Source organism: Lagopus leucura, unplaced genomic scaffold (genome assembly GCF_019238085.1).
Source record: "Lagopus leucura isolate 7727_CA_CO unplaced genomic scaffold, USGS_WTPT01 97-36_obj-0_obj, whole genome shotgun sequence".
Classification (NCBI taxonomy): domain Eukaryota; kingdom Metazoa; phylum Chordata; class Aves; order Galliformes; family Phasianidae; genus Lagopus; species Lagopus leucura.
Window position 1 is genome coordinate 1 of NW_024968623.1, and position 60,873 is coordinate 60,873.

A 60,873-nucleotide genomic window follows, 5' to 3' on the forward strand; every position below is an offset into this window, starting at 1 on the left:
GCCCCCCCCCTTTTTTTTTTTTTTTTCGTTGTTTGTGCCTTTGGAACGCAGACAGCTCTGCTGGGAGAGCTGTGATAGCTCCGGGTTGGGTCGGTGTGCTGTTTTATCCCTTCCCTGTGCTTAACCTATATAGGAAATGCTCAATGCTGACTTATTGCAGAGCTCACCCCGTGCTGCATCGTTGCGAGTAGAGGAGGGCGAGTGTGCACAGCTGCTCCTCTATGGGATTCTCCTTTCCTTCCCCTCTTTCACATTTTTTTTTCCCCTTTCTTTTCTCCTTTTTCCCCTATTTATTTATTCATTTCTGGTTGGTGCTGCTGTTTTCAAGCCCCCCTTCATATCTCAGGGCGGCTCTATCTCAGGGCGTTGGGGCTGTGCTGTACTCCACAGCCCGAGTTGCTGTACTAGGAGGAGCTGCATTGCATTCATGCATTCGTGCACGTTCTGTTCCTCCCATTATATGGGGAATTCACTCCACAGGTGCTGCATGGAGCAAATCCCCCAATTCCAGTCCTGCAGTGCAAATTCTGGGGGGGGGAATATTCTCCATATTTAAGGCTGCTGGTGCAGTAAACGGCATCTTGGTGGAGCTCTGTGTTTTCCCTTAGTTGTGTGCCCACCCAACCCATTGTCACTGAAGTCCCAAACCCTTCTCAGCTCTCTGTGTTGCTTTCCAGCTCCCATGTGGTTGGAGGCACTGGCAGGAGGAGCTGTAGCCCACGGCCAGGTGAGGGCAGGTAAGTGCTGGGAGCCTGCAGCACTCGCATCCCATCCCACACCTTACACAGTGAGTGTAGGGCAGCTCACTGCTGTGACACGCAGAGCTCAGAGCCATTCTCCATCAGAAGCACACAGCACTCTCCCAGGTATGTATTTCCCCACCTATCCCAGATTTCCAGCTTCTCTGCGAGCTGCTTGGTGGGCACGTGTTGAAAGCTTTGCAACAGTGTCCTGCACCTTGTCCAGCTACAACCAGGACTTTGCATTACTTAATATATTTATATCAGTGGATGCTACGACTGAGCTGGTTTGCTATTGCCTTTTTAACGTATTTTATTCTGTTTTCTCGAGCTGCTTGAAGAGATGGAAGCAGTGATCCTCTCCATGTGCAGCCCTTCGCAGTGCTGTTGCCGAAGCAGAGCTGAAGCACTGCAGGGCTGCTCTGCTGCACCCCGGGTGGGTTTCCCTTCGGCTGTTGGCTCTTTACAGCACAGCAGTTGCACTTTGCAGAGCTGGAGCTGCTGCCATCAGCACAGAGGACACTGAAGTGATGGAAAAAATACTTTTTTTTTTCTTTCCTTTTTGCAAATATCGAATTGGCTGTTTCCAATAGGCTGGCATGGGCCGGGAGGGCTCTTGAAATCCTGTTCTTCAGTTTGCTAAAGGGGCAGAGCAGCACAGGGGCTGAGCTCCCTGTGGGACAGGCCTGGCTGCTGCCATCGTTCTGCGCTGCTGTGACGTTGCTTTTTGGGAAAATGAATTGAAGGAAGTTGTCACATAACTGGGGGAAAAAAAGTCAAGAGGAAACAAAGAAGTGCGGGCTGTCTGCACAGGTCTGGGCGCTCTGTGCTGCAGCCTCAGCCTCTGCTCTGCACAGGGAATGATGGAGGGTCAGAGTACCTTTATTTTCTGGTTGCAGATGGTTTGTCCATTCTAAAGGTACATGAGCATCATGTCAGCTTGAGGAAAAAAAAGCTTCTCCCCCTTTCCTTTCCTTCCTTCTTTCCTCCTTTCTTTCTTTTTCCCTTCCTTCCTTCCCTTCAGCAGTTTAAGGACACAAGAGGTTTGCCCTGCTAAGCTGTGCATTCAGCTGCTGGCACTGTGATTCCTGGCCAACAGCTGATGCACCACAGCCCCTAAGGGAAGAAGGAAAGGCAGTGTGGATCATTCCCCCACAAGCTCTGGGGGTGCAGCTGTGCCATGTTGCAGCACTGTGGGTTTGGGGAGTGGGGTATTTCTGTCTGTTTGCACTGTGTAACTGCTTGTTCTTTGTAGTTGCAGGTTGATAGCACCTGGAAGGCAAAAAAAAAACCCAAACAAAAACAAACCAAATCAACACAAAAGTCCTGAGGTGGTAATGCATGCATGTTCATGTCTTCATGTAGAGCGTTCGTCGCTGCCTTATGTCATGATTTACAAATAATAATAATAATAATAACAATAATAATAACCAAAATACCATTTGGAATGCCAACATTCAGTGGGCTTTGAGGAGATGTAGCAGCACATCATGGTTTGTAGGGACAAGGAGATACAGACCATTCTGGGCTGCCTCATTACCTCAAGGATAAGACAAGAAAGTGAGCTTCTGGTTATCATAGGGGTGGAGGCTGACGTGTCCCCATAGCCCTTAGCTCAGGAGCACGGGGATGTGCAGGTACACCTGTCTGTGGGGTGGCTGTGCAGGAAGGGCTCTGCTCCTCCTGTGCTCTTTGAGTCCATCCCGGGTGGAGCAGTGCCTCCAGAGCAATATTGCTCCACGTTCAGCCTTTTCCCAGCCCCCTCTGATTTGGGGGGTGGATACGGGGGGATTGAAGGCTGTGGGGAGATGCACGGGGCTGGAGAGCTGTCAGCAGTGCTCTAGCAGCACGTAAATACTGGAGTGGGGGATCGCCTGTTGCTCTCCAGTATTGCATTGCTGCTTTAGTGAGGCTGGAAATCAGTCCCTGGCACCTGGGGGTTCTGTGCTGCAGGGGGTGGGGGGGGAACCTATCTCAGCACCAATAAATCACAGTGAGTAACGAGGGCCTGGTGTCATTAATGGGGTCAGGACTCTGGCATGGGGAGACCGAGCCCTTCCCCAGCATCCTGGGTGGGAAATGAGGTTCTGGGGAGGTGGTGGGAGCTGGAGGTAGGGTAAGAAGCAAGTGCTCTGCCCTTAGCATCTCCCATGCTGAACTACCCAGTTCTGGTGGCAGCAAAGGGGCACCTGTGGGCTGAAGGCTGCTTCCCTTGGGGCTGCACTGCACTACTGGGACATCAGGGGACATCCATCCTCTGCAGCAGCAGTGAGTCCACGCGTCTTGCAGGTGATGGTGCCTCACTGGCAGCCCCAGTCCTATGCTGTGCTGGGGGTTCTGGTGGCTGGCTGTCCCACAGCAGTGGGTTTTCAACTGTTTCCTGCAATTACTGAATCCCAGTCTAGTTGTGGGGCAGGAGGGTGGTGGGGAAATGTCCCCTCGCTGCTTCGTGGCTCAGCTGTGGCCCAGCAGCACAGAAGGTGAGCACTTCTGCGTTTCTATTCTTAATCTTGCAAGTTTTACATCAGTTTTTTGTTGTTTTTTTTTTTAATGCTTTAAAAATTTTGCATCATCATTTTATGTGCAGAGGCAGAGAGTCTGAAACCAGACTTGCTGTGTTGCAGACCACAAAGGCACAGGGGCACAAAGAGGTGGTGTGGGACTGCTTCCTGCCTGCAGAATGCCCAGGGAGGGTCACAGGTAGAGGTGGGGGTGTCTTGAACCACAACTGCCCTGAGCAGCAGTGCCATTCCCTGCACAACAGCAGCTCCTGCAGCTACTAGTGAGTAATTTAAGGCTGCACAGACCCTTGCTTTAAATTCTCTAATCCAGGACTTCTCTTTAACACAAAACTACCCCCCAAAAGGAACCACCAGCACAATTATCATACAAGCTTTCTATCACCCCTCCAAGCTCAGCCTGGAGCACCTGTGATCCAGATCACTGCGAGTTTAAAGCAAGATTTTCTCAGTGCTTTCATAATACTTTAACTGCTCTTCTGCAAGGCCAGCCCCCCAGGCTGCACAGCTCCAGCACCCTTTCCTTGCTCCAACAAACCCCCTGTTGTGACACCCATCCTCTCCAGCCTCTCACATCACAGCATTTGAGTAACATCCTACACCAAGGCAGGAAAACACTGCAGAGCAAAAACTCGTGTCAGGGTTTAGTCCTAAAAGATATGAGCAAGTCTCACTGTTTCATTGTGTTTCATGTACTTCTACACCCCCTTTTGAGTGCAATATCCAGATGCCATCAATTATTCCAGAACGCAGTGATGCAGGAACTATGCAGAGGTTGGAGAGAACATTGCTTTCTGTAATGAGGCCTTCATTCCAATGAAAACTCAAATGGATGTCATAATTCTAAAGAGGATTTGTAGTTTTCTGTGTTGCTTTTTGTGCTTCCTCTCCTCAGCCAAGCACCACCTGCTGAAAGGAAGTCCTGAGCACAGCACAGTTCTCCATACGCACACATTCAGAAATGGAATCAGCCTATATAGTGCCATTAGAAAAGCTCTTTGGAACATTAACCATAACATGAACAAAAGTAAATTACAATTGTGAGCAGTGTTATTTTTCTTACTGATTTGCAACTAGATCTCCAGCACACTGATCATTACACAATTACATGGTGTAAGTTACTCACGTTTTAGGGCTGCCATTAAGTGCCACGGTTGCAACTGAACACACCAAGGGCAGACAGTGCTGCAAGGTGCTTGGAATGTAAAAAATACTACTCAAAAACCAGGAAACACCTTGCAGAACAGATGACAAATGCTTCATTATGTACCAAGCACTGCCAGCACCAAATCCCAGCACACAGAGAGTCCATGTGCAAGCACACCAACTGCATAAGCAAAGGACAGAGCAGCACAGCAGAAGGAAAGGTGTGCACTGCCATGGTTAGCATTACAACAACACAAGATGTGAATAAAAGCAGGTACTTACAAATTGGCTGGGTTCTCTCTCCCTGATACGTGTTTAATGAAGGAATATCTGTCACTCTTCACTGTTGCCAAAACAGGAGAAGGGACAGCACTCAGAACGTTCTCTCTGAAATCCAGTTTGGTTACAGCATATGCCAGCCTTCCTAAAGCTTTCCCTCAGGCCTTCATCATCTCCCATAGACAGCACTGCACTGACAGAAAGCTCTGCAGAGGTAACAAACGTGGAGCCTGCCTTCACTGCCAGAAGCACTGATGAAATACGCTGCTGAGAAGAGAATCTCGAGAGTACCTCAATGTACACAGTGAGTGGCATAGATGTGTGGGGGGTATTTTAAAGAGAGAGCCTTTATTTAAAGTACTTTGCTTTGTAGTTCTTAGAAAGTAAACATTACAATACTTTTTCTTCTTTTTTTCCCACAAATATATTAAAACTGTTTAAATTTAAAAGGCAATTTCACTGTCTGATGGATATTTTTAAAGAAAAAAAAAAACCTGAAAGAAACAGGCAGCTCAACTAAAACTAGACTTCAAACATTCTGTCATTCCATCTCAAAAAAAGAAAAAAAAAAGAAGACATTGTTTTTCACCCAGACTCCTTTTTACAGCAATAAGGCAACTCCAGGAGGCGTCAGTGGCTCCCTGGAGATTACAGATACTGTAACTGGCTGCTTCTCGTGTTCCATAACACCCAAAGGTGCAACTATCCTTTAATCACAATCACATTTGTGAATTAAAATATAAAACTTAAATTACAGCTTTTTAAAAATATTACTAATAGACTTCCCTATCATAAAATGTTTTACATTTACAGTACTCGAACTATTTCAGTTCTGGGTTGATGAGGTTTAAGCAATTTACCACTGCAAGAGTTAGACTCTGGAGCTCACAAACAGCACAACCCAACCAGGGGCAGCAATAGTCGGTAGAGTCATAGTGCAAATCAAAATAAGGAGTGCAGAACTGCACTGGTTGTTTACATTTCTATAATATAAATGAACAAGATGAGATTCTGATATTGTACATGCAATAAGTTACAGTAAGCGTATGACGACGGGGCGTTCTACAATTTCAGCTGGTGTACCAGAGTTGAAGCCAGTGAGAGATAGGACTTGGTAAACAAGACATTTCAAAGCTTTGTAGTCAGAGCACTTCAACCGTGCTTTCATGCTTTGTACTTCTGCTTCCCCGTCTCACTGATCACACAGATATGCTGAAACAAAACATTGAAACCTCCAGTTAGAGACGGAATGTAAGAAGCTGATGTTCAGGCACAGTCAGTACTGCTCTTCTGAAAGAAATGAAAGCATGCCATACAAGTGTCAGCCCTGAAGAGTGTTCTGACACTGCTTGTGCAGAAAAACTTCAGCCTGTTTTTGGCTACAAACCTCAGCGTTGCCTTCCTTCTTCCTCTCCCCCCCCAGTGTCCATTATAAGGACATGTAAGACCCAGGTGAAGAATTTGTGTCTTAGTACAAAAAGGCTTTCGAGGTCTCCCCTCTTTATTTTTATGGAACTAAGCAAATTTAATGTAGATATCTGGTATGATAAGAAACTGCACACAAACTGCCTCCTCTGTTCTGTGTGAAGCAAAGTCAATGTTAGTTCTACCAGAGCTCCTAACACTGCTGTGCTGCTCTAAGGCTTGCCCTCATCACTGATGGAGTAACCTTGCACCTAGCTGTGATTTACACAGAGGAGGGAGAGCAATGTAAGGAGACTTCCCTTCCTTCCTCCTTCCTTGTTTTAAATGGACAAAAACATATGGGAAAAATTACTTACATTCAAATCTCTGAAGTATTCATTGTAATCGAGGGCGTATCCCACAACAAATTTGTCTGGCACTTCAAATCCAACAACTAAAAAAGAACATAAGTCACCAGTATGTTAGAAAGGAATTTCCTCGAGTTCACTAGACCTTTTCACGCACACAACTTGGAATTTTATCCACACATAAGCTGCTTAACATTTCATTTCTTCCACTCAAGTATCCTCAGCTTCATACTCACGTTATTTTAAACTTCTGACATTTTTTGTTGATTGAATTCAACTAAAACGAAATTAAATAGGTTTATTTTTTGATCCCTAACGGGCATGGCTCTAGCAAGACAGCCCTTGGACAGTTGGGCAGCATCCGTCCAACTGCACAGCCTGTAAGACAACCTAAGGAACATGTGAATGAGGCTTCCATCAGCACTGTACAGTCTTGGAAAGGAGAAGGAAGAGGACGTGATCCTGTGGCTGAATTCACTCCACTTCCATTGTGAGAGTGCACAATCCACATTAACAAGAATTTGGCTTCAGGAATGGGGATAAAACACACATCCCTCCCTAAGGAGCTTCCAAATGGCACTGGGTGGCTTCATTTAGGCACCTGAAACACTCCCCAAAGTGCCAAAGGTGAGTCAGCAGGTTTAGCTGACCAAAGTCTTGACTGCTTCTAAGCATGGAGAATTTGCAAATGAAAGTGGATTCACACGGACCAAAATATCTAAGTCTTCATTTCATATAGTAAACTAATTGCAAATACTTAAACTCAAGTTGTTGCTCTTCTTTGGTTGTTTTTGTTTGTTTGTTTGTTTTTGTTTTCTTTTAAAATCAATCAAAAACCGTTCATGAAAACTATCTGGAAGACCCGTGGACTGTGGCACAAAACATCAACGTATGTTTAAAAATGAGCAGTGGTTGTCAGAGTTACTTACAGTCTGGCCGATATCCCACACTTCGAGGAGTTCTTTTGACCAACAAACTGTCAAATAAAATCAAAGTAAAATTGAAACACGGCAATGCACCATGTAGGACTACAGGAAATTGTGATGAAGTCAGCCTGGATTTCACTTCAGTGAGCCTCAACGTGTGGAATTGAAAGCACAGCCATAAAGATTTTAAACATTTTTCCTTTGCAGGTGCAGCTGATCTCAATGATAAACTCAAAACTTTGTAGAATCACTAAAGGTTTGCAGCTTAAAGGATAACTATAAAGTCTGCAAGAAAGAGGCTGGGAGATCTTAATCTGTATGGATTTTTGTTGCCAAAAGTGACTTAGTGAGGCTTTCTGTGTGTTAAGAAATTTCAGGTGCAAACACTTGAGCTCACAGGTGAAGAGGTGAAGAGATGGGATCCAGCCAAACCAGCTGGATTATCAGCATTACGAAGCAAAATCAGTTGGTTTAATACCACCTCAATTGCACAACGTGTCCTCAATTGTTTTTCACTGGTAATACTAATTACCCCTATAAAGAAAAGGTTAACAGGTCTTGATGCTCAGCTGATACAAACCAGTTCCACTTTCCCAGAATTAAATGTCAGACGTGTAAGAAACAGGAAGATAGAAGATACAGAGCTGGGGTACTGCAGCAGATAGAGATGCCTCACTAGTTCAGTTTGACTCGCTCTTTATTCAGTTGAGCACATCTACCTTTCAGAAGACAACTCCACCATCCTGACATTTGTTTGTATCAGAGAGAGAGAGACTTTGGGAGGAAAGGAAAAGGTGGGTGATGGCCGAATGCACAGACAGAGCAACATAACTCTGTATTTGCAGACCTCCTCCCTTCCTGGATCACCTCTGAAGGTGAGACTTCATTTGTCACATCCACGGTTTCAATTCTAGACATTCTGTTTCTGAAACTTCTCCAGGCTTAACTCTTGAGTATTGTGTAGGCCTTGGTCAAACAAACCCCAATTAGTGTTAGCATTAATTCACATTTCCCTGCTGCAATCGATTAATTGTCAGAGAGAAAGAAAACAAGAAAAGAAAGGCACGTGAACCAACTAAGAACACCACACTTGAGACTACCCGTGCTCAGCCTTTGAAGACCCAGCCCACTGCAACAGGTTTAAACAACACGGAACTGGACTTGGCTGATGCTGTTTCATACTCACCATGTGTACTGACTGCAGTACTAAGGTACTGAGCAGCAACAATTGCTTAACATTTGGTACATTTAACCAGGCCAGGAAGAAAAAGCTCACCTTCAGCAGGTCACCTCTGGATTATCAGCATGAAGAGCTGTTCTAGTACATCTAACAACTGCTTCAACATCGTTATGGCAACACAACTGATTAGATATTACACACAGCTCTGGTTTATCTCTAATCCCCAGCACTCATTATGCTTTTATTGCAAAATACACAACTGTAGCATAGGAGTATAAAAGATGCCATTTAAAAAGATGTAGGAGGAATGCTGATATTAGCTGTTATTATTACCCACAACATTCCTTATTAAATTTAAATTATTCAATTAGAAAATGTATCAAAACTAATTGATTAAAGATGCAACTAAGTAGAAAAGCCTGGAAGAGCATATGGCTGGGTGACTCTCACAGAGTGACCTCTAAAGCTCAGCTACACTACACACCCTACACAAACAGTAATGTCAGCATGCAAACTAATTTAATTCTACAATTACAGGCACCAGACCAAAAAAAGGTCTTCACTGCACAGATACACCACTGAAATATACTGAAACTGCAAACAGTGCAAACAGAAATATGCTCAGATAGACACTGACACATGGAGATAACCACTTATTTTTTTAAATCCTAATCTCCATTAAAAGTCTGTATTTATGAACTCTATTCATGTTGAAAATCCTTCTGCCATCGCTAGGGGGTGATTTCTTTAAGCTCAAAAATTTTCGTTCTTCCATTCTAAACCCAATTTAGACAGCAGTGAAACCCCCATTCCCAGACATCAAGGAGCAATACATGTCCCAGACACGCACAAGCTATCCCTTCCTGAGACAGAAGGGTTTTAAGCAATAGGATTGGAGAGAATGGTGTTTCTGCCTTGTCACAACAAGCAAAGTGTATCACATACCATTTCTGAAGAAGTGCTCCTTGCTGTTTGTGTTTTATGGGAATGTAATCTACATTACCTCTTTTTACACTGTGCTCAGTCTGAAGGTGAAATACAGCACAAATAACCACAATTAGAAGCTTACCTGGCCACCTTCACCATCTTTGGATTGTACTGCTTTAGTAGAGACAGCAACGTTTTCATTGTTTTCCCAGTATCAATGATGTCCTGAAAATCAAAACGCCACGTGAGAGCGAGTATGAAACCTGTCAAAGCAGCACTTTGAGTTTTTAATGCAGGAATTGCTCATCTGCAGCAACAGGAACACACACTGTAGCAATACTGTTCACCATGTGCTGTGAGGGAGATGGAGCGCCACGCTGTGCTCAAGGCACGGCGCTCAGGAAAGAGATCACAGCAGTTCACAATGGCTCTTAATTCTTATGGACAAATACTTCACAAGCATGAACTGTGACCTTCCTGGCGCCTCTGGCAGATCTTATGGCTCGTGTTCCTTGCAGCAATCAGACAAACAATGTCTAATTCTCACACTGTAAGCATAGCATCCATCTTGCAGCTGAGCTCAGAGACGCTTGCATACAACAGAAAGAAAAGGAACATAAGAAGGGAAAACAGTCACAACTCATTAATGTAATTAAAAAAAGATAAAAAAAGAGGAGTGCAATTTACATTACAGATTTTAGAAATAAAGAAAGAAACTGTACTGGTAATACCTGGGTGCAGTTTGACAGTTTCTATTTGGATACACTAAACTGAAGTTTGATGCATCACTTTAATTCCACTTACTACATAGATAAGCAGAGAAAAAAAGAGTCTATGACTCACAACTGAAGCACCAGAAATGGATATTCTATTTGGACTGACAGATCACAGGATGTCCAGAGGGACAGCCCTCACCCTGGCTGGAACTTGGAGGTTTATTTGAAGTGAAGAGGCAGATAACACAGAAGTAGCAATGCTTACTCTATCATCTCCTGATTTCTGCTTATTTTCTCAGGACTCTCAAATAAAATACATCAATAAACACATCAGTGTCAACAGAGCACCTGTCAGCTATACCACCTTCAACACTTAAGGCTTTTACTCATGGTTATCAACTCAAGAAAAAGACAGATATACATGGATAAAAGCTGACATATAAACAAAAGCAACCACTTCTGTGCTCTCAAGTCAAAATAAAAGTTTTAGTGATTTTGTGTTGTTTGATTATCTGGTTTTTGGAAGCAAATCTCCATTTCATGGGGGTTTTTTTGCACATGAAAGGATGCTGTATGGAACATCTTAGTGCTCTGTGCAGAAGATACTGTTTAACTGCAACAATGGTGGTTGGTCAAAGGGCTTATATTTGACAATGCATAAGATGTCACTGGAGAGGTGATGCACTGAACAGATGAGAAACTAACCCACTTAGCTGCCTGGCACTTTAAAGGCATACATTCATCTGAAATGGAGCAGATACACAATTAAATGCATCTGCCTATCTGAAGCAAAATACTCTTCAAAGGACAGCACTGGTCACAGATGACTGCTGTATACATACTAGTTTGGTTTTAAAACTGAACATGCTTCCTGTGGAATAATATGACAGAAGGGAAGAGCTTTCTCTTTGGTTGCTGAACTGGTTGCCACTGCTGTTCCTGTGCTTATCAACAAAGCCACTCCATTACCTGCAGCCTAAAAACATTGTTACACTGCACATTCATTTTTCCTGTCTAGTGCTTCTGCTTCCCCATCCTGCAATCAGCCATCTTACTCAAGGGCATCCTCTGAACATAAGCAATGCTGTCCAACAACAGAGAGGTGTGAAAGCCAGAGCGAAGCAACAGGACCTCCCAGGAAATCACACTCAGCTATAGGTAGTGTTGCCAGTATCATCCCAAGAACAGCAACGAGACAGAGGTATGGGAATTAGCAACAGCAAAATGCTGATTAGAAATCAGCATTCTCCATGTCTCTGTTCTCTAAACAAATCATACACAGGGCTGGGCTTCTTTGTTTTTTCACTATTTTTGGATATTCCTACCAGGAACTTCCTTCTGCTCTTCAGTTTAACTTCCTAGCTTGCCAAAACACTAATGTGCTTAATTTCACTTTGCTCAGGTCACTTTTTAATAAGAATTTTAAAAAGTCATAATAAATCATGACAAGTAAGAACTGACAGAATCACAGAAAACTCTGAAGTAAAACACAATACTTACTTCTACAATTAAAACATTCTGTTGGAAAGAAAAAAAAAGATAAGAATCCATTAGTATTTAAAGAATACACAATTTCTAATATATCCTACAACTTTTTAATTTCATTTTTAATGCAGTTAAATATTTGTACCATGATTTATGCATGTCTGGCCATGTAACAGTGGATCCTACTTAGCTCACATTTCTGATGCTGAAGTGGCAATCAGCCTCAGTATCTCATGCCAGGTCTTTAAATTCTCATCATGCAGTGTCGTGCTATAAAGCCAAGCAGTTTTGTCACACCTCAGGCCTTCACACTGAAATGCATCACAATTTTTTAAAGACTGCTTATATGTAATCAAAAGGGGAAAGCAATGAACAGGAGGCAGCAGCATTTTGCTCACAGATACCCAGCTCAACGACCTCTGTACAGCCACTGAAGAAAAGCAGACTCCCAGCTGACATTCTGTGCATTTCCCTCTCTCTTTGTAACCTGTAACAGGACCCTCAGCTCCTAACCCAGCAAGTTACGTGCCTAGGCAGGGTGAGCTCCCTTCACTACCACACTGAAACATCAGCACAGTAAATAAATAATGCCACACTCTTCTAAAGGAAGCTTAAAGACAACAACCCTGACAAGACTGCTCTTCTCAGGGAACACAGAGAAACAAATACCCTGAATATGGCTCATACTGCAGACACTGAATAAATATACACTTACTTTTAAGTTAAAACTAAACCAATGGCTCTGGTGGGGCCTATGCATGTCACGAAATTACAGCAGTGGCTACTTAAAATGAAACATACCCATTTCCCTTGAAAAAACTCTATTATCCCTACATGTTGAGAAAGCACACCATTGCCTGGGTTCTTTGGAGTTGTTTCCTTTTTGGTTTCTGTAAACACACGAAGAACCATACCTTTCCAGTCAAGGTTGAGAGATCATCCCCACCAATGACTTTTATATCTCCAGTTGACTGATCATTCTAATAGGAAAGAGAAGGGAGAGCATTAGCATTACCAGAATTGAAGTCATCTTTCTTCCAATAAATACCACAACTGCAAAGTACATAATGAACCAGTATTAATGCTACCAGTAGCATCTATTCACTTAGCAATTACAAGTAAGAATAAGAAAAATAAGCTACAAAACAGCCAGGGAAGCATGACTGCCTATTTTACAACAAAGGGTAATAATGATCTAATAATTTGTTGTAGAAATTAAGCTGCAACACAGGTTCCCAATGCTACCACTACAATAGTGCTGTTTCAGCAGAACTGGGCTTTGACACAGTCCTCAAGGAGCTGTTACACAGAGAAAGTGAAAAACAATGACGAGGAGCACCTCAGACCTCTGACATTTATTAAAGCTGACTTCAAAGCTCAGCAGTGCCTCACATCAGATGTGATAAGCTCACTGCTGCACTACTTACCCGTGATGCCATTATCCTACAGTTTAACCATTTGATCTTTTAGGACCAGAGGGAATGGCTTCAAGCTACGACAGGGGAGATTCAGGCTGGACATGAGGAAGTATTACTTTTCAGAAAGGGTGGTCAGGCACTGCAATGGATGCCCAGGGAGGTGGTGGAGTCACCGAGCCTGGGGGTGTTCAAGGAAAGGCTGGATGTTGTGTTGAGGGACATGGTTTAGTGGGAGCTGTTGGGAATAGGTGAACGGTTGGACTGGGTGATCTTTTAGGTCTTTTCCAACGTTTGTGATTCTATGAAAGTTTATATCTCTTGTCAAACTGTCTTCTCACAGCTCCTTACCACGTATCTTCCCTTTAGAAAGAAAGCCTTTCTTATTTTGCTGCCCTGTATCAAAGCCTAAGCTTGCTGCATGATCAGTTCCTTCCCTAAAACCAGAAATAGTAGATATAGAAGGAAAGAAATGGCCACATACAACCTCCTGCTTACACAGATAGGTATTCAAGGACAGGTATTCACCTGTATGAATTGCAGAGAAAACCTGAAAGTGTTATCACAAAAAAAAAAGAAAGGAACCAAATGATTTAGGGAGACGCAGACACTGACTGTACAGTGTGTAACACAGGGATTACAGTAAAGAGAATAAGCATTGAAATCCTTTGGGCAGTGATGTCAGTGCTCTCGGATAACAAAGTGCTGACAGCTTGGGGGGATGTAAAAGCAGATGGTTAAACCTGGAAATACTTCCTGTGTATCACTCCTACAGCACAATACTGAACATCCTCACCCGCAAGCCAACTATTAGGAAAAGCATCTTTACAGTTTTAACTGTATGTTTTAAAGATAACAGCTGTTAGAGTCATACTGCTCCATTGGATGAAAATATTTGGCTGCTCCAGCACTTCCATCGCAGCAGAACAGAACCAAACTGAACAACACAAATAATATAACATTATAGTGCTGTGCTGAAATAGTCCAACAACAGGATGCCCAAATCATCCCAGCGGACACGCAGAATGCTGCTGGGTGCCTGAGACACTGCTTAGACAAACCAGAAGAATGCAACTCAGTGAAGCTCTGCATTCATTATGCTGAGGGGCAGCTCCTGCCTTCACCCCATCTTACAGTTCTCTGAAGTGACAGCTTCTTTGAGCTCTTCCTCATGTTGCAGGATTCTCTCTTACCTATTCCTGCGCTAACAGGGAGTTGATCATTGTTCCATGGAAGCATCGTTCCTTATGAAAGAAAGATGCAGAAAGATGCTGCAGATATTTGTTCCATTAGTGAGGGGCACACATGATAGCCCAGCACTCGGCACACACATTAAGACGAGTTTCCTGGTCACCTCCCCGGCTTCAAAGCAACACACTACAATCAAAGGAGAGCACCACAGAACTCTGCAGAACACTGTAAACCTCTGGATTGTGCATGTTCAAATGTAAAGACCAGCAGAGAATGATCTGACTGACAGCAACTTTCCTCCTCCTTCCCACCAAGAGCCATACAAATTGCTACACTTGAACACAAATCACAAATCATTAATGACATATTTACCTGCATTCCTATGCAGGCACTGAGCTCCAGAGCAATTAAAGGATAAAAAAAAAAGGTTAACGAATTTCCAATGCTGGTTCTAACCAGCTTTCCACTGGAACGAACTTTGTTTAATAATTAAGTGATGTTTTAATTATCTTCAGGCCTATTATTTCGGATTTCAGTACTGGTAAGACTTTAATGCTCTGTGGCTTAGCACAGAAGAGATTTGCTGGTTAGATCTGTTTTCACTGCGACTTCATTGTCACTGCTGGAAAATAAAAGCAACACTGAACTGCAAGATCAGAACTCCTTACCAGTGACTCAGCCATCACCTTTTGTAAAAGCACTGAAGTTCCTCACGCTGTTTGCTATGAGGCTTGGGCAGCATGAGACCTTTCAGAGCGCTGCCTCCATCAGCCCAGTGAGGTTCAACCTCAGTGGTGTTGTGCTCCACCAAAAAGCCCCACCTTCCCCAGTGATGTGCAGCACACCTGCTGACTTCTGGCTGCCCTTCCTGACTCCACATCAGCGACTTCAGCCCACCTCTAAACACAGGAGGCTGCTGAAATGCCATGCTTTTTGCACAAACCAAACAAACTGCTTGTCAAGAACACAGCAATCCAGTTCTGATCACAAACATTGTCTCTCCATTTCTTTGCAGCTTGCCAGATCATTACCATCCACTTGTAAGCACTTTGAAAGCAGGAGTCAGAAGCAACGGTTAATCACAGCATGATTATCTCCATATCCTTTGAGAATTATTTCTGGGTGCTGTCACACCAGGAACTTTGCTTTATGAAACAAATAACCCACAAGCTTGCAAATATTAAAAGATGGCTTTCAAATAAGAATAGCACATCAATTGCATTGATTTTAGAACCATGATACGAGTTGGGCTGCTTTATTTGAGCAGTTGTGGTATTTTTAACATCACACACCCGGCCTGGCAAGGCAGGCAGCACAACCAAGCAATTGCATCCCAAGGCAATGACAGGAGAGCTCCACTTCTAGCTGCCTGCTACGGTTTGTGAAGGTTTTCTCATCCCTGAGAATGCCAAGTCCTTCATTTAGTAAAGCACGAATAGAAATGATGGAGCCAATCCAGCACTGCAGGACTATCAATAATGGAAAACCTGGTCAGTCAGCAACAGAGGGTGAGAGTGTTAGGACACTCTCACCCAGTCTATCAAGCTGTGCAATCTAAAGAATACAAGTCTGGATATTAATAACCACCTAAGAGAGTCAACAGCAATGAAATGCTCATAAATACCACCTTGGGGGAGGCATCAGGTAACTGCAGCTCCTCCTCTACAAGAGGAAAACTTTCCTCTATAGAACTGGCTGACAAAACCAAAATCCTGAAGCCAACACCTAGAGCAAAACATTCTGCTTAGACAGCTTTCTGTGCACATTTCTCTCCTTTCTCTTCATTTAATCCCTTCTGCTACCAAAAACAGGCTTATAATTTCCATTACTTATTTTGCTGCTTATTTCCTGATCAGAATCAAGGCGCCATCGTTACGGGTGACAATAAACAAAAGCAGCAGCATCAAAGCACTGCCCAATGCACAAAGCTGAACAAAGAAAGCTTACTGTGGAACAAGACTGGCTTTTCAACATGATTTTTTTTTCAGGTGTTTCACAACATTTTTCCAACAGTTTGTTCCAAGTTATTTAGGAAGTGGAGAGAGCAGAAGGGTGGGGTGGTCTTCATATTGTTTTTAAATACATCAAATAAGTTACTGGATATGTCCCTTGAAGAAAGCAGAAGGTAGAAATTCCCTTGCCAACAAAGGTGGGACTCATCATTTCCTATGGTGCCCAGCGTTGCCCTGCAATAGAACCATCCAGCTTGCTGACAGGCGCTGTGTGGACACATGGTGGCTGTTTAGGATGGGCAGAGGGAGCCAGAACCTTCTGCAGGGAGCAGAAAGGGAGCACCATGCAGCTGCTGCCACGTGCAGAGAGCTTCCCAGCTATGTGGGGATGGTTTAATGAGATGAATGATGAAGCTGAGTTTCTAATTTAGCAACCTCTGTTTTTTCTACTCGAGCAGGCAATGCTCTGTGACTGTGACAACAGCTCACACTGCTGACCTGAATACAACGGTGCTGAGACTCACAGCACAACCTTTGGAAACAATTTTTTTTGGCACCACAAAGTGAATTTAAAAAAGCATTAACTGTTTCCATGCTACAGGTGGTCTGATGGACGACCTCAAAAATACCCTCAAACACTATCAAGAAAACACAAGACTCAGCTGCTAAGCCAGCAAACAGAGAGTGCAGACATCCGCCTCTTCCTCTGACCTCACAACAAAATCTCATACTTCCTCTATCAAAAAATTACCCATTATCTCATGCTCCATTTTCCCACAGAGTCAAATAGAATCATAGAACTGCTCAGGTTGGAAAAGGCCTTAAAGATCACGAAGCCAAGGCAACCTGCACACAGTTACTGTGAGGTAGCACCATAGTCTGTGGCCACTAACCATAAATCTATGTGTAGGAATCTAGTATTTCCTTATGGCCAAACATAATTAATTTGTTCACTGTTCAGTTGAGCAAAACAAAAGATGATAAAGGGAATTCAGGTACAGCCATGTTTGCAGTTTCCCAATCTTTCAAACCAGTGAATGATGTCTGAGCCACATCAACATTTCTGGAATTCTTTTTTTTGTCACAATATTTGCAGGACTCTCCTCTGTATTATTCACAGCATTAGAGATGTGGAAGAGAAGAGAGGAAATTCTTGAACGTATAAAGGACACAGCAAAGGTCTCTTTGCTCTAAATGAGGACTTTACTGAACTGAGGATGTAAAGACTAAAAGCAAACAGACTATATAAGATAGGCAAAGAACAAGTTAACTTGAGACTACCGCTTTTCCCCTCTTAATTCTCTCATTTTTTTTATACGACATGAGCACATCTAGGCAGTTTTCACAGTATCTAGTGACAATACGGAACTGTGTGGTTAACTAGAAGTTAGTTTATACAAAAATAGCAGAGTACTGCAGATATACTTACACAGTAACTCTTCAACCTAATGAAGTCCACAGTCATGGGGATTGATTTGTCACTGTTTCTGTTCAGTGCTTTGATGTAGTCTAACAAATCAGCAAAAAATTTATAGCCGCCCTTCAGTACACAGAGAGCTACAATGTGGTGTCCTCCCATGCCCTTCATAATTTCACGTGCCAGTCTCTCTGTCCTATAAAAAAAAACAACACAAGAGTTAGCTGTCATAACACATTCTATTTGCTTACCCTCGCAGTATTTTGTCTTGCAAACAACAGCAGCAAACACATGCAAACTCAGAAATGGATTTTGCTTAGAAATGTTTGCCTACCACTTCAGCCACTTTTACACACTACTGGCCAACCCAGTTTTGCTTTTCAAGGTTAATCAAACAGTAACGCTGCCAAACTCCTCTGTTTTCATACTTCATGCTCAGCCAAAGCAAATCTTAACACTCCGAAACTGTTCCTCTGGCAGATAAACCACATAAAGGTTTCCCCTTTCAAACATAGGTTCAACTTCCATGCAAAGAGCAAAACAAATCAATACATACAGACAGCAGCCCTCACTGACCAATGAGCAGAACTCTCTAACTGTAAATAACAGCTTTATATTTTGCCAAGCTGCAAATCTGTCCCAACTGCAAAGTACAACAACAACAAGGCAGAGCAAGAGAACACTGACCTGTTTTTTGCAATCATTGTTTCTAAATTTGTACTGCTGTTTATCTTAGAAAGCATGGTACACATTTACAGAGCAGCAGCAGGTTACTCAGGGAATGCCCACCACTATAAACTTTACTTCCATTACTCAATGATGTGTACTCGGTCCAATCTTTTCCTATATATGGTCTTCCATTGCAAAGTTATTACAGCATTTATGATTTAAAGAAACAAAACATTTTATAGGAACTACATTAGTTTAGTTTAGGATTAGTTTAATCTAATTGATTAGCACTACACACAATCCAGAAGCATTCCTATTCTTAAGGCCTGTCAGAGATCTACTCAGAACCGCTCTGAATTTGCTGCTCATTCTAACAGGAGCTAGGCAAGCATCACAAAGGGAAATAAAACAAGATCTTATGTCCTCATGGACCCATCCTTGACAGCATGAGATAAAACCTGCAGAGCACCCGCAGATTTCAGCAACCACAGGTGACAAGGTTGGACCCCCCAGCAAGCAGGGGATGCTGGATATTGCTTATCTATCACAGCAACACAGCAAAGTCTACAATGGTGTGATTAAGAACTTATGGTTGTTAATATCCTAGGGAAGTTCAGGAGACTCTAATCATTTCAGATTGAACTAGCACAACAGGTAATGTGCTCTCAGTAGGTTTTAAGAAGGTAAAACATCAAAGAAACTCTGTGAAGACGTCGCAGGTTGCTACATACCTCCCTGTTTCTTTTGAGGATTACAACAAATTTCCAAACAATTGTGTAACTGCAAAAGCACAAATTCTTAGAAGCCAAACAAGGAACAGCGAATGAACACATGTACTACTTAGTCTCTGATTAAATATAGTCTATTTAGACTGTCACCAGGCAGCAAGCTATCAGTGGCAGTGCCATGGAACCAGTGCAGTGTCTGAAGGCAAACAAACCTGTCCATGATGAGCCCATGAGGAATATAGACTTTCTCCAGATCATCCGCATAATGTTTTGGTATGCAGAACAAGTCCAGGTCGTAACCTTGTTCATCATCGCCAATCTGAAAAGGAAATCAGGTGAGATTTCTACCAAGAGTTATAGAAAGCCTGCAGTGAGAAAGTGCAGATCTTCTGCTTTATCCAACACGTTACACTCATTGGGATCACCTGATTTTTTTCCTCTACAGAAGCATTAGTCACGGTGAACACAGCAGAAAGCGTCAGCCTGCAGGAATTGTCTGAAACACTGCAGAAAAATGGAAGTCCTACATCCTGCCTGATCTTATTTCATTGAAAAAAAAAAACAAGCAGCTTTTTGACACCTCGGATTTTAGCGGTGTAACGCAAAACCTGTACTGGCAACTAAGCGGGGAGGCCTCGGAACGTGGGCATCCACATCACAGCAGAGCTCACAGCCGGCCGTCGGTGGGGGACGGCTACGGGAAGGGGGCAAAACAAGGGCTGGGGATCACAGTGCTCTGAGATCCCGAAGCAGAAATCAAAGCTCTACTACTTCATAGCTGCGGGCACATCCCCTGCACGGCACAGCCCGCAACGCGGGTACGCGTGTATTAATTAGGCCGAGGGATTCATACACGCATATGATTACACGCCCAGTGCTGCGGCTGGGGGCACACCATCAGAGCGGCACGAGCTTTAAGCCAGCCGCAAGCGGACAATGACGGCGTGCTTCGTAACCGCTCCGCTTTCCGGTCCCACAGGTGGAGGCTCTCACGCACAAAACGAAGCCGAGGCTCCGAGGCACGCCGAGGTTTCCTCCTGCGGGGCCGGGCGCCGCCAGCAGCGCGGGGTTCGGCCGCACGGAGCGGCACCTCAGCGCGCGAGGAGAAGCGACAGGAATAGGAAGCAGCGCCGCGCCGGGCAGCGCGAAAGGAAGTTATTTCGGGGCGGTTCTGGAGCTGCGGATCCGGCGTTTCCGACCATCTCTCCTTCGGGAGACGCCGCCGCGAGCACGGCCGGCGGGGCGACACGGCGCGGGGAGCGGCTCCGCGCACACGGCGGCCCGGCCCGTTCCTGCGGGCGGCGGCGGGCCGAGCTCCTCAAGGTGACTCCGCACCGCCCGCCCCGCGCGCGGAGCCGAGGCCCGGAGCGACCCATCCCGCCCCGCGGCACCCCGCTCCGCGCGGCCGGGCCCGGAGACGCGGCGGCATCGGGAGCGCCGCTTCCCCGCCGCGGGCCCGCACTCACCACGATGCAGGGGCTGTGGGTCGCCATGGAGCGGCGCGGCCCGCCGGGCAGGCTGCTGAGCGGCAGCGAGGAGCGGACGGAGGCGCTGCGCCCCGCGGCGGCCCCGGCGCCGCCCCCGCGCTCCCCGCCCTCAACATGGCGGCGCCGCCGTACTGCGCGGCCTGGCGCGGAGCCGCGCGTCGTCAGGGCGTCTGCGATAAGCGCCTTCCCGCTTCAGGGCTTCCGAAGGGCTCTCGGGGCTCGGTCCCCGCGTACGCAGCTGTCTGTGTTGCGGGGTTTTCTCCGGCGACTGACCGAGTGTGCTACCGTGCTGCGGGAACGGGCTCTCTGTACGGGCACCGTACAGAGTAACGGTACTCTCACCTGAGCGTGCTTGTGCTTTTTCACTTTCCTACAAAGGAAAAGGATGCCCTGCACCCCCGCCACCTCCCTGCGCTGAGTGATGTGAGAGGTTTCCCGTTAAATGCATCTGTGCGTCTCCATGTGATGAAGATGGGGCTGAGCTGCCTCCAGATCTACACGGAGATGTACATCAGGCAGTTCTAGCATTACTACTGCGTTCCAGAAGCCAGTTTGAGCATTCCTTTGTACAAAACACCCCAGTAAGCAAATGTTAGCATCAGGCATCACCCCGAGCAAGTGGAGCGGTGTTGCACACAGGTGTTCAGCTATGATTTGGGTGGGTGAGCTCTGCAGCGGGAGGAAGAAGCCTTTATCAAGTTGCCTAGAGCAGCAGAGTGAAATACAGCCAACAGCTAGCTAATATCAGCTACATGTCATAGCTGGCCTGTTTCCAGACGGCTGGGAAAAACAGCAGCTGCCCTGATGAGTCCATGAAGAGCCTGACATTACTGAGTGTTTCAGGATCTGCTTTGATTTGAGTTATCTAAGACATTTCTCATGAATGACTGATATTAATGTGGGCTATTCAAAGGAACATCCAACAGCATCTTTCTGATTGCATGCAAAAACTGTTGGCACTGAGTTCTGTGCCATTTCTCCCAAGAGGACAAAAGCATCAGCCCTTTTTTGCCCTTCTGGGTGAGCACGTTCTTTGTTCTTCCTGCCAACCAGCACATTTCTAGATTCAAAGCATTCCTGGTCCTGCTGGCACCACATTATGGAGGGAAGCACAGATTTACAAAAGCAGAAATATTTGCTGATATTACAGGAAGTTGGTTAGCTGAGATCAGCAACAGATTTAGTAGATGACCATTTTTTTTGTGTTTGTTCATATGGGAGCCATCAATGTTTCCAGGGCAGGGTGAAGAGAAGGGATTTGGAAGTATCTGGAAGCTGCAGGTTTTCTGCCTAGATGATGCGAAAGGCTGGAGAGCCAATGCTGTGATTGCACTGGAAGGAGAGATAATTTAACAAATAATGTTTTGTCTCAATTCCTGATTTCATAATTATTTTATCCAGGAATATCTTAGTGCTCAGGCCTGGCAAGTCACAGCCTGTGTGACTGGCAGTGGTGTGTAACTTCATTAACTCATTTATTCAAACCTGGCTTGGTGAAACCATGTTCCCCCCAGTGCTGGGATACCCAAAGAAAATAACTGAGTATTCATTTTTGGGAACTTGTGCTTGAAGTATGTACTTTACATCTGATCTGATCTAAACCTGCTGTAGGGAACCTGCTTTGGCAGGGGGGTTGGACTCCATGATCTCTGGGGGTCCCTTCCAACCCCTACAATTCTGTGATTCTGTGATCTTTGGTTTGCCACCCATTCATCAGTCCTCTTTCCCCTCCCATTTTTTTCTCCTAGCTTTGCCATTGCTGCTGGGTGACTCAGAAGGAATCAGTGTAATTTATCTGTGTCTCTACAGAAGACAGGCCTCCTAAAAAAGCAAAGAGCAGAATGATTTTTCAACAGATTAACAGCTGAGACCAGCAGGACACACTTTTGACCCAAAACTTGTCTGTGCAGACAGCATGAACATAGAATTCAAGGCATGCCAAACTGATCCTGAGATAAACACCAACATTTTTAATCAAGTGGAAAATCAGAAAGGAATATCTCATTAGTGTTATATAGCACAAAAATGTGAATTTAGTCTGCAGAGAAATTTCTCTACTTTGACAACTGACTTAAACAGCACAGCATTCTTTTTCCAGCCTAATGTTTCAAATGGGAGAGAAAGCCAGATGTACCAAAACAACACTAAAAAAAGACATACCCTCCCTAGGAAAGGTATTTTTTGTTGCAAAATACCAGCTTAAATAATGATATTACTGTTCTCAGTCTTGTTGACTTTTGCACAAATTGGTCATGAAAGCGAATCTGGGAGGCGACAGTCTTCATGGATTTTGGAAAGCAGTGTGTGTCTGCCTACTTGTTTCAAGACTGGATGGCTCTACCAAGATTTGTCTCCCTGCTCAGCTAACGAACTACAACGTACTTACCAAATGAAAACAAGCAAAACCTCTGACCTCTGGAGCTGTAGGTAACTTCCTTTTCCATGTAGATCTTAGGCACTGGAAGCTTCTTAGGAAAAATGCTTTCATGCTCTTTGTGGGAGTTTTTGAAGAAATTACAGAGATTTTGCTCTTTGTTCAGTAGTGCAAGGAATGGTCGCTGACACACGTGCTACAGAATGCTCACAAAATGTCAGCCATCCTCAGAAACGCTGAGTGCAGTCAACATCACCTCTAAGCTGACATGCATGGCATTTACCAGCCTTCATCTGCAAGCACACCCATCCATGAAGAATTATCTTGGTGGTTCTGGTTCAGCACAGAAGTACACAGCCAGACACGTGACAGTGCCTGTCACAGCACAGTGAAGAAGCTGCTCTAGGCACTGCACATACATGTGGAAATCCTGCCCAAACGGATTTATTGAGTGCCAATGTGCTGCCAAGATCCAGGCGGCCCAGGGGCCTGCAGAAACTTAAACAAGGATTATCTTACAGCAGAAACCAAGCAAGAGCAGATTCATCTGACAAAGCAGCATAGCATTTGCTGAGGAGCTGGCGTGGGCTTACTGCTGCCTGACCTGAGTATGACCCGGTCCCAACGGCCCACGCTCCTGGGGGCACCCGAGGCTTTGAGTAGCTCGAGTCTCACTTCCATGATAGAGCACATGGGGCACCCACTGCCCTCCCAGCAGCACAGGTCTGAGCTTTCTCCTCCCTCCGCTCTCCAGGCATGGGATATCTATGGGGAGTGGCAAGGATGGGGGGGAAAGCAAACCATAAATCTAGAGCCCTGCTCAAAAGACGCTGGTTTTCTTGGAGCCTGTCCTGACACAAAGGTTCAAGTCTCAGCAAGGTAACTACCAGGAAGGTCTTTTTCTTTAGGTTTAAGACAGCTCTTTTCAAGCTCGGAGTGACTCACAAAGTCAGAGCAGAAAAGTTGCTGACTTTTCAAACAGCAGAAGTAGAAAAACAGGAATTTGTTTTAACAAACAGCAGCACTGTGCTGGCTGCTCATCAGCCTTTGGGGCTGTGACGTATACTGCAAACGTGCAGCATCCCTGTTGCCACCTGAGGAGTTCTACTGGTGTTCATTAGACAGTGTATGTGTCACCCAAACCTCTGCATGTAAGGATACTGCACAGCCCAGGCTGACCTCCCCTCAGCCCATCTCCTTCTGCTGTATGCACCATGCTGAAGCAGCCACCTGAGATCCCCAGTCCCTGCAAAAGCAAAGCGGGATGAAGGCCTGTTATGAAAATCAGATTATTCCCTTCACTATGCAGACAGCATTGCTGAGAGGTACTTTTTCTCCATGCTGGTAAGAGGGTATGTTCCCTTCAGCACTTTTCTCAACAGAGTCTTTTCCAGAAACTGGGAGAACCAGCAGCTTTCTGTGCAAACTCCACCCAAATTAATGTGACTGATGGCTTTCTTAACATAAGATGTTACAGGAGTCTCGGGGAGTACAAGAGTGGACAGATGTCCTCACTGGAATATGCACATGCAGCAAACTCCTAGGAGTACACAGGCAATAAGGGCACGCTGGGAGATGGGAAACGCTTGCTCAAGTCAAGCAGCTTGTTTTAGGTAACAACGTAATTAACACATTCTCTCTTTCCTTTTTTTTTTTTTTCTTCTTTTTTTGGTTAATGCTTAGATGAAACTGTGCCAGCAAGAAAGCAAGGGAACCCTGCAGCAGAACCTCAGATGCACTGGGAGCTTTGTACTGTAGTTTCAGTGTTAGTCAGAGGGGGAGGCTGAGTGACCCCAAAGGCAGGGAATTGGTGCTGGCAGGAGATCTTGCTGTCAGGAATGGGGAAGTGGAGGAGATGTGGGATTCCTCATGTTGTTCAGTTGCTTTCTAAGGAATGAACAGGTTCATCTCTCTCAGTACATACCTAAGTGCAGGACCTTCTTGCAGCTCCCACAAAACATTTCTAAATGGCTGCAGAGGACTAGCTGTGTCGCTAGGCACTCAGTGAGTAAAAGGGGAGAAGAAATGAGGAAGATCATCAGAACACAAGGCAGCAATCCAATCAGATAACCTGCTGACAGGAGGCTGTATAGCTGAGGATTACACTCAGCTGGCACTGTCTCAATACAGACTAGGCATCAGGTGGCAAAGCTCACATGCCAAAGCTGCTGCCTCCCATGCAGGTTGTGGTAGTCATTCAAGTACCTCAGCAATCACTTCTGGGCAGACTGTAAGGGAAGCAGAGATGTGAAGTGCATGACAGGCCAGGAGTGACTGCCCACCAGGACTCCCCTCCCCTTTGCAAGTCCTCTTGAGTCACATGCTGGCAAAATAGTCATTCAGATCTTCAAGTATTAAAGGCTGTTCACACCAGACCACACCAACACCAGACCCTGAATCTCAATTTGTGTATAGGGTGCAAGACTGAATGAGATAAGGGCGAAGTCAGACACTTCAGTGGAAGAGTTGCCTTAAGAACTTCCCCTTAGAAAGGGAAATTAGTGAATTTTTGGATCCCAGTATGAACCAAAAGCTGTGGGGATCTGCAATTCCTATGTACTATCATCTGTGCAGTAATCCTGCTCCACCCAATGGAAAGTTCTTTCAGAAATCTGCCCACAAAAATCCCCAAAAGACAAGGATGGAAACTTCCGAACAGGACTGTCAGATCCCAGACTAAGGAGGGACAGAGAAACAGAATTTTGTCTGACCTCTCCCTGCAAGCAGGTAAAAATCTGAACCTGCCAGAGAAAGAACTAAGCTTGAAGCTTTTTCAAGCTTATCTGGAAGGAAGCTTGATATTTAAAGTGAAACTTCAGTCTTCACTGTCAAAACATACAGAAGGACGCAATGTAGTTTGTTTTGGGGCAAAATTGGCACTAATAAATCTCTGGAAAATATGGTGAAACCAAGAAAATCATGGGCTTCAAGACCTGAATGAATCACTTCTATCATGCAGTTAAACTGCCTACAGAGTCCTGTGTACAAAAGGTTTATTCTTTTTAAGCTAGTCTAATTTAAGGAACTGACTTTCAAATTCACGTTTGTCAGGTCAGGATTTAGTGTGTTTAGTGAGCAGCAATTCAGAGAGCTTAAAAACTGCCTGCAACTTAGCTACTGCAATTTTTGCTCTATAGGAAAGCACTTCTTGCACATGTCACCCGAGTGTTTCAGTATTACGTTAAAGGCCTCCTTCCTTGCTTTGCACTTTGGAGTATTCAGGACTGCCAGCACCAGTCTTAACCATGGCTTAAGTCAAAAATAACCAGTTCAAGTAAAAAAGAATGAATGACTTTTCTCTGCTTTGTTTCGGAGAGGTATCTAGGCTTAAAACTGTAAAGCAGTTGCGTGGCTCCATGCCAGAAGGAAGTTCAACATAGCTATTCGCACAGCAATGACCTATTTTTAGTATATGGCTTGGGAGTATAATTCTTCCTCCTCCTGCCCCCAGACTCTGTAATGCCCTCCACTGCTAGGCAGGACTTTTCTGAACAGGAGTAAGTAATGTGAAAACACACACATGTGTTCAGGGTACAAAAAGCAGGGCAGTACCAGCCCTGGTTGGTCCTTTCTCAGTTTGAATGTTGCTTGACAGCAAACAGAAACAAGCAGAGAACTCATTTTAAATGCAGAGACCATCTCTGGCAAAAGTTCAGATAAAGGTTTAAGATTGCAGCCACCATCATTCTGTAATAATTGGATAAAAGATCAGTAACTCCAATTGCAGTATGACTGCAGTGCACTTGTGCATACAATGAAGAATTACCAGTAAGTTGCATACAGTAATCCCACACATTTATACAAAGTACTGTTGTCACTTCATGCAACAGAAATGTATTTTGAAGGTTTTCAATCAGGAATTTGGGAGTGCTGAAGTACTCCTGAAAATTACAAGTAAAAGAAGGGAGAATGTCTTATGCTGGGTGGTGTTGGGAAGTTTGTAATAAGCAGGCAGACATGGGCCACTCCACAAGAGCACGTCAGTTTCCCCATGTATGTTAGTATTACCACTATTTTAACTGAAAAGATGAAAACGGAAATGCATGACTCTGAGCTTTGAGGTCAAGCTCAGGACCTTTGCCAGTGCAGTGTTTAACTCCAGAAGAGGGGTTCTGACTTCCTTGCAGAAGGCCTCTGTGTGAAAATGTAAGAGGGCACTATTAAAAACAGAAGCTGGGAGGCACTTCTGTTGGCGTTATCCACAGCACCTCTAACCTGCATTCACACCAGGTCCAAAAGATGCCCACTAACTTTTCCTATAAAATTTTAAATTCTACATATTCACAACCCCCCAAGGAAACATTCCAGAGCTTAACTCTTCCTGCTGTCAAGGCCAATTACCCATTTTGATGTCTAAGCTTACTGCTTCCTGCAGCAGTGTCATCTGTTTTTCTTGTCCTACCTGCAGTGGTGAGAACTGTTCGCTTCCTCCATCTCTACAACTGACTCTTACAGATTTGAAGACATGTCTCTCCCACCACCTTGAAACAAGCCTGATCTTCCATCCTCTCATCCCTCTCATTGCTGAGTTATCTCCAGTTGCTCCACATTTTCCATGAAGTGCAGTGCCTGCAGCTGGACACCATATCCAAGAGAGGCTCTCCTACTATCACATGAAGAAGGACCACATCATGCATCTTGCAGACTACATTTCTCTTCACACATTCCACAACAATTTTTGTTTATTTTTTTGGCAGCACACTGTTGCCATGCTCAGCTGGTGACTGGCTATAATCCGAAGGCTATTTTTCTGTACCACTGCTGTCCTAGCACTCTGTCCTGTGCCATTCTGTAATTGCTCAGCTGACTGTTGCTTTGGAAGAGCAAAAATCTGCATTTGTCAAATTCACTGCTGGACTTATTGAATCGCTGTTACTTGAATTTATTAAGCTAACTTTGAATTCTAATTGCCTTCTACTCAGTCAGAAGTTAACTCAAGACTGCTAGCTCAGACTACAGGTGCTCCTACAATTCAATCAGTATATGCCATCCAAGTCATTAATGAAAATACCAAAGAATATCAAGTCAGAGCAAAAGCACAGAGAATCCTAATCAACACTCCTGCAGTCTGACTGTGCATGGAGTTTTCCAATCAGGTTTCCAAAGCTTTACTTTTAAATTGACCTCACATAGACCCCATTTCTTATGGAAAGTCATTAAAATAAAGCTGTACCTACTGCTTCTCCTTTCTTCAAAGAAGTTTGTCATGTCGATGTGAAAGCGCTACATTTGAATCATTTTGATCTTTCTTTTAGAGGCCTGCAGGCAGTTTCTCCGTTCCATTAATTTTCCAGTTTAAATTATTGGCTCAGAGTTCTGAACAGAAGGGTGGAAGAAGAGACACAACCTGAGCCTGGAGACTTTACCGCATCTCCTTTTTCTCTTTAAGGCTTGAAAATCATAGAATCATAGAATCACCAAGGTTGGAAAAGACCTAAAAGATCACCCAGTCCAATCGTTCACCTATTCCCAACAGCTCCCACTAAACCATGCCCCTCAACACAACATCCAGCCTTTCCTTGAACACCCCCAGGCTCGGTGACTCCACCACCTCCCTGGGCATCCATTGCAGTGCCTGACCACTTTTTCAGAAATGAAAAGTAATACTTCCTCATGTCCAGCCTGAATCTCCCCTGCCGTAGCTTGAAGCCATTCCCTCTGGTCCTATCACTAATGACACGAGAGAAGAGGCCGACCCCCAGCTCACTACAACCTCCCTTCAGGAAGTTATAGAGAGCAATGAGGTCTCCCCTGAGCCTCCTCTTCTCCAGGCTGAACATTCCCAGCTCCTTCAGCCTCTCCTCATCAGCCCTGTGTTCCAGACCCCTCACCAGCTTTGTTGCCCTCCTTTGAACACGTTCCAGGGCCTCAATATCTTTCTTGCAGTGAGGGGCAAATAATTTACCACGTGGGATACATGACCCAGGCATAAAGATGACTCGTCTTACTTTGCCTATGCTGCAAATCTCTTACCTATGGTACATTAAGTAGAGCTCATTTAAGTGGGGGCAGAGGACAACTCACCGCTCTGCCCTAGCACCATACTGCACAAGGTCAATGAAAATCTTGTGCTCCTGTGTGGATTCCTTTGCCATTATACCAAGATTGCAGTGACCAGCTTCTCACCAATATCCTCAGCTTCCTTCACTGATCCCCCAGCTGACTGAATAAAAAAAACCACACAAACAAAAAACACACATAAAATGAAATAGATGCGTATCCAGTAACTACTTCCATGACATCAAGTGCTATGTGGTAGAACTGCTCCCAGCATCAAACTTGTGATGACAACTTTTATGACTATGACTATGACTATTACAACTATGACAACTTTTTCATGAGAAAGAAGCCTGTGCTGACTGGAGACATGACTTCCCAGGTCACAATAAATACCCACTATGTTCATTAAATTGATTTCTTGTTTAAGGTGATAACATAAAAGCATGTAGCTCTTAAAAAAAAAAAAAAAGTTTTTGCCATTACATTTCTTGATATTTTAAGATCACTGAATTTTATTGCTCTCTCACTCCAGGAAATCACAGAATCTAGAATGTGAGAGTATTTGGACAAACCCAGCATCTTCCAAGCAATCTTTTTGTTTTGTTAAAATCTTACACTTCATTTATGATTCCAATGTGCATCCTGAGTTTATCTGGTCTTATACAATGCAATTATATCACCTTCTGCAGTCTTAGTCTAAACTGATTCATGTGATACAGACCTTCAGAAAGTTCTTCAAGGGTGAGAATGGGAACCTTTAGTGAATCAGCCACTTCATATTACTAACAAGCAGTAAATACAAAGAAGGTTAACCATTATGCAAGGTAAGAACAGAACACAAATACACAGTTATCACTAAGCCCATACTGTAGGAATGTTTTCTCACTTCTCTTCCAGCAAAATGTTATGGGCCTGTAACCTCAATAGGAAATACTGCTTTCAATGCATTAAAATGTCAGTTTTAAAGTTACACTTCCAGAAAAAGGACAGACATGCAAATATGAAATTCATAACTCATTTATTGAATATATATATATATATATGCAAGGATACCAATAAAAAGAAACTAATACTGCAAACTACAACTTTGGAAGTAAAGCCAATATAACAGGAACAAAATATACATAACATTGTAGATAGGAATGCATTTACCCTCTTTTACACATTCCTTGTCTTTACACCTAATGTAAATGTATGCTAGAGCAAAAGCTGCAAATGTTAACCTAACCTGAGTGCTTTTTGACAAGAAACAGTTCTCCAGGATCTTTTAAGGGTTGAGATGTCACTGCTGACTAACGAATGTGCATACATATGCATATATGAAATTGGCTTCAAAAAGTATATAAATCAAGAGCCGTGGTGTTGTTGTTCTTTTAAATCTCCATCACATCACATCTCCATCCATTCCACATACAGTGGAATCTTTTCCTTGTGACAAGGAAGAAGGGCTACTATTTGATACAACGTACTTTCAGTTCCATTCAGATTAATTTCATCTAATGAGGATTCATTTTCTTGTCAGCCTGATTCAGCACATTAATACTTTTGGAATGCACTGATTATCACCTGGCAGATAAGTCTGGTATTTCAAATACATTATGACATCTTCATCTCTCACTCTGCTTCAGTCTAAAGCTATTCCTCAAATAGGCTGCAGTAAGAAGCAAGCCCTCTTCCTTTTATTCCATTTCTTGTACACTGAATACCAGACACTTAGAGCCAGTTCAGTATAATCTATCATTTCAGATCAGCACAGCTCTTTGTACCTTGAGATCAGACTTTGTGGAGTGTAGGAGATGGACTTAACTCCTGGAGGGCAGCAGTAATCTGGTGTAACTCCTAGTACAGCTTTATCACAGAGCCTCCTGTGGATCAACACCTGCTGAATAAGCAGAGCTTTAGATCACCTAATCTGTTTCATCCTAGTTAGCTGCACAGATGCTGGTACTGAACCATCCTTTTGCCCTTCTTTGAAATGGAGTAATATCACAGCTTACTGCTCTGGTGTTTGATCATGCCTTGGGACTTTGGCATTACACCAGCTGTATCCTCAAGTAATTTGAACAATACCCTTCTGATGCCTGTCCTTCCTTGGTACAGTCCTTTCTTGGTATAGCACGATCGCAGATCTGTTAATATAGAGATACAGTGAGTTGGGGAGAAACCTCCATTCCAGAGGATTCCAGGAGACTTTAACAGCACACATTACTCTTGATTACACTCGTGAGCAAAAGAAATGCCCAAAGGCCAAAAAAATCAAATAAAGTGAGACCAGTTTCGTAAGACAAGTTCTGTTAAATTCAAGAGTTCTGATTGTGAGATGAAAAACAGAAGGTGCCTATAAAAAAAAACAAAACAAAAACAACCAAAACCCATCTCAGTAACAAATAGATTGCATTAATTTACCTAGCTAGTTTAAACATACCTATTCCACCTATAGAGCACTTCCATTACTTCTAACATTTCTGGGAACGCAGTAGATGCTCCAGAATATTCTTCAATATATGCTTGCAAAGATTACATTACTTTACCAAAACAAACGAACAAAAAACCCCTCAGACAGACTGTCTGAAATTCCAAGCTAAAATACACATAAAGAGACAGTAATGGCAGTATCTTGTCTTAAAAAAAACAAAAAAAAAAAGATGTAAATGTTGTATACTATCATACATTGTCATGCTTTTAAAAACTACAATTAAGGACATAAGAGATGTACAGTAAATACACTGCTGAGGTACATTTCTTCTAAATATTAACACCACAACATAATTACTCCCCAGCAGGTAATGCTACTTGGGAACGTATAAATACAATTTTTACACTGTAAGGCACTTTTACCCAGCATACATAAGTTGAAGTCAGTTATGACAAATTTGAGGTTTGTAAGAGAAAAGATTTTTGCTTTTAACATTATTTCCATGAATTTTGGATTAATGACGATTCAGTCAGGCCATCTCAGCACAAGGAGGTAACAGGTAACCAGCCACCGTTCTGCTACCCGAAGGTAAAGTGCTGTTCTCAGAGGCATGGAATGGGGAAATTTATTTCACAACAGATGAATTACTGGACTGAATATTATACTAAGCAACGGACACAAGATGAATTAGAGCTCAGTCTCAAGTACAATCAGTATGCTGGCAGACCTACCCCCATGCACCTGTCATCCAACCCTAGTCAAAAATACAGTAGATGCAAACAAAGTGCCTTTATTTCATGGGAGGGCCATGTCTGAGGCACAAATCTACAAGTAATTTAAATGCTGAAGGACCTTATTTTGCCTTCTAAAACTGAGTGGCTGAGAAATGTTTGTATTCTCAAAGAAACAAAACACCTTATAGACAATTTCAGTAATCGATCTGTCATTGCAATTCAAGTCACGCTTTTAATTTTGAAAGTTACAAATACAAAATAAAAATGATCCATGGCATCATGTTTAGAGCAGTAACTGAGTATTTTCTGTACACAGCGATATTTCTTTCCAAAACTGTATTATTCTCCAGGAAAGCAAACAGAATTGAATGAATTCTAACAGGTAAAATGTTAGAAAGTCTAATATACAGTAATTGAGTCCCTCAAGACATTAAGGGAATGCATAAGAAGACAATGACACACGTTATATTATTTAAAAATACAAGTAAAAAATGCTACAGAAACTCATGTTACAAAATGAACTGTTTTGCAATACCAATCACAGAAGAATTGTAGCAGTTTATAGTCAAATCAGTGTATTTTGCTCGTTTCCTTCTTTCAAATCTAGGAGTTTTGTTGGGGGTTCAGAGTGAAACAAGTCAAAACCCTAAACAATGTGGTGTGATAGCAACAGACAAACGTGGACTAGATTCAGCTTTTTGGTTTTATTTAAGTCAGTCTGAGAATGTGCTTTAACAGACCAATTGAAGAAGCTTGGAGCCATCAGAAATGACAAGGTATTCTGAAAGCAGTCAGAGGACTGATCTGTCAGGTTTGGTATAACTTAGATCTGATTATTCCCTAAAGGAACATCAAAATCTGGAACGAAGAATTCCATGATGTGATTGTTGACAAAAAGTGGAGGAAAAAAAAAAAATTAATCACCAAAACAATAAGGATGATAAGCAGTTTCTCACATAGTGGTCATAAGATTAAAAAATAAATACCAATCTAGCAAAAAAAAAGGTTGTTTCCTCGTTCTTCTTACAGAATATGGGACCTCTATGCATATTCTGGACTAAACATGAAGTGTTCCACACAACACAGAACACTTGAGGTATGGACGTCAGATATGGTGGCTAAATTCCATAGTGAGTTAAGAGTTGTAACTCTCTGAAGAGAAAAAAAATTGGGCTTCAGAGTCCAAGCATTTATATAGTAAGGTTTTAATCACACTTAATGAAGTGTTCTTTGTAAATCAGAGACACAGAAAGAAGTGGGTCCTTGGGGAAAGAATGAACTACAGCCCTTTGGCATGAGTCCTAAAGCTCACAGCTCAGAACCAACAGCTGCTCAAGTAAGTCTCCCGCAAACAATGCTGGGTGGAATGAGCAACCACAACAGGAACAACCTGAAATGTTCAAGCGTGCTTCGATGTACGCTGAGTCCTTTTCTACTGTGTGCTTTGCAAGCAAAAACAGAGAGCGGCTCTCCCATTATAGCCTCTGGAACTTGTATATGAAGAAAATGCAAAATTCACAAAGTACCAGCTTGTTGCCACCACCAATTTCTGTCCATGTTGTCAATTAAACTAGCTAAGACCTTCCCTCTTTGCATGAATCCACTAAACAACTTACACATTCCAAATCTTAAGGTTTTTATTCAGTCCAGAAATATAGATCTTACTTCATTTCAATGTCTGCCTTAACTTTTGACACTGTACATATTACATATCATTTATATAGTGTTTCATTTTTTCCAGACACTGCAGACTACAAACTACATAATATTGACATGTAAAACTCTGCCACTTACTGAAGGCTCACACACATGAACGTTTCAGGCAGTTCAATGAAACTTCTAACAGAGCTGGGTAGTAAAAAGTTACTAACCCTTTTCTGATTTTAGAAAACAATTTAAAAGAATTAGTAGTTATGATGTCTTAGCCATTCCCAGTTCTATAACTCTGTCCCTTGAACCTGTTTAAAAAATGATGAAAAGAATGGTAAATTTAAAATCGTACAGAAAAGCATTTTGCAGCTCTGATATCACATCTACATTAGCAACAGAAATGAGGGCCTCCTTCCTTATACTGTTACAGAGTCAGCTGGATTTAAAAAAAACAACAAATCCTCCCCATTTTTCTATAGTGTGCCAATAAAAAATACTTATCTGCATACACTAGATTTAAATACTTCACTGCAATAGACTACGTTAAATGGATACTGCGATTCAGTCTCGGTAATAGATCTGTCAGGGGTAACTTCCATACCTAGTTTCCATTGAGCTGCTGCTGAGGAATGTCATTATGGTCAGTGCCTGATTTCCCACGGCTTTTGCTTTCTCTTTCTTCATCCTCTTCATCTCTTTCGTCATTTCCACTATGGTTTTTACAATAGAGTCTAGCACAATGAAAGAAACAGTGAGGGTTTTTGCTGAAAATATCAGAGATGCTCTGCTCTCAGTTAGTTTTGAGAAGTACTACAAGGAAATTGGTAACTCACGTCATGTTTTTCAGCCAAGAATCAGTTAAACAGAAAGAAAATAAGGCTGCAGAAAAGACTAGCCAACAGAACTTGGATCAATTCTCATCTTGAAAAACTGCTGCTACACTGCTCACAGAATGCCCTCTTGTGGGCATCAGAAACTCAACCACAGGAAGTAATGGACGTCAGGGGATCCAAGTAAAGCCAAAGTAAAGTTACAAAACATATCCATATGGAGTAACTTAGATTATCCAGGGCTTCCATAACAGAATGAGTCAATTAATTAAGGAGGAAAATACCTTAAGTCCAATCATTGTTTTTTCTCAATTTGTATATTACTACAGAACTACAGAAATTTGAATTCAGCAGCCTAATGGAAATACTTCGTACAGTTAACAGTTCCTTAATAACAGATACATAGAGATATATTTAAAAATAATACATCTGACGTCAAGTTGGGCAGAAGAAGTGCCATGCAATATTTTCACTCGCATTACAGACTCAAGATTTACACAGCTCCTTACTTATAAATTCCTCGTGACATATTCTCGATGTATTTAGCTTTGTCTTCTACTCCACAGTGGTAATGGTACGTTTTTATGCAGGCTTTAATTTCACACCCAATAGTAGCACCAGGCTGGCTGCAAAGCGTGCATTTCTGTTTAGGAAAGAAGAAAAGAAGGGCATTGCTCAGCCTTTCCACCTCTTCACATTCCGTTTACATTCAGTTTAGTGTTCCTCGTGTTTACTGTGCTCCAAAATAGTTGCTGTAATTTCTCTGGCACATCATCCTTCCAATAAATTTGGAATCAAAGATATTGTAAAACAAACCTACTAAAAACATGAACGCTCAGATCTACCTGTCCATGGCACCGAAAACTGCCACACACAGCTTTATTGCAGTATTGCTGCATTTCCAAGTATTATTTGATTACCAGTTAAGTTAGTATTTTGATACTATTTTTTTCAACTAACAACGTTACCAGGTTTTGCTTCCCCTCCCTTTTTTTTTTTTCTCCTGCAAAGTTCTTAACACTTTTAAGGAAGTCTGTAATTTTAATAAAATGCAATGTGACATTTTGCCTAAGGTCTTAACACTTCCACATACTAAAATATCAAATCAGTTGGAAAGAAGTCACTGCAATAATGGATTCTCTAAGCCTATCTGTAGTTTTACAGACTACTTCTACCAACTTTACTTTTATTCTCTTACAGTACAGGAAGGCTAATACTTTATAAGTACATTTACAAATGTACACCACCATAACAAACCCTAAATAGCCCAACCACCACTAATTATAAAGGTGATTCCAATCTGGGTAGCTATGCCAGAAGTAATAATACATCTCAATTTTGTATGAAGAAGTAAATGGAAAAGGTTGTTTCACAAAAGGAAGTAGGCAGACCTGTATATACCTCAGTAGAATCAGCAATATATTCTCTATATTCTCCAGATACGTACCATTCTTTTTCCTCTCTTGATTTCCTGAAGTACAGTTTTGATATCAAAATCACCAAACTCTGCCCTTGATGTTGTTGTTAGCTGGACAGTGCCAGAAGAAAACAACTGTAAAACAAATAAGTCCAAAATATTCTCAGGTTACCAAACACGGCTAAAAAATTACGTGCACGACTCACAGAAGGGGACGTTCTGCAGACAGTTATCTCAGGCTAAAAACCATCAGCATGGTGAGTGTTCTGTCTGATGGACCCACCTGAACTGCTTTAACTACATTTGCTACTTCAGAGAGATGTATTTTAAAAGAAAAAGGAGTAGACAAAAAAATGCTGAAAACATAAAGGAATAAACAAGAAGCGTCATTAAATATCACCACACATTTTAGGAGTATTCTGTTCCCTTCCCAAGACTGCTGGGGAACGCCAGCTCTCTGTTCAGTTAAGGTAGCTATAGGAAGAGCACAAATATATGGACTGCCCACTGCATTTATCCTGAAGTAAAACAGAAACTGCTGAGGCCATCCTGCAAGGCCCTACTTCATTCATAGAGCTAATTCTGTGAAAGACAGCACTATTTGCTCAAGTGCACTGAAATTAGCAAATTCCCTGCAAGATGACAGTTTTCCAAACACAATCATCTAAAGGCAAGAATTTCCTAGAACTTCCACGTCCCACTCCCTGCTTGAGTCACACAGCCTGGATGCACTGTTAGAAAATTAAGTTCATTGATTCTTCCTGGATTTTGCCTGCATGCCTGTGGAGTAAAGGTGCTTGTACTGAATTTTTGGAGTGGACTCTTGGAGTTAATTATTTTTCCCTTTAAATGCCATGTATGCATTTTGACACTCGCAGAACATTTTTAATATGCTAAAGAGCTTCCCTGAACTAATTCCATCTCTGAGCCTGCAGCCAACTTTTATCCATATTGCCTGCAGTGAAAATAAATGAATTGCACATTTCACAACACTTCAGTGCTTAAAGAGACCATCAGCAAGACAACATTCACGCATAATTACATGTAAAGATACTGTATTAAAACCCAAAGCAGCAATTCAGATAACATTCATAATAAACTGATTAACAACAATGCTGTTACTCACCATGCACTTATAGTGTGCTGCAGCCTTTTTGGCATTAAATATATGAAGCTTTCCTCTAGCTTCATTTTCTTCTTCACCTGCATGACAGAATCCACATTTAGGTTTTGTATCACTGGGGCTGCTTCTGTGGGGAGACCTGTCTCTCTGAAAGAAAAACATTTTACTAAAATATACTGCTGGGTTATAAATAAGGTTGCAATTTTAAAAGCCTGTGGCCACCAGCTGGAGGCTCAGACAAATGCAGATTTTAATTAAAATGATATTCACAAAGAAGAAACACACAAATGCTCTCTTCTAAGAAGTTGAGCGTATTTACTGCTTACATAGGAACTGCTTTCTATTTCGTCTGTGCCATGTGAAGATGTGGATCTAGTGTCTTCTGATTGCCCTTTTAAATTTGTTTTTCTTGGCTTTCCCTTACGACCCCTCCTTTTTCCTTTGGGAGGTGAAGGCTCCAATTCATGTTCGTTGATACTTTCTTCTAAATCTGCTTTAGAAGTTAGAAAACATCATCAGAAAATAATAATAACTGTAGTTCTCAAAAATATCACATGAACCAGAACCAAAAGCAGATAAGAAAAAAAACCCAAAAAACTAGTATTTTCCTTATTTTGGTCAGAAATTAAAATAGTAACCTTTTCACACTTATTACAAACGTGCAAGATCCTGGAAACATCATTTACTTTGTTTATGTTCGTATGTATGTATTATGTTCATATCATGAGCATTATGTTAAAAAGATCCAAAGCTGTGTCACGTTTGAGAAAGCTTTAACCTTGCTCACAAATTCTACTTTCAGGACCAACACACAGCTTCAGTGTTTATTTCCATCCTCACTGAAAATATGACCAACAGATGTCAATCCATAGTGCAAAACAATTTTAATTTTGTTTTTAAAGATGCACACATTCAGTATAAACTGTACCTGATCTTATGCCAGCAGATCTAAGTAACACCTCTCTCCTTGCCTTATTAACTGGTGTATTTTGATTTAAGAAAAAGTCACACATTTTGGCTAAAATATTAACCAGTTGCAGAACTGGAAGGTATTTTGCCTCTATGAGACACATCTAATATTTCATTTTAGTTGCAGAACATTTTTGCATCTACACCTAAAAAGCCAGTTTACAGAAAACCATGGATGATTTAACCACCAACATAGAGTGTTTATGGACCATTAAGAATATAAGAAAGCATGTTTTGAATACAGATATACCAAAGAAGTCTGATGAACTCCTTTGAAAATGCCAGACCAAGTGCTGAATTGCTACACAGAACCGTCTGGCATTACAGCAGTGCACTGCTGATTTTTAAGATGCATACAGTCCACACAGATCAATCGTGCAAACTTCCCAAGGTTGCTTCAACTACAGTCTAATTAAGCCACACCTGATATTAATAACCAGCTCTACCTTCTTGCTATTAAGGCATCCCAACTTCTCCACTAATCCAGCTCACAGGAACAGCTTTTCCTTCTAATAAGCAACATCCACCTCTGCTCAAACTACAAAGTTATTTCAGTAACTCACTTGCAGAAAAATGCATATACTCTGCTATATAGATCTCAAAATCCAAGCCATAAACATCATCATGATCCCGAAAATGGAAGGAAGACCTCATCAGAAGATCTGGAATCTCTCTACTATACATTAATGGCACATGTATCTGTGGTGATACTACCATTAAGTATTGCTGTGGCACTTACCACCGATATTTCTTAGTCTCAATAAACAGAACATCTTACTCTAAGAGCTGCTTCACCAGAACTCCTATTTCTTATCGACTAGCACATAAAAATCAGATCACATTTTCTCTAGCTCATGATTAACAGTGAATCAACCGCACAAAAGGTCGAAGTCAAAGCTCTGAAATATATTCCAAAGCCAGAAAATTTTAGCAGCAGAAAACCGAAGTCTTGCATCCAAGTGCATCCTATTCAGCTTAGTCTATCACATTTCTTGCTAAACGCAGAAGTAACTACAGCTTCTTGCACATTTGTTAGCAAAGAAAACCAAATGCATCACAACGTGCTACGGTGAAATGTAATTCCCCAAAAGCACTGTGCAGTTGTGTGGTTAGAGGGAGGCAAAGATATGAGAAGAAATTCATACAAGCCTTCAAATTATTTTGGCTTAAATCTCCAGATCAATCAGCTATACAGACATATCCCCAAGTGACAACTAAAATACATAAATGCATCTACTACAACTTTCCTATGCTTCAGTATGCATCCTACTTTACACTGAGATTGCAAGAGTACCGCCATTTATTTCAGTCTGAAAAGGAAAGAATATGTGACGACAGGGATTATTTAGTGAATCTACCATCTAAACTTACTTTTCATTTAACATTATTTGCTCAATTCTTAAAGCAACACTGTGCTATTTAAATATCCTACCTCTTGACTGCACACAGCAAGTTTTACTACAACCTAAGAAGTTCTTCCAAAGAAAATAACTCCATCTTGTCTCTCAGCATAGATAAGAACTTCCCCCTAATGTATTAAAAACATGTCAGTCTTTTGCACAGGTGGCTCCTTGTTGAAAAGAGTCATAGACAAAAGTGACCATTAAATTGTTGAGCCTTTAAGTAACATCAGCATACAAAAAGTTAGAAATATTCCTTCCAAAATCAGAGATTTCGCTGCTGCGTTCCATGACGTGGAATGCAGTCCCTTAACCAACATTATTTTTTTTAATCCAGAATCCTGTCAACCATAACACACTTAGTCCACCTTTTTTTCCTAAGCATTAAAGCATACTCTGAACCCTGCATACTCACACTCTCACAACTGCAAATGAACATTAACTGCAAAAGTACAAGCAAATGGGAAAGTCAGTTTCATGTAAGAAATGCCACAGCCCCCTCACAGAGTATGTTCTCAAGTGCAATTTTTAATCTATAAGTAAAATATTAAAATTTAACAAGTAAACATGCTGTATTTTTAAAGGATGCTTCCAGAGTAACAAAAATCCACCACAATTTCACAGCTTTCCTCTAAGAAGAATCCCTTTCCTGTCCTCAAAACTACTAATCCCCAAAATGTTGAGAATTCACTGAAGTCCAGACACTTGATCCAAGTCAGTGCAATTCCTTGTGGAGTCAGGTCCCTATGTGACATGGAGCTATGGATTAACACCACTGAAATGTGACCATCTGCACTACATCACTCTGCAACACCACAGAACTTTAAAGTTTCTCCTTTTTAACAGTGCTGTGAGCTGGTGTAACAGTACCAAGGACAAAGAAAATTGTAACCAGCTTTAACATACACCTGCCTCGGACGTCCTTTACTGTTTCAATAAGCAGTATGGTTCGTGCCCTATCCCTCCCCTCAAGCCCACTGCCAGCTTACCCAGTTTCCCTGGCATCTGATGGTTGGGTGTTTCCAACTTCTCATGTCAGCTTGAACTAAGGAAAACACAAAAAGTTGTTCAACTCCTCCCTCACCAGATGAAGTTTCACGATGGACATCACCCAAGCTCTGAATCCCCTGACTCCCTAAGTATTCTTCAACTGCCCCCATCCCATATCCCAGTACTGCATTGATTTTTAAAATCACCACGATATTCTCAATACAAGGTTATACGAACTCTTCAAAGCAGGTATCCTACGAGCTTTCTGCAGAAGTCCCTGAACAACGCGTCTGAAAAAACAAGCTTAATATTCAATGTGTTCTCAGGAGGGTGTAAAGGGTTAGAAATCAAGAGGAAATATTTTATGTTTTCAAAAGCATCTAAGAACATGATACTGTAAACTCAGATGAGCAGGGAGATGAGTAACAACAAGCCCTACATTTGCATTTTAGGAATCTATGAGCAGTACAAAGTACCACAAAAAGAAGATGAACAAACTTCTGTACTTTATAAACTGTTAACATGGAGACTGAGCGTTAGAGAGAAAGTTAAAGATTTCTCTTTTGATCTGACTAGAGGGAGAAGGGATCAAGATGCTTTGCTGCTTAAAATAAAGCTTGACAAGAAGTGGAGATACCACTCATCCCACTCATCTATTCTTTATTACTTGAGCTTGAAATAAACCCGGAATCATCCTTTTCCAAAATCTAGATTAAAGCAAACTAACACACAGCATTAAATGGCTTAAAGGCTGTGAAATAACAAAGAAAAAGAGAATGTGTCCAACAAGGGCTAATGATGCTCTCTGTACCTCCTACATTATCTTAAACAATGGACTAAGTGAGCCAGAAGCAAAGGGTCTAAGGGTGTACAAGGAAGGTAAACAGAACTGACTGGGGAAAGACATCTGCAAGTAGGACTGTCCATACAGGTAGGACTGTCCATACAAAGAAGTCAAATTGCAGAATACAGAAGCACCTTAAATGTGCCGCTACGTAAACAAGAAAACATTCTGGAAGTTTCCCAGAGCATTTGTGATAAGAGAAGTTCTGAATTACAGGGAACAAAATCAAGCTTGCTGGACTTTTAGAAGAGAAACAGAAGGTCAGAAAAAGGAAAAAAAATGTATTTCAGCACATTAAGGTAAGAGATCCTTAAAAATACAGCTGAGAAAGAACTAATCGTGTCTGACAACAATTATGTTTAATTGAAATATCAAAATACCTAGAAACCTTATTGTCTCGATAGACTGTAACAAAAAATGTGAGTACATCTCTAAGCATTAATAAGAACCAGAGGCTTCCATATTTGCAAGCAAATAGAGAATCAAGTGAACACACCCTGAAGTAGCAGTCACTAATATTAGAAAATGATGTGAAATCACACACAGAATCACAGAATCACAGAATCACAGAATCACCCGGGTTGGAAGGGACCCCAAGGATCATGTAGTTCCAACCCCCCTGCCCAGCAGGGCCACCAAACATACACATTTAGATCAGGTTGCCCAGGACCCCGTCCAACCTGGCCTTAAACACGTCCAAGGACGGGGCATCCACAACCTCCCTGGGCAGCCCGTTCCAGGGCCTAACCACTCTCCTAGTAAAGAACTTCCCCCTAACATCCAACCTAAATCTTCCCTCCTTCAACTTAAAACCATTTCCCCTAGTCCTGCTGTTATCAGCCCTTCTGAACAGTTTACTCCCCTCCTGGGTGTAGGTTCCCTTCAGGTATTGATAGGCTGCAATGAGGTCACCCCGCAGCCTTCTCTTCTCCAGGCTGAGCAAGCCCAACTCCCTCAGCCTGTCCTCATAGGGGAGGTGCTCCAGCCCCCTGATCATCTTAGTCGCCCTCCTCTGGACCCTTTCCAAAATCTCAATGTCTTTCTTGTACTGAGAAATCAAGTATCTAAATGCTGAGTACAATTTCTATTTTCTTTTTGAACATGGAAAAGGACAAGCGTTATGTCAAGCATATCCAAATTCGAGAAAACAGGGGTGACACAGAAAAACAAGGTAACCCTTAGGTCACCAACACCACATTTTTCAAAGTATCAGATTCCTCAAGGAACTGATGATTCCTGTTCAAAAGCTACTTTTGACTCAACAGTACCTATGTTACAAAGAACTTGAAATTATTTCTGCAATGAAATGCTTTTAACATAGAAAACGAATAAAATAGTCCTTTATAAACATAAACGTTCTTTCAAGCAAACAGCTATCGACAAAAGACAGCAGACTGATAATATATTATCTACATAATCAAAAAGCTTACAATAACTGGTCTGGTGAACCTTTCAAACATCAGTCAGCTGACCAAGTTTCTATTTGGATAATGTCCTGCCTAGGTAAGAAGCAGAATTACAATGTAAACATCACAGCACAGCTCCACAGACAGTATAAATCATTTACCATATTACTTTCTGATTTTTTCCTTTTCCATTAGCTACTTGGTTTTATTTAGGACAGCACCACAGTGATGTCCCCTCAAAATACCTAATTAGTCTACAATGGACTGAATATGTGGTTAATTTATTATCTGGATCAATCCTTCTTGTCCTAACACTGTACATGCATTTGATGCCATACTCAGAGCAGCTCCTCGCCACAGACAATAAGGCTGAGTCAGTGGAGCTTAGAAAGAAACTGTAACCACCCACCAGCAGAGCTGAAAGGACAGCAAACTGCAATGCTACAGAAGCTTTTACACCTGGCTGCATTGGCACCTACAGCGGAAGGCAAGCTTATGCTACGAACAGTGTTAAAGAAAACGCAACTATGAAGAAACAAAGATTAAGGCATCCCATGGTGAATCAAAATGTTACCTAGTCACAATGCCATCAGGTCTGCGATGTTTCTCCTACCAGCCTTTGGCTTCAACAGTACTTTGAAAAAGTGATTGGTTTGATACTGAACTTCTAACCAGGTCAGACAGAGGAATACTATCCTGACCACACCTACTACGCAAAAAGATAAGCACAGATTTCAGTTTGAGCTTTAGAATGAGATAAAAAGGGTGCTGAGACATGGCGCGTCCTTATTTCTATCACGGAAACCTAATTCCTCAAGGCTTTGTGTACAGCTACAATAGGAATCACCGACATTATTTTCTGACCCAGCAGCTCCCAAGGGTCCGTTTTAGACATTAACAACAGGCAGTCACATGGCTGCCTTCCTTATTCTTCATTAGGAGGGAACGGATCTAACAGAAGAATGAATGACGTTCTTCTCTTAATTAATATTAAACTGTCTGGATCAGCTGAACTTGTTTTAAATACAGAAGGACCAGGGCAGCCCCACCTGCAGGGAACTGAATAGAAGACAGCAATTTTAAAATTTCGATGATTATTTCTAGTAAACTGAAATAAATTCCAATAAACAGCCCCAAAGCTTTACTCATAAAAAAATGAACTGTACCAAAAGGGACAGCAATTTGACTAAGAACGAGCTGTGATAGGTTGGAAGCACTGGCACAGTCTCCCATAATTTGTTAGGCACTGGAAACTTAGAAGGCTCGCTTAGCTTACGAATAAAGTATTTGAGTGCAGGTCAGGTCAGTTATATTGGTAAGCAGCAAGACAAAAATCTCGACGTGCAGACACAAAACCAGCAGCTTGGTCTGCTCTGCCATGTCCTCAATTTCATCAGCCTCACAGCCACGAACAAAGAGAGCACCTCACTGCTATTCTTTTACCAGCTAGGGGGAACACGGCACAAATGAATTACTTGAAACGTGCAGAAGAGTAAATGCAATGTATTTTTCTTGTCCTGTGTCACCTGAAGGCTGGGCTATACAGATAAATCAGACAAAGCTAACAACTGTTGAATCTGATAACAAATGTAAAGCAGGCTGCTTTGCTGCCACGTTTCACACTTTGATATTCCAAAAAACAGAAGGTACTTCACAGCTCCTCAAAATTAAAGGGAAATGAACTCCTGTCGCTCATTAATTTTGTCTTGATGAGTAGGGAGATACTGAGTCCGATGAATTCCAGCTCCACTTGAACTTCACTGTAGCAATAAATAACAATTAAGAGGTCCTTTCTGTTAGGTTTTAACCTGGTAAGCTGAATTCCAACATAGGTCCTTCATCTGAACTTCCAAATAGCCTCAGGAAATTTTCTTTAACAGGTATTAAATGAGCAGCAGATTTTTAAATTCTTATTTTTTAAAATAAATTGGAAATAAAAAACAAGTAATAATTTGAAGAACTAAGAATCTTAAGAAAAGGTATATCAGAACTCTGACTCGAGCCAGGATGCTAAAAGGAGCGCTTGCTTTTGAGGGCAGGGACAGAAAAATCCTGCTATTAGGCAGCAGTGCAACCTACAGGAAGAGAAAAGCAAACCAAAACCAAATCTGTTCCACGCTGCATCAAACCAAACAATCCTAAAAACTCTTCCAATATCCCCCAACAGAAGTGACATTAAAAAAAAAAAATAAAAAAAAATCAGAACAGAGAGCAAGGGATAAAAACACAGACGTTCTACATTGACCAAGCATCCCAAAGCAATAAGCTTCCATTAGAAAGTGTCCCTGTGCACCCAAACCCGAGTAACATAAATATTGACGAGCTTCAACTACTCTGTCACAAAAAACTGCTGTAAGCAAGGATTCATACGAAGGAAACATAAAACAAGAGAAAAAAAAGGTGCTATGTTAGCATCTTGTATCCCTGGCTGGTCTATTCACTTTTCTGTGCAAGTCTTTTCTGGCTTCACAAACCACTATTCTTTCACATTTACATTCCTCTCTGATATGCAAATTTCTCTCAAGAAACAAACCAACAAAGCACACACACAAAGCTTATCTGACTGCCATCCTGCATCTTCCAGCTACCACCTCACTGAGCAAAATTCATCAATTGGTCATTAAGAAACAAAGCCTCCAAGGTCCCTTCTTAAACTCTGAAAACCATCCCATACACTTCTCTATCTTGTAGAGGTAATTAGTTTTACTTTCTTTAATTTAGTGGAGGTTCAGCACAACGCCCCCTGCTTGTGCCATTATAAAATCTACTACTAATAGTCTTGTATGGGTGTAGCACCAGAACTGTATGTGCTAAGGAGAGAGCTGCTGGGGAAAGAGCGCTGGGCTACCAGCACAGATGTTAAATAAAACAAAAGAACCCCTGTGAAGTACAACTGCACATTTCTAGAGGCATAAATCATAACGGAGCTAAATATTTTAGGCACAAACAGTTACAGCAAAGTTAAATTCTAGCTAAGATACCATTGTGCTCCTTGGACTCAGGATGATGTTCACTACTCCTGGTTTTCCTCTCAGTCTGACCCTTTCTGGATGGACCTGTCTGATGTTTAGAAGCTGCCATCACCAACACATAAGAAAAAACCCAACACAGTGCCTCTGCAGTAACTTTTCCCATGTCTTCTCAGACAGATATATGCATAGCCATAAAAGCCTCTGCAGTTAGGGAATAACACAGTAGAACTGGAGATAACCATTTCTGAACACTTTTAAAAGCCCAAGTTCTGATCCTGCACAAGTTGTAGTCCTGCAAAGAGCTCCAAGCAGAAAAAAATAATGTCTTGTGACTCCGGGCTCCATGTATTTTTCAATAGGTTCCAGTGTGAGCCATTAGTCATAAGCACAAAATTTAAATATTTAATTATTAAACATGAAATACATTTAAATATCACAAAGAGAATGGTATCTCTCTCCTTGGATTCAAACGTCTTCCATATTCTGTATGGAAAACAAAACTGTGACACCCATTGTACGATTACTATGCTATTTATGGTGCTTTTCTTTTTTAAACCCACCAATGGCAAAATCAGAACAAAGAGCATTTAAAAAACAAGCAAACTGATATTTAAGCAGACAAAAAAAAAAAAATCAATTTTACTTTGGAATTTTCTATTGCTTTCAGTATTGCAGGAACAGTGACGCAACACCCAAAGCTCACAATTAGTGCTGCACCATAAGAATAAGAGCAGAAGAATACATCATCCTAAGTATGCATTTGGCAGACAGAAATGGAATTTGTGACATTTTGTCTGCTCTCAATACACAGCAATAAGCTCCTCACTACTTAAATCTGTGACATTTCTATTGAAAGTAACACAAAAGTGAACTAAGAAATGCTTGCTCACCCAAATCAGATATAGCAGAAAACAAACAGGTGGGGAAAAAAAAAGGCCTGAACACAAAATTGCAAAACTAGTTCAGAATGTAGCAGACCATGAAGTTTGTCTATTTTTGTGGCATATCACCCCTTGCACACTTCACTGCTCTTCTATGCAAAGACACACAGCTATGAATGCATACAGCTTTTTTTTTTTTAATCAAAATTGAACAGAAACACATCTGTCAGTGATCTGATCATAAACCCTTTTATTTAATACTGGGCTCTTCTCATTTGAAGAACTGGATCTAATAGCTCAAAATATTGTGGAAAAAATAGGAATGTTAGCAATAGAAAAGATGAGCTGTTACCTGACAAGCTCCTCGCATTTCAGATGTGGATACTGTGAATACTGAACTACAAATATAAACCAACTTCTTCCTACAAGGGAATGCATTTTTTCTACCCATCCTTTATTCTATCAGAGCATGGTATATCTGCACAACACCCTGCCATTTAGTTTTTGGGTTTCCTCTCCACCTTAATCAATCATTTTTAGAAAAATACAGAAATCAGGCTTCCAAAGTCATTATTTCTCAATAAATAAACAAATAAATAATAAAAAAAAATCTAAATTTTACTGAAAACATTTGTATTCTCCAGAAGAATTAAATATAACCGAAGTATCTTTCTACAATGGGAAAAATTTATATTGAATAATTTTACCTTCAGAGTTATGCGTAGTTTTCTTGTGTTTTCGACATAAAATCCTATAAACAAAGTAGTTGAAAACTGTCAAGTCAGTCAGGATTCACAGATTATTTACTTATATTTTAAATTTAAATGCCAGTACATTTTTCTCCCACTTGTAAGACTCACTGACATACAAATCTTTCAGTGAAAAAGTGCTTTCATAGCACATCACTTTCTGAATGCCACAATCATCATCAGAATATTTCTGCAACAGTTTTAAGTTCTGAGTGTTGGTTGGTTGCTCTTTATTTAACAAACAAACAAAAACAACGAAGAATGTGAAATATAAATACAAAAGGAAAGATAACAAATAAAGGATAGTTACATGTAAATGCCTTGTGAGGGTTTCTCTCTTATCTGAGCTTTATCATGCAGAGCACAGTAGTAGTGATACGTCTTGTGGCATGTTTTCACATCACAACCAATGGTTGCTCCAGGACAGTGGCATAAGGAACACATCTGTAAAGACACAAAAGCACAACTCGTGTTACTGTTGGCTCAGTACTTCTGAGTTTAAAAAGAAGACTGATACTCCATGTGTCACCCCTGGTGACAGAACAAAAGAGGTCATGGACAGCAATATTTTAGTGCATCTTGCTGAGTACTCTGCTCTCCTTTCTAACTCTTCCAGCTTTCGGCTGTTTTTCTTCATTTATTTTAAAATTAAGGAAAAATTTGTTCCTTTTATGCAACAGTACAATCATCAGGATATATGAATTACCAATCCAATGATAAAAATATGTGATTTACTTTTGTAGAAAATTATGTACTTCACAGAGGTGACACCTTATGTTTGGGTCATCCCTACTTATTCTTCCGCAAGCACTCAATTTGCAGTCAGACTCCAGTTCTTATCCAATTTGAAATGGTATCTTATGTCATAAATTTGAAATATTTTAATAGCTGATCAAAGCTTTTTTATAGGAGCCTAGCTTAAAATCAACCTCATTTGATCGACTTCAGCTTGTGCTTCATTATTTTTATACACGGACTGGTGTAAAAGGAAACTTCCTTCTCATAAATGCATGAACAAAACAGACCACAGGAGTTGTTATGTTGAATTATTAGCCTATTTAGCCTGAGGGTAATATAACATTTATTCAGTTGGTACCAATCGTGTTGTCCAAATGGCCACTGCCAACAGATTAATCAATCAAGTTACATCAAGTATACGTGAAATGTGATGAGCTGAAAAATAGGTGATCTCTTAAAAAAAATCCTCCCATGCATAACTAAGAGACAACAATAATTCCATCAGTGCATTCTGTTCCCTAATTAATGAGTTTTTAAGAGTGCCCTATCCAGGTCTGAACTTGGAAGGGTTTCTCAGACAGGACTTTGTTACCACAGAAATACTCTCTGTTAATCACTCCAAAAATGAACACGCCTCAACCTTCAGCACAGACCTGGCTGTCAGCTGCAGCACCTACTGAAGGAGGGCAACTACATCACATCTGTTTGCAGACACATTTAGTACAGGCTAGCAAAATAATTACATATCACAATGCAATACACTGAGATAATTTTGCTTCAATGAGTTCCCAAATAAAAATACAGGGTAGAACAGGAAAAGCAGACCTTAGCAGCACAGTTTGGCTGCCTAAACATAAGCATTGGACTTTAAGTTTCCTAACAAGTCAGGGGTGGGGAGGGGATGAAGAATTCCTCCTGAGAGTGACTCAGAGCTATAGATTTCTGGTGGCTGCAGACAGAGATAAAGCACAGCTACCTGGAACATCCGAGTTAAGACAAAATTAGTCTGTATGTGCCCTCCACACAGGTAACATCTCAGAACTGCAAATCGATTTAAGTTGTTCAGCTGCTTGCAGAAAACACGGATATGATTGAAGTGTGCTCCAAGAACATATGCAGCTGCTGTGTTGGTGAATGTGCACAGAGAGATTAAGAGGCACAAAGAGAGCACCAATGATATCAAAACAAACATCCTTAAAAAAAGATTAAGAGTCCCAAGAGCCAAAGTTTCTTTGTGATCTGCACTTTTATTTACTACTGTGTTCTTTCCAAGTCCCTAATCATGAACTGAATAACTCGTGAACGCTTGTTTCTTTATGCTTCATCTGATTAGAGCAAATAAAGTCATAGGTGTTGGAAAAGATAGAGATGAGACACTAGATGAAATATCAGACTATTACAGAATCGTGGTCCTACAGAGATACTTAGGACTATTAGTCCAAAAACTGGTAAATACCTCAGAGTGATTTAAACTGAGGAGTGAATTGATCATCTATAGAAGCATTCCGAAAAAGAACCAGACATTTCTCAAACAGCAAACAGTAAATTCTAAAAATGAAATACATGACTAGCTGCTGGAGAATTAATTCTGAACAATTCTCTTCCCATTTCTGATGAATTTGGTAGAGCTGCAGTCACTGCTGTACTGATGCATCCCTAAACACTGATATCCAAAGGCATTGACTTATATCAAGTCAGTATAAAAGGAATCCAAAAAAGTATATTTAGTAGTTAAAATCTATCATCAAAGCCAAATAATGGTAAAGGCACGATATTACCCTTACTAGGTCCTCAGAACATGGGTTTCATTGTTAAATCTAGCAGAAAATATTAAATAGAAATGGTTGAGTTTGAAATATAAATATAGGGAATGTTGTTTCTTATATTCAGTCCATTAAAAGAAAAAAATTGGCATATTCTGAAAATGAGTTCTCAGATTTGCTTGGAAAACAAATGCACAACTGCTCTGACAAAAAAAGAGGTTGTAAAAATAGGATTTCTGAACCTACAGCTCCATGATTAAGTTACAACTGTAAAAATAATAATTTACATGAGAGCAGACTTGACTGGAATAAACTACTTTTGATGCTTTCTTAAAGATTCTTCAACCATTATTTAGAGTTCATTTCAATCTGAGTACCATCAGATCCACTGATTTTTTTTCCCTCTAATACACTTCATCATCGCCTTTGGTAAGCTGTGCATTTCCTCAGAGCCCCAAAGAAACAACATATGATAAAACACTGCACAGTTTCACAGTCCACTCTCTGGGAGGTAGGCAAATCCTCCCTCCGTTTTCAAGGGCTCAAAACAGACTTACCAGTTTAGTGCCTCTCTTGATTTCTTTCTGAATATCCTCAATAGAGAATCCACCAAGACTCTCATTATCAGTGTGTGAAGATACCAGCGCAGATGAGAACAGCTACAATTACAGAAACAAAACTTATTATAAGTATTTACATCACCTAGAACATTTACACATTTGACAAACACCGAAGCTTCAAATTAGAGTGCTTAATCATCTCCCCAATGCCACAGCTGACTGACTTTTAGCAATATCTAAAGATGTGTTTGTTGTCTTCTACTGGCTCACGACATTCATTTCCTTTTTCCTACGGGTTACTTACCATACATTTGTGATGTGCTGCCACCTTCTGGTTTTCTGACATCAATAATTGTCCACATTCATTATCTTTATTAGATCTACAAAAACCACACTTCCTTTGTCTTGACGAGACTTTTTTCTGTCCAACTGAGCTTGTCATGATTTTAAATGCTCTTAGAATGCCACTTTAATCCTCTCAATGCTACAGAAAAAAAAGCGTAATCAGCATGTTAGCATCAACACAGGGCAATTTAGCTTACAGTTTTATAAATACAAGATCGGTCGCTTGAAACTGATCTACACCTCTTTAGCTTTCAGTTTACACTACTAAAATACACCCAAATCAATGTGCACTGGGCTGAGGCAGCAGTCGGCTACTTGGAATGAAACTGAAGCAGCAAATGGATTTAATTCTTTAAGCAAAAGGTTTGAACGTTAAAATAAAACTATGGACACACGGGAACCTTTGGGGAAAAAGCAATACATTGAAAATATATCAAAAATGGCAATTGTAAGGGGGGAGGAGTTAGTTAATAGCTAAATAGAATAATTAATCCTATTCTATTTATTACAGCAAAGCAATTTGTAGGAAACGTACTGCCTGCACCTGCAAGAAAACCCATCCCACTGAACTCATGCTAAAACAGAACCAAAGAACTGAGCTCAGCTTCACACCCTGAGCTTTTTTGAGTTTGAAAGCTCAAAGCAGCCAGCAGAAGAGTAGCTGCCCTCACATGAGGGTAGCGATCAGAAGATAAAAAGTTACCATTTTAGGTATGGCACAGATATGTTGTGGCTGGTCAAACAGTGGGAGCAACAACATTTTAGAAGGATCTCCCCTGACCGGCTCCAAGGGAAACCTTTCCAACAGCCACTGCAAATCGAGCAGCACCACACCAGCTATTGGTAACTGCAGAACTCTTTTTCCTCATCTAAGGAAAACAAATGAGGATTAAATGCAGCACAAATCTCAACATTTTCACACACTCTCAGCAACGTATTGGGAAAATCTATCATTAAGGTCCCCAACTCCTAATGAAGTCCAGAAGTGAAAACACCTCATGAGAGCACGTGCCTCTTGGTCCAGCACTATGCAGTCTGCGCTCATTAGCTCCTGCACCTTTCAAGAAATAAAACACTGTACTCTTCAGACTTCACACCTTTTGGAGATTACAGTCTTAATGTCAGAATTGTCGCAACTGCAATAAAAGTCTCCTCCACAGCCTTTGTCTGCACCAGACTCTCATCTGAATATGAAAAGCTGCCACGTAGTTTGATATTTTGGGGAGGGGGGGGGAAACGACAAAAATCAATCCAGTGAGAACAGCAGATCTGCAATACATCTGGACAGTGCCACAATGGCTGGCTGCAGGAAAATGCGTGACCGGTGGTGGAGATTTGCATAGCCAAGCCTGCCAGCTCCTCTCTGCTGTCAGACGCCCCTAATAGTAATATCACTCACTGCTTGTACAACTGAAAGCAGAGGAATGTTATTAAGTTTCTGTCGGCACGTATTATTGCTAAAAGACAAGGCTTTCTGATCCTCACTCTTCCTCTCTCATAGATTTTCAGACCGAATTCTAAGCGCCTGCCTTGCAATGCTTGCTATGAAATTCGTGCACCCAAGGGTAGCATCCGTGCTGTATCTATTTGGCTGCTTTATCAACAGCTTCATTCGTTCTCTTTGTAGCTGGAAAGCAGTTTAGTTGCTGGTGATTCACACTCACAAGAAGAACGCATAGATTTCAGATCTTGCTGATCTGCACAAAAAATGTGCCAATCTGGATCAAGCAGTCACAGCCTTCTGCAGTGGCAACGGGGAGTCCTTAAGTGTTAAACACAAAGGAATTATTATACTGTATTCTTCTAAATTAAAAAAAAAAAACACAACAAAACAAGACAATTCTGTCATCTCTTTTTGAGTAAAAAGAATGAATGCTTTCTGAAGGAAGGAAACAGTTAATTTTTTTTTTTAATTTAATTAAAAACCAAAAAACTGGGAAGCAGGAAAAAATCTGCCAAAGATGAGTAGGAAATAATATAATTTTTTAAAAAAAGCCTTGCTTTCATGTCACGTTCAATAGCTCAACATAAATCACACAGCGATGGGTTAGAAACAGATTAACAAAACACGCACAAAGTTGTGCTTCAGTAGATCTTCACTGGGGCCGTTTGGCTTGTATTCAGCTCATACTGACACTGTATTGGCCGTGCTTCTCAGTATATTGCTACATTTACTTTTTTAAAAGGAAACTTAGAGCTTCCCTTGCACACGCGCACAGGCTTTGCTAACACAAACTTTCTCCCACAGTAACGACTGCTAGATACAACAGGCAGCCTTCAACCTCACCAGCAAAGCCACATATTAAAAAAAATGCAAATAATTTATAAAACACACACACACAAAAGTAAAAAACAAAACAAAAAGGGCTCTCATCATCGTTCAATCATAACAGTCACTTCCCAGAAACAAGAAGCCCAAGGCCAGCACCGTGGCTGAGCACAGAGAGCTGCCCTCAGCTCTGCGCCTCCGGAGCTGGGAGGCACACAGCACTGCTGCCACCTGACAGATGCACAGCACTTCCAACTCCATTTTTAAGGCTCACAGCAAAGTCCAAAACCCACTACACCTGGAATGACCCTCCTTTGTGCCCAAATGCCCTTCTCAGCCCATCTCAGCTAAAAACAGCCATTTTCTCAAAAAGATGAACGAGGTGCTCAGCTATAGGACAGGGCAACAATTCTGAAAGCAGGACCTCCACGTTTGGTTTTCATCTCTTGGGTTAAACCCCCAAATGATGAACCCGGTTTGTCAAACATCAAGCTGCATTCCATAAGAAGATGGGAAAAAAACCCACATTAAAACACCTCCATATTTGTTTTCTATGTTAAAAAAACAAACAAACAAACAAAAAACCTAACAAATAAGACTTTCAGAACAGTATTTAAATATAGTCTGAACAGAAATATTGCTTGTCAGCTTTGTCAGAGAAAGCTCCACGGGCTGCTCACAGAAAGTGATGCACCAGGAAGCACCGCTTGGGCAGACTGTACATATCTCTATCAGCACGGGACACGTACTGCAAAACACAGATACAAAACACAGATACGACATACAAACACATTTTCAACAAGCTTGGGATAAAAACTGAAGGTTACACATACCCTAGAAACCACAAAAAAGAAACTCGTTCAGTCATTTTTCACTCAAAAAATTTTCGCTTCATTTGCATTCGTGTTTCTTAATATCCACGAAGGGATTTAACACAATGCTTCCCCCAACAGCATCTTCTCCTTATCTTTAAATAAGCAAGCTTTACACACCTTCAGGCTTGCATATTCTTTTCCTGAGTTCGAGGCAACAGATTTTAGAACACAAAAGAAAAGTGCAAGTTCAACGGCACGGGCAGGGAGGAGGTTCTCGGTTTGAGAGACGTCGATCAGCACCAAAGAACAGAAAGTAAACTGTATTCTGATCTCTCTTTATTGCCTTAGTTCGCTTCAGGAGCTGCACGCTTACAGAAGTTAGGCTCCTGTTTGCAGTCACAGCAAAGGACAGCGATCTGTAGGCTATGCTCTCTCGTGTACAGATTGTTCTGCTGCGTGGCCTACACGATTAACAAATAACATTAAAAAAATCACTCGGGATTGGAATTTCTACGTAAAAAAAATGCCTGACACCCAATGAAAACCTCCAAAACATACATAAGGCTTTAAAAAAATATTCATTAGGCACAATGAAGTGATTTGGGCTCTCGGGAAAAGCCAAAGAACACAGTGATGTGGTGCTTCCCAGATGCTCAGTGGAGATGCAGTCTCTGTTCAAGAAACTTTCAGTGCTTCCTAACGCTGATGGCCCATCGCTGGGGGCACAGCCGGGCACAACGGGGCGATGCACGGCAGCAGGACGGCACCTGAGGGTGCCTGCAGTGCCCAGAGCCCAAAGCCTCACGTCCTATAGAGAGCTTTAACCCAGAGCCGTGCTCTCGCAGCATCTTGCCGGCACTGCACAAAGCAGGACTGGGATTTACGGCTGTAACTTCCTAAAAATAGGGGTCCAGAGACGGGGGAAAGGCAGGCCCAGCGCCGGGAAGCCCAAACAATGGGCAGGGAACAGGTAACCGCGATCGGCGCGGAACGCGCCGAGGCGGGCAGGCTCCGCAGGCAGCAGGGCCGGGCTACGGGAAAGTTTGAGCGCTCTGACGGGGCAGAGGGGCGATCCGAGAACCGCGCCGCTCCGGGGGGCACAGCGGCCCGGCTCCGCTTCGGGCAGCGGCTCTTCCCAGCCGAGGCCCAGCGCTGGGGGCGGCAGGCTCCGCCCGGGGTCGGGGGGCTCGGCGGGCCAGGGGGTTCGGGGGAGGGAGGGGGGGCCGATTCCCCCCTTTTTTCTCAGCGCATTTTGAGGGGAGCGCGGCCCGCGAACACGGGGGCGGGACGCGGGCCGGGCCGGGCGGAGCGAGCGGCCGCCGGCGGGTCGGGGGGAACCGAAGGGGGCAGCGCTCCGGGAATCGCCTCCCGAGGGGACTGAGCCGGGACCCCCGGGGGCGGGCGGGCGGCTGCGGCCCGGCGGCGGGGCGGGCGGTCGGGGCGGGCGACCAGGGCGGAGGAACGGGACCGAGGCGCCGCGCGCGCCCCGGGGCGGGCGGCAAAAGCGGCGGGTAGGGGCGAGGAGGCGCGGGGCGCTCGGTCGGCGCCCCAGTCAGTCAATCGGTCCCTCGGCCGGTCGGCAGTCACTCACCCGTGCGGCGGGTGGGGCGGCGGGGAGAGGAGCCGCTCGGGCACACCCCCACCCCCCGTCGCCGCCGGTCTCTCACGGCCGCTCGCTCGCCGGGACCGTCCCTTTCATTCGGGGCAGGGGACGCTACGCTGCGCCGCCGCCGCCGCCGAGCGCAAGCACGCACGCACGCACGCACGAGCGGACGCACGCACGCACGGCACGCACGGCGCGCTCGGGCTGCGACGCCGCGACGCCGCGACGCTGCGGGGCGGTGCCCGATTGGCGCGCGAGGAGGCGCGGCGGGCGCACGCTGGCTTTCTGCGCGTGCGCGCCGTCGCGCGCCTACCGCTCCCCCTCCCCGGCACCGCACCCCCACAGCCCGCTCCTCCGCGAGGCCCGGAGCCGAGGGAGCCTGGAAACGGAAGGGGGAGTGGCGGGCGCGCTCTGCGCGTGCGCAGCTCCCACCGGCGGCCGCTGGGAGCCGGGGGGGGGGGGGGGGGGGGAGAGCGGGCTGCCGGCGCCGCGCAGGCGCGGTGCTCGGTGGGCGCGCGGCAAGCAGCGTGCGCGTGCGCAGAGACGAGGCGGGCGGGAGCTCCGCTGCGGCAGCGCGCTGACGGTCGGCGCATGCGCAGAGCGCGCTTTCCTTTCTCTTCAGTGTTTTTTGGTTTTGAGTGTTAATTGCAGTGGCCGAATGACAACGTAAAGAGATTCTCGCCTTGTTAAAATATTTTGACCACGTTGGCAAGGAGCCCAGCAGGCATTAAGCACTACAGCAGCCACAGAACTTCTCAGTGCCTTGTGCTTAGCAGCCTCATTGCCCACAGACTGTGAGTGACTTTCTTCTGGTCCAAGAGGACGAGAAATGTCATAATCGAGAACCTAAAAAGGCTGGAATTGCAAAACAGAGCTTGTCATTTGTTCACAGCACAGCATTAATCCCGTTGCTTTGTAGACCCACATCAAAGATGCGATCAATTCTTCTGATTTTCTATAGCCCAGCTGTAGTGGAGTTCATTTTACAGCGACTTCAGTGTGCTGCCTTTTGTTTTACTTTAAATGATGGGAAATAAAACCTCGTTTATTTCCTACTGAGCAGTGCCTGATTGTAACAAACATTGCAATTGTAAAAACATTGCATGAGCTCTGTAAGAATGTACGGGAAGGAGTTATTTGAGAAAAGTCACTTTTAAAATGGGTTGAATCCTCTAAAAATAACCTCTGAGTAGCTTTATTTCTGCTGTGTGATTGAAGTGTGGTCCAGACAACTGTGGTAGGTCAGATCTTACCTCGTCCTGCAGTCTTACTTTATGTGCAAGATGTAATTGAAATAGAACAAGGTGAGACGTTCAGCATCTTCTGTGCTCACAGCTTCCAAAAGCTCTGCAAAGCCTCGGCTGCTTTCTCAACCAGTCCCCATGGTCTTTGTGTTTGGACAGTGCTTTACACCTTATTGCAAAGGCAATGTGCTTACAGGACAAGATTTCAATCCTGTCAATGTTGCTTTGGCAGATCCAGAGAATACGATTGTGAGGGCTCAGGAGAGATAACAAAGCAAGGCAAGGAAAGTGGTGATGAATGAAAGGTAAAAGGGTCCTGGTAAAAGAGAGTGCTGAATTCCCTACCCATCCTGCAGATACCATCATTTGTAGCTTGCTAGGAAAAAAAAAAAAATGTTCTTTTATTGAAGACATTACAATGTAATTAAAAAGTGATGAGTAATATTGACCATACAGCCCAGCTGGTAGGCAAATATGACCTTCAAAGACCTGTGCATAGGGAACTGGGATCCAATAAACTTTGAGGTCTCCTGCCAAACGCCACAGGCACACAGCAACTCTCTTCTGTGCTTTTACTATCAAACAGCGGCTCAGTTTTAAGCTCTGGAATAATTCTTAGCCCATAGGTACTCATACAGTGCATGTTGTAGTAGCATCCTGATATTTTGCTAAGTTACTTATTTAAGAGAAAAGTATTTTTTAGATGTATGCACAGAAACCTGCACTTTAATAACCAGATTTCCTACCCTTATTGTTGTGTCTTGTGGAGGCATGGATTGCACAAAGGACTGAGTTGGTTGTGCTGCCACAGAATTCACAAAGTGATTCTTAAAAGGAGATGAGCATTACAAACAAAACACATCTGAAGAGGATTAATGCAAATCAGATTTGATTTGATTTATGGGATAGTTAACTCAGACTACACTCTTGTTTTAAATACACAACAGATGTTTGTGGTTCCAGTCAGTAGTGGGGACAGGCAAACTTGAGGCTAGCGATAAGATAAATTTAATGATCAGTGAAAGACATTCAAGCTAATTGTGTTCTAGTAGTAAAAAAAAGATCTGCAAAAGACACCTAACGTAGATGTAGCTGATAATACTGTAACTTGAATAACCATCCTTAAGTTTCTGAGTTGAACCACTGAGGTTCACTGGATGGATCTTGGAGCTGTTGACTGAGCTATTGTTTCAAGCCATCTGTGGATTACAGAAAGCATTCTGTATTCAATATAATGTTAAAGCCATCAGCACTTCCTTAAAAATAAATAAATCTTAACTTGTAGACTTCAGTTTTCCATCTAGAAAGGGATTTCACAGCTACAGATTTAATGCGCTCTAATGATCTTTGAAATGCTGGAACTGTCCAGAATACGTTCTTTACAGCTGCAATATAAAGGTACCCATTCCTAAACTTTCCAAACAAATAGAGGTCACTCACGATATGTTAGTGTTGGAGATGTGGGTGTGCAAATATGTAATAACAGACAGACAGAATCTTTAATCATCCCAGTGCCAGAATGCTCAGACAGCATCCCCTCCTCTGCAGTGCTGCTGCTGCAGGTGGTTGCAGATACATAACCTATATGTAGTTTCAGGAAAACCAAACCAAACCAAACCAAACCAAAATCCACCAGACAAGTATTTGAGAAAAAAAAAACCCACAATTGTTTCAACTACTGCAGTTCCAAGAAGGCAAATAACGTGAAGAAATGGAGAGAGGGCTCTTGGTGGAGTCCACTGGGCGTGAGATGCTGTGCATTATCTTAGCTCAGAAGTGGGGAGTTGGGAACAGCTGCAGACTGTTAGCTTTCAGCTGAAAGGAATGTTCTTTTCACTAGGATAAACTTGTTATCCAGACCTCTCAAATGTTCTCTCAAATGTTAAATGTTAATAATTTTACTACCACATTAGGAATCAGTGTCTGACAGGCAGCTGCAAACACGGGCTAGTGGGTACAGCAGTGCCTTCAGGCCTGTGCTCTGGGAATAGCTGCACTGGAGAAGTGAATCTGGCAGATTGATGGAGAGTGTGTTGTTACAACAGTCTGCAGTTTTGCTCAAACTCTCTCAAAAGAGGGGGAAACCCTGTGTGTGGGATGTGGGAGGTGACTCCTGCATCTGCATAGTTAATGTCCTTTGCCACAAAGAATTTATGTCCTTCTCACTCCCAGAGGAAGTGCAGTTGCACCATTGTCCAAATCTTTATTAACTGGAGGAGATGGGAGGGTAGTGCTTAGTTTTCAACCAAATCAGCATCCTGAGCTGGGAGAGGCTCCTAGCTGGGTGGGCAGGCATTTATCAGGCTGGTTTTTAAAGTATGACAGGACAAGTTTGCCTTACACATCTGTCCGGTGTCTCTTGGAAACCAAGCTGGCCACAGCAGGTAGCATCCTGAGAGCCCCACGCTCTCCTCTAGAGAAAGGCAAGAAGCCTGATGATTTGGAAAGGATCCGCTGGGATCTGCTGCACGGCCATGGGATGTGCCTGACTTGTTGCCAAATCTTGTGACAGATGCTGCTGGCCTCGAGCTTAGCTGATATAATTCACCCTGCACAGCTCTCATTTACTTCACACTTCAGCAACGTTGTCTGTCTGAACAATGTGTAACGGCGAGGCAGAAAAGCTGTAAACAAAACACAGGCAGTGCCGTCGTGTTTTAGGGCAGCACCCTTTTCTGAACTGAAACTATGGGCTTCCCAGTGAATTATATCAGTGCTCCATAGGCTGTACGGGTTGCCATCAAACACATGGTCAACAGCATGGAAGCATCTGAGCATCGTTCAAAGCAATTTTCCATCTGCAGTTCTTAGGAAGAGCTGTCAAACAATGTTGTGTTGCCTCCAGATTCTTTTCCCATCCTAGGATAAAATATATCTGTCACAGCAACTGCTGCCCAGCAAGAACCAGTCTTGTGTTGGAGATACAGCAATGGACTGCAACAAGGGGTGTCTGTGTGCTGGGTGATCTTACAGGATGTTACACTCAGCCCCCACATAAACCAGGGAGAAGATTTGTTTCCATTTGTTTTAGCTCCAAAACAAATGTGCTTCTAAATCACCAGCTCCCAGACTCGCCGGTGGGAGAGGGAGGAACGGGAGAGGATTGGCAGCAAGGATGCTCACAGCCACAGCTTTTCTTTACAAACGAAGAGATGAACACTGAGCTGTGCAGAGCTCAGCTCTATGCAGAGCAGCAGAGAAGACAGACTTCAAACACGTGGCAGGACAAAGGCCAGAGAAAGCTGCTTCGGCATCTCAAGCAGCTGCTTTTGCTTGAAGCATCCCAAACCCCTTCTGCAGTCTCTCCTTCCTCAGCCACTCGCTCAGCTCTGAGTTTGGCTATTGTGCAGCTGGAAATAAGATAAAACAAAACAAAACAAAACAAAACCCACCACATTTGGATCTATGCAGTTCATTTTCCTTTTTTTCCACTTGTTTCTATTTCTCTGCATCTAACTCTCCCCAGCTGCAAGTTTGAACATCACATTCACCTCTCCCTCTCCCCTAAAGTATTGCCTCTACTTGTAAGGCAGTTGGGTTGTACAGCTTCTTATAACTTGATTATATTTTAAGCTAGCTATTGTTTAATTACTACTTTGAAGTCAATTTAGCCGAAAAAAATCCCTAGTTGAAGGTGGCTTTTTGCATCCCCACCAAGCTATTCAGCAGGGCATTCATCCAGGACACAAAACTGGGCTGCAGCATTAGGGGCTGAATGGATCACTCCAGTAGAGATTTAATTTCCATGAAATTCCTCCATGAAAATCCACTCACTCCTCTCAGATCTGACAGACAGCCCAAGTCCAGCCAGTACCTTTGAACTGAGCCATTTCTAAATGCATCCCACTCCTCTTTGCCCCCTGTGTAAATAAGTGTTGCAGGGCTCACAGTGTAGACGTTAAAGCGCAGCTCTGAGTGCAGCGGTGGGGGAAGGAAGGGCTGAATTTGGGTTGGTACAGCAGGGAGCCCCAGCAGCTGCTGTGAGCCCTCGGGGAGGAACCTGCTGCAGTGCTCAGGGGCACCTGCAGAAACCTGAGGAAGGCGGCTGCCTCCATCAAAGTCCCAGAGCCTCTGAGAACATCGTGTGCTCTCTGTATGATCACACTGGGGATGCACAGGCTTGTCACTTCCCTGGGAGCCCACGCTCAGGAAATGAACTTTTACCCCATCATGGTTGAGGCCAGCACTAGAGTCCAGGATTCTGATGCTGGTTTCTTTTCTCTTTCTCTTTC

At 42.6% G+C, this 60,873-nt stretch overlaps 2 protein-coding genes across 7 annotated transcripts; both read right to left on the reverse strand.

Annotated features, from left to right (window-relative positions):
- Positions 1–5,013: 5,013 nt before the first annotated feature.
- HPRT1 (hypoxanthine phosphoribosyltransferase 1) lies at positions 5,014–20,614 on the reverse strand. Its single transcript, XM_042894611.1, has 9 exons — positions 20,529–20,614; positions 19,275–19,381; positions 17,678–17,861; positions 12,605–12,670; positions 11,706–11,723; positions 9,632–9,714; positions 7,386–7,432; positions 6,466–6,542; positions 5,014–5,896 (listed from the first exon to the last, which is right to left on the reverse strand). The coding sequence occupies exons 1-9, from the start codon at positions 20,553–20,555 to the stop codon at positions 5,849–5,851; spliced, it is 657 nt and encodes a 218-aa protein (XP_042750545.1). The 5' UTR covers positions 20,556–20,614; the 3' UTR covers positions 5,014–5,848.
- A 9,310-nt stretch (positions 20,615–29,924) lies between these two features.
- Positions 29,925–55,491, reverse strand: PHF6 (PHD finger protein 6). 6 transcript variants are annotated; one of them, XM_042894618.1, is made up of 11 exons: positions 55,386–55,491; positions 50,670–50,849; positions 50,363–50,464; positions 47,615–47,748; positions 47,263–47,306; positions 37,420–37,583; positions 37,097–37,240; positions 36,001–36,105; positions 35,063–35,196; positions 34,325–34,454; positions 29,925–34,031 (listed from the first exon to the last, which is right to left on the reverse strand). In XM_042894618.1, exons 2-10 carry the CDS (start codon positions 50,805–50,807, stop codon positions 34,325–34,327), a joined length of 1,095 nt encoding a protein of 364 aa, XP_042750552.1. In that variant the 5' UTR covers positions 50,808–50,849; positions 55,386–55,491; the 3' UTR covers positions 29,925–34,031. The 6 variants fall into 6 exon arrangements, with proteins under 6 accessions (XP_042750552.1, XP_042750551.1, XP_042750550.1 ...); XM_042894617.1 differs by having other exon boundaries at positions 29,925–31,052; positions 37,420–37,586; XM_042894616.1 differs by having other exon boundaries at positions 29,925–31,261; positions 37,420–37,586.
- Positions 55,492–60,873: the final 5,382 nt, after the last annotated feature.

Bases quoted from the DNA above. Each gene is read 5' to 3' on its own strand.
- HPRT1 (XM_042894611.1), bottom strand. From the start codon at position 20,555: ATGGCGACCCACAGCCCCTGCATCGTG. The intron at 19,382-20,528 runs GTGAGTGCGGGC...TTTCCTTTTCAG, and splicing joins CCCACAGCCCCTGCATCGTG to ATTGGCGATGATGAACAAGG. The intron at 17,862-19,274 runs GTTTGTTTGCCT...TTTTTTTTATAG, and splicing joins CATGGGCTCATCATGGACAG to GACAGAGAGACTGGCACGTG.
- PHF6 (XM_042894617.1), bottom strand. From the start codon at position 50,807: ATGACAAGCTCAGTTGGACAGAAAAAAGTCTCGTCAAGACAAAGGAAG. The intron at 47,307-47,614 runs GTAACTATCCTT...CTTTGTTTATAG, and splicing joins CCCTCACAAGGCATTTACAT to GATTTTATGTCGAAAACACA. The intron at 36,106-37,096 runs GTGAGTAACAGC...TTTGTTTTACAG, and splicing joins CAGCACACTATAAGTGCATG to TTGTTTTCTTCTGGCACTGT.